Source organism: Acanthopagrus latus, chromosome 4, assembly GCF_904848185.1.
Source record: "Acanthopagrus latus isolate v.2019 chromosome 4, fAcaLat1.1, whole genome shotgun sequence".
NCBI lineage: Eukaryota > Metazoa > Chordata > Actinopteri > Spariformes > Sparidae > Acanthopagrus > Acanthopagrus latus.
This window is the reverse complement of record NC_051042.1, coordinates 22,938,785-23,009,276: the sequence shown is the minus strand read 5'-3', so window position 1 is coordinate 23,009,276 and position 70,492 is coordinate 22,938,785. Positions and strand designations below refer to the sequence as shown.

Here is a 70,492-nt window from a genome sequence, read left to right as displayed (position 1 = left end):
GGAAAGATCTTCTTGATAACCATGCAGAACTGTGGATATGATACGTCGTAATATTCTAGGCTTAGCAGCAGGATGGTTGGAAGAAAAATGCATGAAAATCCAAAAGATTAACTCATAATGAGAAGAGCAAAGTGACTCGATGAACCAGCTCAGTCACCAGAATAAAATGTTGTAATTTGACATTTCTGCAAACCACAGAAGAGCTGAATACGTACCTTTCATATGTATCAACAGTCATGCTTTGTTTAGGTTTAGCCTCCAAAACATCTTGATTAGGTTAAGTCTAACCTGACCCAGAATTAAGGAAACAATTGGATTAAAAAAATGCATTCAGTCTCATAACTTACATCAGATAAATGATGTAACTCACCCTTTCTAACATCACACAGTGTAAGTGATCCAAGTACATTGTTTACATACATTAATTTACTTACGTAACTTAAATTAAAAACAAATCACTCTTGTCTCTTGGTCACAAAAAAACACCTTATGAGCCATCTGACCCCCCAGTTCATCCCCTGACTTGCTGCGGTGCTTCAGGGGGGTACCTACAGCATCAGACTTTAAACAGGGCCACTGACCAGCTCGCTGTATTTGATGTGTTGGGAGTGAGTACGTGCTGGTGATGCAGGACAGCTGAGGGATCAATCATGACCGTGATATTCAGTTGCATCAAACACAACGTTGTGTCGGCTAATTCCACGACGATGGAGTAATGCCGACCCAGACACAGTGAGCGAGTGTGAGCTGGGAACCTTTCATGTTGGTCCAGTCCTGCGCTGCCACATGCTGCAGATGACTGTGGGCATCTTAACTGCATGCTGATTGTAGCAGTTACAACATGCCTACACCTGGTATCCACCACATACATCACTGGGACAGATAAAAGCACATGCAATACAGGAGTCCATTATTCTCCTGAATGGCCAAGAGGCTGTCCAATCAGGTCTCAGTACGGAATGCAGTGCAATGATCCATGTGGCTGTTTGTCTCACCCACCCATCATCATTAGATGTTAATGTGAACTCCAAACCTGCACTTTCACTTCTTTACTTTCCTCCACCATGCTCATCCCCTCCTGCAGCATCTCATCCATTCAGATATCGGCTGAATATACACAAGTCCTCTTCACTGATGTGACGCCGCTCAGACGGCACACAGCTAAAACTGCATAATCACATGCTCAGAGGAACAATAAATACCAAATGCGCATATTGTTGGTTGGAATGAATATCGCGGTGTGGGATTATTTGTGTGGAAGTGTGCATGTAGATTAAATTAGGCTTTCCGGGTTCCACTGCCAGAGACATTTGCTCCAGCGTTAATACGGTTCAGCAGAAGTCAGAGTGGGAGTGTGTGATTTGTGTAAATTAGAGTGACAGGGTGCCTCATTGCAGTAATCAGCCATTTGTATATCAGCAGCACAATGTGGACTACAGTGTGATCATGAGAGATAGAAACTGTTGGTTGCCAAAGGCTGAAAACAGATAAAGCTGAATCGAATTTTCAGTCTATTTGGCAGATTGCATTGTGGTGTTTTTGTTGTTTTTTTTTTCCCCTGCAACAGATTAACTCCTTACAATGAGAAAAACTGCATGCAGTTTGTACTGGAAACAAATATTGAAAAAAAAAAAATGCAGTAATAGCAGTACGGCGAACACTACCGTCACACCATCGCTTCCTGCTGAGATAAGAGCTCAACTCACACAATGTGACCCAAACATCTCACAGATGAGATGGGCATTAAGTGCGACAGCCACACGATAAAATCGTATTGTTGAGTTTGCTGAACAGTCAGGAGGAGAATGGCATCTCCCTGTATGCCTGACAGTTTGTTCTCCCACCCATCTCTGCAGGGAACAATTAAGATACTGGACCTCCAGAGAGAACATTTCTCAACTGCAAAAACAACCCCACCACTAGTAATAATGTCACTCGAGACAAGAACTGATTATTTGTCCTCATGATGCAACAGTGAGCCCCGCAGTGAGCAAAGCCTGGCAGAAACTTCATGGATCCACCGAAAGGAGAAAAATGATGAGAATGAACGTCAGGTAAATATAGTTTTGAGTCAGTAAGAAAAGACAGACAGAAGAACAGATAGATGTTTGAACTCTATGAATGTACGGCTAGCAGCTGGTTAGCTTATAGTTTACCAAAAACAAGTCAGAAACAATTAGCTTAGCTCTGTCTGAAGGTAACAGTCAGCTGGTCTTAATGTCTGTATTTACAGCTATGTTGTCCCTAAACAGGTAAAATATATAGGAGAGTGTAAGAAATGAGTGTTATCTGTTATCTGGGCTGGCTGTAGCTCAGCAGGTAGAGTGGGTCATCTAGTAATCTTGCTCCTGATGAGCACTTGCATGGCAGCCTCCACCATCAGTGTATGAATGAATGGGTGAATGCTGCAAGTATTGTAAAGCGCTTAGACTCAGTAGACTGGAAAAGTGCATATAAAAATGCAAGCCAATATACCATCCAATGTATCTGTGTTTTTAAATTGGACATTTAAAGAAATCAATCATATGAATGTTTGTCTATTATCCTGTGGTTAAAACAATCTATTTAATCAATTCAGGACCAGTTCATTCGGCCAGAACTTCCAAACCCCACAAAGACAAGTCGATATGCACACAGTGATGCTGATCATTCAAATGGATAAATATTGGAAACGTGGCGATTGGTTTCAGCAGGGGGTGGAGTCACAAAGACACATACAGGGACAATTTAGTTCAGTTTAAATGTTTTAAAATCTCTGCCCCGCCCCACCTCGAAGTGCTGGTAGGTGGTTCTCTGTCTCCAGTTTATATGCTATGCTAAGTTAACTGGCTGTTGGCAGTAACCTCAGGTTCAGATTCAGACAACTTTATTCATCACACTGGGGGCAATTTGTTTGAACAGCTTGACTTGCACACTTACTAAAACATCCAGTAAAATTTAGTTACAGTTGTAAATAAATAAATAAATAAATAAAAGACAATAAAATAAAACATGCCAAGGAGTAGTTTCATAAAAGCTTCATATTTACATAAAGATACGTGACTGGTATGAAAATTTTCATCCAACATGATGAAAGTCGACATGAAGTCTACAGCTTTCAAATATTTACAGAGGTTATACACAATCATCATACTCAATCACCGTCACAGATCACCTGATAAAGCTTTACATGTTTTTTTTTTACCCACAGAGATGTTCTAAACATTGTATGTCCCTATTCAGCACCTGTAGCTCTGTGTCTGCCAGTCACAACCCACCAGCACCAATTTGTGAACATGTTAATATCAGCATCATCAGTCAAATATACATTAATTTCCTACCTCGCTCATATTTGCAACCAGGAACTTTACACCCGCACGATCCATGTGCACGGTCACGTCACGCAGTGTAGAGCCCCTTTACAACCTTCATAACCTGAAGGTGTTGACCAGACCGCATCAAATGATGTGGGGTTTCCAGGGTATCATAAAAAGCATGCGTTTGGCCCTCACACACACACACACACACACACACACATACACACACAAGCACAGTAAAGGCTCACATGGACCAGTGTCCACCACACTTCATCATCTGCGTTTTTTTGGAAGGAGAAAAATGAATCTGTGCAGAAAAACATGGATCACACACGGAGGGAAAATATGTCCGAGCACAGGAGCTCAGCGCTGTGATGAATCATCAGGAGCTGACAGGCCTCCATAAACAAATGCACTGAAGCGCAACAAGCACTCCCACATGCGCATATAAAAGTGCAGTATACGTACCTGAGCAGACATATCCTCAGATGGGTGTGTAGTGTATATGTGAGTGTGTGTGTGTGTGTGTGTGTGTGTGTGTGTGTGTGTGTGTGTGTGTGAATGTGTGTGTGTGCGCTCATATTGGATGCCAACAACAAGTGTCCCTGAGGCCTGATTTGTGCCCCCTGCCCCCGCCCTCTGTCCAGGCGATCGCATTTATAGGGTCGATTCAATTCAGTGGGTGAACAAAGATCTATTGATGTGCCTTCAAGCAAACAGCGAGAGACAGAGAGAGACACCAATGTACAGTAAACAACACTGGCAAAGAGCTAATCTATCAGCCATCGACTGCGACTGTTCAACACACTGTAGAGGAGAAATAACAGCCGCTGAAATCAGACAAATTAATCAAATTACACTAAAACCACTGCGGCCCATATGGGACATAATCTGGCTGCCCAACAGTTGCAAAAACATGTGTGACCCGTCAAACCCTCAGCGGCTTCACTCACTAACTGCCTTGGCAGCTGCACATGTGAAGCTTTGGCTGCGACGCATTTTTATTTTGGACAGAAAACAACACAATGAGTTCAAAGTGCAAGCTGTTGGCTCTGAATGGACGACAGGCAGGTTTTTATCCATAACAGATTAACATTTTAGATGTTTCTGGTTTTTCAAACACCCGCCCGCACAGGGAAATATGAAAACTCACACAAAATGTGACGTTGCCTATCCGAGGGGCCTGACTTTGTACCTTCCTTTTATATGATTTAATGTGCATTATGAAGTTATATGTCTTATAACGTGCATAATTACTTGATTCAATTTGACTGTTTTAGCCAGTGTGAGATGCTGTCTGTATCCACCCCGTCTCACACAAGCACTGCTCCTTGTATTTGCATCATGTTGCTTCGATTATTCACCTTCATTCTTATGCAGGTGGTCGTGTTTGACCCACAGCAGTGCTTTTTGTATCTGCAGCCTATCACACAGGACGGGTTCTTAACAAAATCAGACGTGCACAGCCCACACTGGCTCCAGCTTTATCAGATGCATTTTCATATGGAAAATGGGGATTTTTGTTTTTAGCTTTGTTTATCATGCTGTCCGTGGAGGAATGTGAAGATGTAGGATTATAGCACAGCATGATAATCAGAAAATTCAATTAAAATCTCACATTGCTCTGAGGGAAAATCGGTGGAGTTAAAAACGATCCAACCCTCGGTCACTTTTAAAGGGTAACTCCATCAGTTTTACGTGTTGAAGTGTGTTTACATTGTGTTGGAGAGTTCTACTGCATACGTGAAAAACATGTTTTAAAGTCTTATGTGGCTCCAGATGAAGCTGCATGTCATCTGATGAATTGCCTCCAGTGATGCATTGTTTCACTGTAGTTAATGTAGGAACCATGTTGAGAACACATGGAATAAAAAAGGTGATATCTCCGGTTCTGCTGTATTAATATTTGATCATTTGTTTTTAAAACAGACACTGAGTGATACCAATGGATGATATTTGACCAGATTATATGCTATATATATATATATATATATAGTGATGATTATCTTATGATTTATTGGCCAGTATTTTTGAATGTGGTTCAAAGTTAAACTTTTTTTGTCAAAATTTGACATTTTATAGGCAGATGAAATGGGCTAAAGCTGAACCTTTACTAGACTACTGTCTGACCTGAATATTTCTGAAGTGTGAAGGCAGCTCATAAAGCATATGAATGACAGAGGCTGTGCATCAGTTCACGGCCTTTGTTTCCGGCTGGTGATTGTTAAAAGAAAAATAAAACAGCAGCAGCTGAGAGGAGAGTTGAACTGATTAGCATTTTAAGAAGACAAACCCAAAGACCATTGTGCTTTGGCCATAAATCTGAGACCATCCAACATGATTTACATACTCAATCCATAAAACCAGCCATTAGAACAGGAACTAAACTGCAATATTTCCAAGAATCGACAAGGATTGACACTTCAATTCTGGCCGGGTGTCAGAGGTTAATTGGTTGCTGTTGTTTATGAGTGGGAAACACCTGCCACAACGAAAGATTTGTGACCCCAAATCCCACTTTCCACCCTCTGAGGAGTTTTCAATTTTTCCCTACAGACACCCAAGTTGTATGTACAACCTCATGTTACACTAAAACCATAACTCTAAATGAAAGTCGGATATATTAATTCCTTCCGTCCTCTCACGGATTTTCTGAACGGCATATTCTCTTTCAGTAAGGGCTCGAGGATTATTATAAGAATATACTGCGCAGTATATATTTTATCTGCAGTCGTCACTGTTTCAAATACTCTGATCTTATTTGATACAATTTCTAGTCAACAGTCTGACTGGATTACATCTTAGCGGTTCTATTCTCCTTATCTATGGTTCTCTTAGTCTTTTTTCATTTTCCTCTCACACTGCAGAAAATAGCTGAGCTTCCTCACTATCAGCAACTGTTCAGCTGAGCTCACAAGGCTTTGCTTTGGGCAGTAAATTTTAAAACCCCTCAGCCATGACAGTAACTCCACCAGCCGCTCTCCAGGGCTGTTAACACAAATTAAAATACGCTCTCTCATATTTGTTATGTCCCTGTTACACTGTAAAAGCATTGTTTTTTGTGTGTGTCTACGCTACCAGATGCTACACGGGCTCATATCTGGCTCTCTAATTCAGAGATTGATCCATCTTCTGTCCGCTTATAGATGATCCATCTTTCGTCTGCGAGAGGGAAAGAGAGAGTTTGCTGTCAGACAACAGCTGCCGGAGGAGAGAGAGCGACTCGTTTGCATCGCTGCAGTGTCACTGTGACAGAGAGCAGATGTTTGCCGTGATTGCTTAGTGGTGTGTTTATTTCTACTCTGTTCCTCATCGAGCCGGAGCTGAAACATTACTGTCAGTCTGAACATCCATCCTGTATCACTGTAACACTCGACTCCTCCAAAGACATACTTAAAAGCTCCTCATGTATCTACCTTTCATATTTCATTTTCTGTTGTGATTTAATGACTCAAGAAAAGTGAGACCATCATGTATAAGGTGGTTTGTTCTATGTGCCGCTTTATATGTGTGTGTATTGGCTCTGGGCATGATGTGCCAATAAATATATGGACAAGACCTTCGTCATACACTCGCAGTTTGGTTAGGTTTAGGCACTTGAACTACTTAGTTAGGTTTAGGAAACATCTCGGTGTGTTGGTTAAAATAACTGCATTATTTATATTAATGAATTTTAGAACAAACAAATGTACATCAGGAAAAATCAACTGCCTAAGTACATTAGATAATGCCTCGCTGACTCGTGGTTTCACTCTGAACACGAACTGTCTCCTGGATGAAATCCCTATGCTTGTTTAACCTGTCCATCCATCCTCAACCTTCCTCCCTAGGCAGACTTTGTCACTCTCAATACTATCATCTATCTGGTCAGCTTGTCATTATTCTGATGAAGACAGGCTGGTCATGGAGTGAACAGCTAAAACGGGAAGAGGACCAACTTTAACTGTGTCTTTTTCTGTGGTGCAGAGCCGACGCAGCATCTGGTGGAGCATCTGCTTTGACAGCAACAATGTCATTCACTGACCAGATAACATGAAGGGAAACCGATGGAGTTGGATGGAGACAGACAGCTGTGATCTGACAAACCATACAAACTTCCCTCAATCACAGTTTAAAGAGAGTCTTTTGGAAATGCAGTGTTTATAGCTGTCGCACTAAACTTTGACTTAAAGCAACAGGTCACAGAAGAAAACGTATTCTCTCTTTTGGTGAGAGTTAGATTAGAAGAGTGATATCACTCATGAGTGAGTCCAGCAAATATGTTTCCGGGGCCAACAACCAGTTAGCTTAGCATAAAGAATGTTGGGGGAAAAAAGAAAAAAATACTGAATTAAATGGCAAAATAGGTTTAACAATAAAGATATGACATGGTAATCACTGAGTTTTAGAGATGCTGGTGCAGAGCGACGTTTCACTGAAAACTGAAAATGTGTTTTTTCCTCACATTTATAATCTTTAGCTTAGCTAAGCCAAGTAGCTTTTCGCCAACACTTAGTACAGTAGTGAGAGTGATCCTCTAACTCTGTGAAGAAGTGTTTTTTTAGCAAAATGTGGAACTACTTTAACGGTTGACTTGCATCCCAAAAACGAAGACTTGACACTTGATCTGTTGCTGTTGCTTGACAGCCTGAAAGCCTGATCTACTGAGACCTGAGAGCAAACACTTGATGAGTTTTAAGAATCCTGAAGCCGGAAAGAGATTCATCGTCAAGACTGAGCTGTGCAAACAATGCACACACAGAAAAGCAAGAAGTTGGAAAGATATTTGTGGTACAAAGGATGTTTTTTTTAAAAGAATAAATACTCCTTAGCTGAAATTCCTCTCACAGTTTTGATTCAAAATGAGACTAACAAGCAAGAGAACTTCTCTGGAAGTGAGATCGCAGTGTAACAATTGACTGACGGCGCTGAAATCCTCTGCTGAACACATCCTGCTCTGCTGGGAGCGCATCTCCTCCTCTTGTCTCTCACAAGTTTATTCCTGCTGCCTTATTTTTGTTTCATAATGAGAGTTTCACTTCACCTGATCTGTCAACATGTTTTCTCTGTAGACTGACGAGCAAGTGGCGACTCTCCGCTAAGCAGTGATGTGAAAATAGAGAAAACGCTCAGATTCAACATTTATATCTGCCGAGAAATGAGCTTTACTGGATTTTGTCACATTTACACTGAGAGTTCAATATTGTCAGCGTACATCTGATTGATTATTGGCTTTCATTTCACCATGTTTACCATCTGTGGTCTTTAAACTACCTCTGATATTGTGATCCCTTCTGTTAATGAATGCAGATTGCTCAATAAACATTTGAACAGCACATGTAGTTTACTTTGTGCGCACATCAGCTATATCCTCAAGGATTAGGTGGGGCTGTAAGTCTGAAAGCCTTTCATGAAAAAAACACTTGAAAACTAAGTCAAGATGGGAAAGCTCGAATAGATGGATGAGTTCCTGTTCATGTGAGTTCATGGCACAGTTCACAAGTTCACCATCTGATCATCCACACAGATTGGACTGCAGTCAGCATCAGTGTGTGTGTGTGTGTGTGCGTGCGTGCGTGCGTGCGTGCGTGCGTGTGTGTGTGCGTGTGTGTGTGTGGGGTCGTTCAGTATTTGGAGAGGACAGATTGGTGACAGAAGAATAATGCACCGAGGACAGATTAAATTCCTGCTGCACAATACAACCCAATCACACACTCTGTCTCACACACACAATTTTTTTCCTATCACACCTCACCATTTCAAAGTACTGCACACAGCAGTCATATGCTTTATCTTACTGTTTTGCATGTAAAGAATGATCAATATAATAATAATGCTAATCAAAAAAGACTCCTAAATCTTTAAATTGTATGAACCTGTCGGATTTTGAATTGTATTTGTGGGCGGGGGCGCCACTGGAGTCGGACAAACAGGGAGACGGATTAGTGGACGATGACTTACTGATTTACCCTCTGATCCACTTTTCAACTGTAATCCACAAAAACCACAAAAGCAGAAACTCCAGAGGTATTAAACTGGTAAATGAAAACCTTCTAAGTAACTTTTATTTTTTCATGTAATGAGGGGATGACCCACAAAACTAACCTATATCTAAACAGACCTGAAGACAAAAAGATGACGACAATGAAAAATGGCAACAGAATGCAGGTTCATCTCTCTTTTGAGCCACGAAGATGAGAGTTTCGATTGTGTTTTGTCAGGACTGTTTTAATATTTGTGTTGCTATGCTACTCTGGAACCAAGAAGTGCGTCAAAAATGAAAAAAAATAACACTGATGAATAAGGAGTGGAGGAGGAGTCAAACGTTTTTCTTCACTTGGCCTGTTTGGTGGTAAAAGCAGTCTCAGGAAGTCCTGGAATTAGAGGCTTTTTCTGTTCTGCTGTTGCCGGTAAACGTGAGGATCCTGCTCTCTGCATGTTCACGAGCAGACAGGACCACCTATTCATGGAGTTCTCTGTCCTGATTGATAAAGTGGGCAGGGACACCAGAAGATTTCAGGGGGAGGACAGTCCTGGGTTACTACGAATATCATTGTATCCCGGCCACTGAGTGATCTCAAGCCATATGTTATCCTTGGCTTGGTTGCTGAGGCATCGTTGTGATGGTTGTCATTCATTATTGGATGCTGTGAGACCAAATTCAGAGTCTGTTTTCCCATTTCTCCCAGAAACAAAGAATTTCATTGGTCAAACATATATTTCCTCCACACAAATGTTCTGCAGCGCTGTGCAGAGGAAAAAAAGCTTCCTGTGAAAGGGCTTTTAAGGTAGCAGGAGCCAATTTCATTAAAACCTAGCACATTTTTTTAGTCCAGCAGCTGTGGAGCTTATGGATTGGCATCTTGGCACCTCCGCAAATTGGCTCACAGCAGTCAAATGGCACCCACTGAGCTCCTCCTTCATTTTGGTAAGGAGGTAGTAGTCTGAGGGTGTCACATCAGGTGAATAGGGTGAGTGTTGAGTTCAAATCTGCTTTTCTTGGATGGCAGCCAGAGCCACAGTGGACTTGTGGGCTTGTCCATTTTCTGCTGACTTGCAATTTTCAATGACAGAACAACAGAACAATAATATTATTTCAAACTCAGAAAGTTGAACTGTGTGTGCATGGAGTGAGAGCTGCATAACTTAAGGCTGTAGGCTTATCATAGATCATATTTTGTGTCAGTTATTTATACGATTTCCTGGTTAGATTCATTGTTACCTCACTAACATAGACAGAGCTTCGTCTGTGACCTCTATGTGAACCACCTGCAGGCGGGATCATTTTCATCCAAACATCCAACATCTGGTCAGCTTGTCATTAGCAGGTGCTGCAAGAGAAGGCACGCTGCAGGAGATTCTGCATGACTTCTTCTCCTCATTCAGATACAGAGGAGCTCTGTGTTATAGAAATAAGAGCATCAGCTCGTTCTGCAGGTACTGTACAAATCTCAAAATCTACCAAATGCATGTTAGACTGTAAAGAAGCTCAAATATGATTGTGGTGGCATTCAGGGGATCAGTTATCTGACATCAACAGATATACAGTGAATGAATACCTCCATAAATATGACTACATCAGCACACGGTCCCACCACACGTGTCACTACAGTATCAAGCTCACTCTGAAACACACTAGCACGTCTCAACGTTTGCATAGCGGTGAGGACCCGGATGCAGACACAGAGGAAGGCAGGAAGACGTAACAAAACTTGAGGAACACAGAACAACTGCAAAATGCTGGCAAAAAACAAGAACAAAATAGGACTGGGAGACTGACATGGGACAGGACAGCAGGTGACGCAGGACAGTACTGAATTGCATAAAGTATCCAGAATTAAACTTAGTGAAAACGAGCAGCTGGTAACACGGTGTGATTAGTACTGCAATCGCACAGAGAGATCTACAATCGTCTCCCTTCACCTCTGATCCTCTCTGTAATTATTCTGTTGTCACATCAGATGTTTTGTTTTGTTTAATTTGGGCAAATTTGGGGTTTATTATCTGCATTTCACAGCCACCTGTCAGTTCGTGCAACCATTACTTTTGGATAATTTTTGCATTGAGCCAGACGAACAGAGTCTGATATATCTTCAGATGATCATTGGACAGAATACAACATATTTTCTCTGGTACCACCTTCAAGTCGGGAGTTATTTGAGTCCAATCAGTGCTAAGAATTCAGGAATTGCTTGAGAAAAGTATTGGATGAATAAAAGTTTTCTCCAGCTGAGGATCTGAGCAGAGCAAAGCTTTCATCCATCTCTCTCTGGCATTTTCTAGAGTGAAGTAAACAGTGTGAACTGACAGCTGGCAAGTGGTGGTTATGTATCTCAAACAGTGTCTTTGTGTTGTCTCAGTGAAATGAAAACTTAAGACTTTATGTCATTTGTCAGTGTACATTTTTATTATTTTAGTAAGAATGTAAGAAAATAAACTCCAGTGGCATCATACTGAATATAAAGGGGCTAACAAAAAAACTCCAATAAACAAATGCAGCATGACTTCATTCAAGCTAATATATGTGTCTTTCCTAAAGATCTCCCTCGCTGAATAGCTGTATAAAACATTTTAGTGCACACAGGCTGTCATTTTATATGAAGATAAAAAGTTTTTTTTCTCACTGGACACAAAACAGATAAATTGTAATAGCTTAACATTAAGTTGGCGATAAGCTTCAAGATGACGCTCAGACAGAAAGATCCGGGATGAAATAAATAACGTGTTGTAGAACACGACAGGCACTTTCAGGGTAAAACTCCAGAGTGTTGATGATTTGGGTTTCAACACAAACCATCTGTGACTGACAGGAGGGTTTGGTTCTGAGGGTCTGGACTGTTGTTTATTCTGCCTCAGTGAATTTAGTCACAGATGAGTTCTGCTGATCAAGAATTTAAAGTCATTTTAATTTTCATGCACTGTAAGTTTGCATCAACGGACAGTCATTGTTCCCACCTGTGGGGTGTCAAAAGATTTGAATGTAGCACAGTTACATTTTGTTTGAACTAAAATAATAATCAATAGTAATAATAATTAACATGTTCTGGAGACCTTACTGGTGACACTTTTCACACTGGCACATCTGGCTGATTTTAGTTTATCGGAGATCAATCAGAATATTTGTCCTTCAGAAGCTCTGTCATCACTGCTCACTTTGAGAGAACTTTTCAACTCTCAAATCTCAAATGTCCTGTTTAGCTGTCAAAACCTTAAGTGTTATATGTTCGAATGTAAAAAAAACAAAAACAAAAAAACAGTTAAAAGGCAATATAAAATAAACCATCACATGAAGAAACTGGGTAGAATAAAAAAAAAAATTTAACCAACAATATGTGAAATAATTTAATAAATCCTCTTTCTTGATATTGTCGCTGTTGCTCTAGCTAGCGGGAGCTAACTGGCAAAAAATGCTAACAGGAAGTGAACTTAAGCTGCAGGAGACATGCGACTGAAAGATGAGAGGGCGCTGACGCCACAGTCATTCAAAGGAATGTAAGGAAATAAAAAAATTGGCATGAAATGAAAAAAAGACCCTTAAGGTAAATTAAGTTTTATTATTGTGGTTTCATTCACTTTATTCATGTAACTATTTATGTAACAACTACTGATTTAATATTGAAGTGAGCTTTTCTTGGGCTCCATTATTTTATAACCAAATGCATATCTATCTATGACTAATTGTTACTGGGTGTTTTATCTGTGGAATATCCCAATATTGGCCTCAAAATGTCTGTCAGGCTGAACTTTAATTCATCTTCATCTGACATACATCAAGGAATAAACTTCTATCATCACAAAATTGATGAAAGGCCTCCAAAAATGAACGTCATGTAACAAACATGTTCTGGTGAACAGGCAGTGTTTCGTTACTCAGCTGACACATGTGCTGATGGCTGATGTCTGTGATATGATAAAAATGGGTCATGCTGATGTGTCAATCACACTCGTTACCATTTGAGATAGTTGCTTTACAATCTAAACTAATATTATAAATTTCAGTAGTATGCTAAGCTAAAAGTTAGTGGCCATATGTGCTTTAATAGTTTGCATGTATGACATTATCCTTCAAAAGTCATTCATTTTCACTTCTACATCATTACAGAATGTCCCAGAGGTATCTCTTACAGATACTGTGCCCAATACATCATCACACCCACTGGAGAGTCCTTAATAAATAAAAGCCTTGAAAAGGATGTGTAAAGAGTAGAAGACAAAGTGTAACACCATCCGCAGTTTCCACACACTACACTGTTTCCTGCCGTTGAGGAGTTTTACTGCATGCGTGTAAAATAATGTGTAGAGATGAAAAAAAAAATAAAAGCTTTCAAACTTTTTATAATCATCCATTGTGAATCTGACAATGTTTAGGAGCAATGCAAAATCAGTGGAGTACTCTTTTAATGTCAACAGACAGAAATTACTCAGTGACTAACTGCTGGAAGCTCATTATGTTAAACAGTCTGCTGATTCAACGAGAGTAAAACAGACTGTAACAATAACACAGCTTCTGAAGTGGCAGTTAACTGCTAAACTGCTGCACTATGACTGCATGAGCAAATGCAGCTTGTGTTGCATAATTTCAGAGTTCATGGTCCACAGGAACTCAGTCAGTCCTCCATTGAGCATTTCCTCCATAGTAACAAACTGCAGCACCTGTCTGTCGCTCCCAGGTGGCACATTTTCACCCTCCTCTCCTCTTAACTGACCCATGCAGTTATGGACATCAGTCAGAACAGGGAGTAATCGTGCAGCAGCTTCAGGGCAGAATCCAGCACACACAAGCACCATCCCGACTACGCCTGAGAGCGGTGGACACCTGAATGTGACTGAGTTAAAACAGACATGCAGGCAAAGCACAACAGCTGCCGTGACACGGGTGAGGGCAGAAAACACAGGCAGCAGCAGGGCATCCCCAGAGTTCAGGGTCTGCAGGGAATACACAACACAACCCAGGAGCTGCTGCTGGTAAAGCGGCTCCCCGTCGTGGAGCGTGACACAGCCTCTTTGAGGAAATGAAGGCTCTGCAGAAAACATTAAGACTAAATCCTCGAGTTGGCTTTCACAGGCGGCCCACACTGAGCGGCTGCCAAACACCAGACACTGCTTCTTCTTTTCGGTGGCATCACTGAAGTTGCACAGACCTGCCACATCCGACAAGATGGAGGCCGTGCGAGCGGCATGACACGAATCACAGGACGGTGGGCGAGTCCAGTCCACTGCTGTGTCCATCAGGGCTTCATTCAAGTGGTTCAACAATACTCCTTCACAAAACGGAGAGTTTCTGACTGCAGGCAGCGCAGCCCCGACAATAACAAACCATGAGTCCAGGTGACACTCGGACAGCGGTCCTTGCAGCAGGCAGCCCGTCCGGCTGGCCCCTGTGCAATGTCTCTGTATCCAGGCGGCATGGCAACCTCTCTCGATGCGCTCCCTCCAGCTCAGGGTCTGCAATTCCCTCCTCTCATTGAAGGAGCCTGTTTGCTTCCTCTGTCCCAGAGGTCGACCCGCTGAGACCCTGCAGCAGGCCGGACTCACCGTGTTGCGGGAGATCCATTGACTCCGGGGAAGGAAGCTCACCTACAACAGAGACACTCAATCAAGCTCTTTAGTTTTTTTTTCTTTTTTCTGAAACAAATGCTGTTAGTTGTAGCTTCTAAAATCTTACTTGGATAATATCATGTAGGCAATAAAAAAAATGGAGAATATATACAACAAATCACTGACACAAATTTTGTGGTCACAAAGTGATGTGTGATACGATGAAAAGCTCTCATACAGCTAAAAAAATGGACCTGAAAAAATGTGTTTTGTCAACTGCCCTGCTCACTTAGACAGAATGTTCCTACCTGGAAGCGCTGCAGGTACTCCTGAGCCGTACAGTCCCTGATGTGGTCGAGCCGTTGCCTCTGCTCTTTGCTCATCCCTTCAAATAGTCGCAGGTTTTCTGTGATGGTCTCCACCTGGAGTGCATGGAAGTACACGCACACCTCTTCATGCTGCTTCTGAAATGACTCCGGGACAAGTGAGTTTGGGAAAAGTGCCTCTCTGTCAGCCAGATGTGGTCCGTAGTTACGAATCAGTTTTGAGAGCAGTGGTCTCACAGCTTCCTTGCCGTCATAGTTCAGACATACGACATAAACCTCGGAGTTGCCAGCCTTGCTGGTGGCAGGTTTGAAGACGCGGACGGAGCGGAAGCAGCAGTTCAGCAGGTAGAGTAAGCAGACAGAGGAGTGTTCATACAGAGTAAACATTTTTAGAACGAAAGAGCCACCAAGGCTCAGGAGCAGCAGTGCAGCTGTGACCTCGCAGTAATGCAGTGACGCCACCAGCGATTCCTGCTCGTCTGGGTTCTCCTGACAGTCGAAGCTGCCGTCTGCCGTCACCAGATCAACTCGACGCATATTTGCCACAAATGCCTGCAGTTCCAGTAAATGCTTCTGGCTCATGACGTTCCCTGTGTTGTCTGAGCCAAAGAACCACCAGGGCAGCGTGTTGGCAATCAGCCGATCATCTGCGATCGTTGTGTTCCCACCGTTAGCCTCGTGGTAGGGGTTGAGCGTGTTGGCGACCCAGCTCCAGTCACAGTAGCGAGTGGACTCTCTGGTTTTTACGTAGTGGTTTAGAGCAGTTATAAAGGCTCCTGGAGCTTCGCACAGGTGGATAGTGTTCAGCTCTCCATTTTGAAGAGCCTCCCCTGGAAGAAGATTAAAGGTTCCCAGGATCTCAGAGAACTTGCACCAGGCCTGAGTGCAGATCTCGGCATTGGCAGCAGAGCGCACGGCAGCGATCACCTTCCCGGCTCGATTGGTGGAGTTGGTGTGCTGATGCCAGACCTGCACGTTCTTGTCACTGAGCTGGTTCTTTACCACATTCAGTGATGCCTTCAGGGCCTGCAGCCGGCTATATTCCTCCATGGAGTGTCTGAGAGTGGTGTTTGGGTCAGGGAGGCTCCACTCCCCATTGGATGGTTTCACATAGGTTCTGATTTTACTAAAAAGACCTTGAATCTCAGTCTGTGTTTCAGGGTCAAACGCCACCATGCTGTGGACAGGCTGCGGCTTGCCAACTTTCCTTCTTTTCCCATTGCCTGAGCTCATCCTCTGCACCTGTTGTAGCAGAACAACAACAGGAGTTAGAAATGCTCTGATAATAATAAGACACATCTGTATGATCCATTGTCTGTTTTGATGTAATCCACCAGACTGTTGAGTGTTTATCTGACCTGCACTAAAGGCACAGCTAGAATCTGCAAAAAATTATGCAAACAGAACATTTCACAGTGAATTAAACCGAGGCTGAGCTCTGCAACCCTTCATTTTTCTCTACATGCATGAGTGGTGTTGAATTACTAATGTCCACTCATTGTGATGTGGTACCCTCAGGTAACAGAGAAGACTGTAAATACTGGTGACTAATTCATCAGGCTAGAGCGCAACCCGCTCAGAGTGGAGATTTCCTCCAACTCTACAACAGCATGCTGGCTCTTCTTAGTAGACTCGAACATGGAAAACTTGGAATATCTTATCAACATTTCAAACTCTCGTTGTAGCTTGGAAAATGTTGCCTGTGTTGGTTTCATATAATGAGTAATTTCTTTTATTTTTTATTTGGCTTATTTAGACAATGTTCTCAGCCTTACGAACAGGGTTGCAGCAGTTTACTGTACCATAGTACAAAAAAATATTAATTTGCATATCCAAGATATTGAATTCTACTTCATTAGTGTGTTAAAATATATGTAAAGATTCATATCTGTCAGGCCATTGTATTCCGTAAACTATAATTTTGTTCAACCAAAAAAAAACCTGCTTTCATTCTTTTAAAGTTTAAAGATCATTATAATAAAAAAAAATCATTAAATTCCATGATACCATGAAATCCAGATATTTTCTGAGATGGTCATCATTCCTGGAACATTCAATACTGTTGCAACCAGTGGCTACTGACTTTTCAGATGACCCAGTGAATTTTTAAATGGTTTAATGTCCTCAGAAGAATGATGAGATACATACTATATACCTTGCACTTTATAAATGCAAGGATTGAGTGACAAAATTAAATATCATAATATTTTTGATCAATACCGCAACAATATTGTAGAGATGACTGTTGGTGCTTTAGCAAAATGATAACACAAGTACATTTTTGCTAAATAATCCATCAGTGATGTTGATGAAATGACTAAGTGGGTAGAACAAGTAGAATAGTCTGGTAGGTTCATAAAATGACACCACTTTACTGTAATGTAGCGCTTAAAACAGAAAAAGACAACACGATATCCAAAATGAGTGAGACCTCTCCATGACTAGACCAGTTCCCTTACACCTGGGACATGAATATGATTTGTAGGGTGTGAATCTCTGCACCAGCACAATGCTCCATTCGTAATGGTAGACTGTGACAGATTTTTTCCCCATCAAAGAAACTGCAGCTCCTGCAATTTGGATATTGCGCTTGGTCACACTGCCATTTCCATAAAATTTTTGTTTGATCATGCAGCCCTGTCTGAAACCAAATTTTGAGATGTGCTGTTTTATAAAACAGCAAGATTGTGTTTGTTTACCACTGATGCAGAAGCACAGCCTTCAAAAACTACAGTATGTTCTGATGATGATGATGATGATGATGGTATGACCTTTAACTAGACCACTGTGGTGTGCTAAATATAAGTTCATAACACTTCATGTAATTATTGAGAGATTTCTAATTGATGACACAAATAAGATTTAGAGTCAGAATCACATTAACCCCAGAGCTAATCCTCTGCCCTCGTGCACGTGATTTAGATTGACAACACTGGGCAGGAGAACGGATTTCTGGGTCATTTCTTGATTAGTCTGCAGTGACTCACTCATGAAAGGCAATATATGGTGTATAGCTAATGGCAGCACATTCATCAGTTATTCCTCATAAATCAAGCTGTTGTTAGGCACTACCTCTGTGTATGAAAGTCGTCTGCTCTCTTCTGTTTGTGAACGTTAAAATAACCACTAGAGAAAAACAGCCTGACCATACAAGTGATTAAGGAAGGTGATAAAGATATTTTACATTTAATAACTCATTCTACATATTAGATCCAAACGAATCATTTCAGATTTGCTGGGAGAATCTTTGAGACCTCAGCTGTACCGTGAATACAAGCTCAAAGTATAAATAAACGTACTTATAAATGAGCACTAGTTTAGGATTAGTTGTATGCATGTCAGTTTGGTTAAATCAATGAGTTGAAAAACGTTAGATGTAGCAGGTGGTTAGGGTTGGGCAAACTTCACTATGCATTATATAGTGTAGAGTACTTCAACCCCTAATATTATATTAGTATGTACTGGTTGATTTATATTTTGAATTAGGGCTGCACAATATGGTCAAAACTTGATATTGTGATTATTTTAACAGATATTGCAATTGCGATATAATTTGTGATTATTATGGATGATTAAACTTGACCTCAATATTTTCATTGACATTGAAAAAAATGAGTAAAATCATGACGATGTGGCATTTCTCCGAGTCTCTGCCAGACGTACATGTTTTATCACATCTGGCTTTTCATTAAAACACTGTTTTGTGACACATCTTACTTTGACAAAATAATTGCAGTTCTTGCGATTTAGATATGGATATAGTCATACTGTGATTCTGATTATTTTGTGATTAATTGTGCAGTCCGTAAGTAAAGTAAGTAAACTAAGTGAACTATTTCCTTCCAAAATGCAGTAGAGTAAAAATGTAAAGTAGCAATATGTAAGTAAAGTAAACGTTCATCAAGATTTAAATGAAGTAGCTCTTGAGCAAACATACTTACTTTCCAAATAACCTGAGCGATAGCTGTATATAACAAAGTTAGAGAACGTTTCGTCATCTTGAAATAATATATTCAACGTTATGAGCTGTGCCACTTTCCTCCTTAAACGGGCACTATGACATTTTGGAGATTAAATTCAAACTTTTAGTTTCTCAATTTACGATATTAATAAACAAGCTGCTCTCAGAGCGAAATAAGGTCACCAGAACACTGTTTGAAGCTAGAGAGGTGGCAGGGTCCGCCAAATGTAAACAAAGCAAAACAGTATGAAACTCTGTTGTCCTTTAAAGTCAATGTTTATTCAGCGCAATGAGACATTAACACAAAAAATAGTTTATTTACTTGTTCGATTAGTTTGTTTAGGCATAACAAACAAACAAACAAACAAAATGTCTTCACCTGCACAAAACCTTTGCCTGCTTACAAAATCTGAAAACAAGATTAATTTTATTTACTGGTGAGTTTTTCTGCTCTGTAAATGAAGCAATCAGCCTAAATATAGCTGCATGTTTCGACTCTAATGGTCGTGGCGTGATAGCTGCTTGCTGAAAACAAACCGTGTCTCACCAAAGTTTGTCCTCAGCTGAAGCTGCAGCGAGACGCTTCCTACAGCACAGTGCTAATGGCCGTGTTGTGTTGTAAAAACCCGGAAACACTGAATCTCTTTGACATGCTGATCCGCTATCAGCCGTCAGAGAGAAGTATCTGCCCCGGTGTACAGTCTGAGGACTGGTGTGTAGATAACAGAGACGTAAACAGCCCGAAAACACTGAACAGAAACTCACCGGAGTGTCGCTGCTGTCAGGGCCCGGAACCACACTTCCATGTGACCCGGAACAACACCGCGCATGCGTATGACCAAGAGGGCGGGGCTTATTTTAAAGGCGCATATAACACGCCCTGTTAGGGGTAAAAATGCATGTGTATAAATTATCTATACACGCATGTACATTAAACACAATTATGACATAGTTATAGTTATAATTAGAGGGGAATTGCTGACCTCAGCTTCAGCGTAAATGCAATCTCATTGTATAAAAACATACTTATTAATTAGTACTAGTTTAGGATTAGTTACCTCATGGCAAGATGGTCCTGGGTTTGGACTCGATTCTTAGACCTTTTCTGTGTGGAGTTTCTATGTTCTCCTTGTGTTTCAGCAGCTCGGGTTAAATGTTAAATTAACTACACACTCAAATCTAAAAGATCTGAAAATTAATATGGTGTTATGCTGAGTTCATCACGCAGGACAAGACAAACAGTGTGATGGTGTTGAGAAGACAATCAAGATTCACAATTTCAGTTACAGTGTCCAGTGTTGTGTATATTTTCAGGACTTCTGAATTAAGAAATAAATTATAAGCATCAGTGATCATTAGTTATCTTACAGGCCAACAACATAAATATTTTTACATGCATATTATCATTACTGTCGGGCATTGTTATTAATTTTATAATAATTCATCAGTCTGCATTCATGTGTAAACAACAACGTCTTTGTCAGAAATAGAGCCGTACGTTTAAAATGCTCTTCAGGGCTTAAGGGAAGATGCAGAAATAACCAAATGTCAAAAATAGTTGTATAAGATCCTTTATGTGAATGACATTATCTTTGCTAGTCAGATGTGTAGTAGGACCTGGATACAGATAGGTGGTCAGATGTCAACCCCGAACCATCAGGTAGTTTAGAAGAATGAAGACCTGCAACTGCTTGAGTGGGAGTGAATCTGTGAATTAGTTTGAAAATAAAATGTATCTTGCGTATGGACATATTTTAAATACATTGATAACAAAAATTGTAAGAATGTGAGTATTCTGAGGCTGAGTGGTTTAATTCATTTTAATATAGAGATAAACACCAGCGCTAAACCCTTTTTATGGGCTATTTATACTGTTAAATATAAAACAACTACTTTGTCCCCACAAAATCTTGTTTGGCACTTTACTTGTACACTCACTGTTTTTGTAGATTAATAAACACAGATTATGACGTGTATATATATCTGGTTTAATGCTCCATGAATATGATTCTAATGGCTCTGAAAGTGTAGATTCAAACAAGAGAATGACTGTATAGATCCATGTTATAGTATTCTGATTTTCAGTTTTTGTGTTAATTCAGAATAATTTGAGTCTCAAAATAAAATGCATGACCATTTATGGTAATGGATTTGCTTGAGTGTGCATCTTTCCAGCCAGTTAATCCACGGTGAACTGATCTGTGTCATCATGTTACATAATTATTAGAGCTCTTCCGAGTGTGAGCTGATGAAACTGACAAACAGTGTTTTCTTGCCATGTTTGAATCTGGTTGACATAGTGTTTGTATCTCTGTTTTGCCTTTTCTCCCCTCCCAATATACCTCACATAGATTGCATCCCGTATGTTGCATGCAAAGATAATACAGGATTTGATAAGAAGTATGCCACTAAGTAAAAAGAGGACACTAACAGAGGGAGTCTCATTCATAAATAATGGACCTTTGGGATATCAAGGTGCAATTAGGAATTCCAAAAGTGGTGGATGTAAACATTTTCTCATCCAATTTACTGCTATAACAGGAACACCTCCTGTAATATTAATGTGTACACTGCGGAGTTATCTTTCTATTTCTGTCCTAATGTTCGTCCAGTAGTGTCCACATGCAGTATCCCAAACTGTGACGGACAGAGAAGTTCCTAAAGTACTTTGTGGAGAAGACAGTTAAGTAAAATACAAATAGCAAACAGGCCCTTTAGAGGACAAGGAAAGCTCTGAGCTTACAGTATTCAAAGCAAATTCAACCGCACACTGTATATATAACTATTGATATTTAAGAGATTGAGGTTTTAAAGGTCATGTGTGACTTTGAAAAAAATTAAATGTGCTCTGCAAATGTGAAGAGAGGCAGACTGCAGCCATTCTCTGTGTGGTATATTATTCCTAAAGGGCAGCCACTCTCCAGCTCCCCCGAGCATTCATCTCACTCAGGTCCCCTTTAACAAACTGAGAAACTCAGCCACTGACACCGTCCTTTTACAGCGGACTGTACACAGAAAACCAACAGAAACCTCTTCTGCCTCCTTTTTCCTGTAATAGGTGAACTGGATCTAGCAGGCTGTTTGGACTTTGGAAGAAGTCATATTTTAAACTCCATGTAGGACAAATAATAATTGAACACACCTGACTGTGTAATGACGTCATGAGATGCACACTGGCCCAAAAATACTTTTCTCCATAGGATCACATTTTAAAAGAAGTGTATGTAAAAAGTTGAATAAAAAATATTCAGTGTCACAACACAACACAATGACTTTGAAGCTTGTATTGATCACATTTTATGGAGACAAATCATTTAAGAATACCTCTACTGAACTTGTAGAAGGGTGCAGAATAAAATCTGTTTTCCTTAGAAACTTTTCATTATGAATTTATACGTACAATGTTTGTCAGGTCCAAAATGATTGTTCTGTTTATAACTGTGTAAGAATTCTGAGTTCATTACAGATTCGAAAATGGATTGTCAGCCAAGAGTAGAACGCTGTTAGTATCACATGGTATATGAATTTGTCAGCATCCACAGTCTTGGTAGTTGCCAGTTTGTGGTAAAGAAATGTGAGAACGGCTGATGTCTACAGTCTGCATACTGTACTGTCCTTATGTTACTAACTAGCAACTAGCATTGCTAGTTGCTAGCATTAGCAACATTAGCTAGCTAGCATTAGGGATGTCTACACTAGCTAGCACAGGCAACGTCCGCCAGTGCAACAAACCAGCAACCACTTGAGGGGCAGGCGATTCTAACATCTCTGTTTTGACTTGAAAACAATGGAAGGGGGAGATGAAATACCAAATTTTGTAGCTGAACGCTGTCAACGATACCCTTAACTATGAAAATGGTTATCCAAGTTGTAACATTGAGTCATTTTAATTTCATTCAAGTTAGCAGAGGGCTGAACTTGATTTTAGCCGCTTGACTAACAGAAGTCTCTGGCACCGGTGCTCTATGGGCCACACAACACTGAAATTATGCAGAAGATCCGGTTAAGGTTACACCGAGGAAGTCGATAGTCGAAGTCCATAGTTTGTTGACGTTTTTTGTCTGAGGGCTGTAGATGTAGTCATCACTATGACACTGTATCTGGAGAGATAAGGCAAAGTGTACGAATGAGGCATAACTGCATGTGACAGGGAGAAAAAATGTATTCTGCAGTCTTAGTGCTGTTTTCTATTTTTCATTGTTTATCATAATCTAATATGTGAATGCAGTGACAGCATTCATTTCGAATCACATGTTTGTGAGTACATACACCATTGCTGTAAATGTAATCAACCAAATTTCTTTGGGAACTTTGGGATTTCTTTGGGACAATTTAATCCTAATGTTTCAGCTGGTAGTACTCTCTCAGTTTGTATAAATTTCCTTCTATGGTTAAAGAGATCAGATTCCTTTTTATAGCAATTTCATCTATTAGAGTTCTTAAAAAGTTATTTTTACGCACACTTTGCAAAACATGAACACACATCATCAGATTACATCAAATATGACCAGAGGTTAATTAGTCAAGTAATTGATCTAAAGTAGATCAACTCATACAACATACAACTGAAGCTGTTATTTTGTCAATTTCTGGTTTATTTGCAAACAGAATCATCTCAGAAGTAAAGCAGATACACTGTTAAACTGTTAAAGGCTGTTGAACAGTAGCCAGGAGAACAATAATGCTCTTTCAGTATCACACACAGGACTCGATGTCATCCTGATCTGCTGCACTCACACAAGGTGACGGAGGCCTCTCCTTCACCTGAACTCATTGCCACAGCAGCTATTATCACACAGAATTTGGCCCAGAGGTAAAAAATCTGCTGTCACCACTTCAATAAAAGCTTGGGTAGCAAAACTGATGGATGCATGTTATCTCCATCATGATGATCTCTGCCTGCTGGTTATAACCTTGATGCATAGAAAACAAGGTCATACACATAATTGCACTCAGCCACTCCATACGTACAGTAATCTTTTCGATGCACACAGCCACAACAGTACAGTATAGTAACGTACATCTTCTCATTAGGTATTGAAATAGACAGTCCAAAAACTCCCAGATATCTGCAAATTAAAAAGGAGCAAAATAGGGTCTTTTTTTTTCACTCTGAAAACAAAAGGTATGCAGATTTCAATCAGTGTGACAGCGACAATGAGAGAAACAGTACTCACAGACACAGTAAGAGGAATAACAGCAGCCGTCCCCTTTCATTCAGGAACTGTGCTGATGCTCTTATCATGAACAATTAACATTTAAAAGGGATTTTGGTACAAATTGCCATTTCATTAATTAGAACTGCGAGAAGCCTACATTACAAGTAATCTTTCAATAACAAAGCGGCTACAGGGGACAGCATAATAATGAGGGCTGGAAATAATTTTTCAGAGGCACAGGAAAATGAAAAGATAATCTAACGCAGAGGATAATGGATGATTTTCAGGCACGCTCGTGGCTCTAGGGATGGTAGTGTTGGTCGGTTGGTCCTCCACTCTGGTACAGGCTGAAATACCTCAACATCTATTGGACGGATACCCTTGAAAATGTGCACACATGTCCATGGCGCTGAAAGGATGACTCCTCCTGGTGATCCTCTCACTTAAAGCGATAGGTCAGGTATTTTAACGTGGGGTTGTAAGGTTTCCTGGTCAGTGTGTGCTGTGTTTCGAAAAAAAGTAAAAACAAATGTAAAAAAACAAAACAAACAAAAAAAAAATAGTGTACACTTACAGGGATGCTTTAACTTAGCATTCTGAAGTAAATATTGCTTGCACAGTGTAATGGCTGCAGAAAAATGGCACCATCCGCATATAGATTGGTTACGGTAAATTGCCATCACGAGGCTGCATTATGGCACAAAGGAAGCGTGTCTGCTGTTACATCACCAAAACAGGAAGAGGCGTTGTTTTCTCTGTTCAGCTACAGCAACTGGCGAAACTCAACAGAAAGGCATTCACTCAATGGAGAGCGGGTTAGGGTTAGAGCGCCAGTGTTGTGTCGAAGTCTGTTCCCTGGTTGATATGTTGACGGAACTTGAGATGGTCAAAACCACCATTCTTTCTACCAGATCACTAGGTAACAAAACCTACCAGGTGTTTTACTCTGCCTTTTCATAGCACTGAGATCAGGGTTTCTAGGCCAAATTGGGATTCTCACAGTTTTTTTCTGCTCTGTAAAGTAGCCAAGCTGCTAAGTGGTAGCAATGTTGCTAAAACTAAACAGTGATTCCACAGGGAAACACACGGTTGTTTAAGTTTGGTTTGAGTTGATTTAAGTGGCACTAAAGCATAAAGCGAGTTAGCAAACAGGAAACTAAACTAAGATGGTGAACATGGTAAATATGAGCTAGCATTGTCACCGAAGGCGTCACCTTGTGTTAAAGAGGGACTTCCATGATTTAGGAATTCTGGCCATGTAACAAGAGAAGGAAGAAGGAGAAGGAAAGAGCGTCAGGCACATTTTTTTCGCATTTAATAAGTGAAGGGCCAAGAGACAATTTCAAAAAAGGGGATTTGACACCTTTGTCACTGTGCACATGTTTGCTTGTTACCACTCAGTTGAAATCACTGCTTCGCCTCAGTACAGCTTCACAGAGCTGCTAAAATGGCTGTAGACTCTTATTTGTTTTTTCTATTTTGGTATGAAACAACACAATAGCTGATATGGAGTCATATTTGAGACAGGTTTGCCATCCTTTCATTTCTCGGAGGCAGCCAAGTCTGTCATGTCCTAAACTCATGGTAGCTGTATGCTAGCTGTATTATCCAGGACTGCTCAGTCGCTTTTACAAATTTATGGGCTGGTTTTGACTGAGTGCAGCTGTAGGATTCAAGAAGGAATTTCTCTTGCGATTTTTTTCTAAGGATATTTCCCCACATTTAGTGGATTTAGTCATTTGGCCAGCAGGTTGAAATATAATCCCATGGGCTAAACACAAGTAGAGTATAACATTTTGAGGTTTTCCCTTAAGGACAGTCACGCTGGCATGAGATGAAATCAACCCATTACATAACTGAAGCGTCGATAAGGAGCCACTGTGTGTTTCTGGATGGTCTATTTTTGAATGAAGTTAAGCATTCCCCCTCCAGGCACATATACAGCAGCCATTTTCTGGATTTACTGTAAATCATTACTCACTTCTACACTCACACGCGTGCGAGCGTGTGCGCGCTCATAGGCAGTGCGCCATAACTCCTTTAAGGTTGAAGTCAATAAACAATAAACAGTGATATTCAGCATAGCTCGGCCATCAATCAGTGCTCAATGAAAGCTGCAGATTAATATCGCTCAAATGATTCAGGCCATGTGGAGGTCGTGGAGAAGGAGATGGAGGGAGGAAGGAAAAGAGGAAGGATAAGAATTGTGTATTAAAAAAGAAAAAAAAATCTCAATATCATTCACTCATATTATCATCTGGCAGATCTAAACATTGTATTTCAAGGGCGTAAAACCCATCTGGTTACATTAAAAAAAAAACATCATCTTGTTTAGTTGATTTAAACATGGCAGCGTCGTCAAAATAATCCCTGGGACCTTAATAACACTGATAAGACCTGTTTTTCTCTTATCTGTGCTGCCAGTATGCACTTCTACACAGAGTACATGAAGCAACTACACAGATAGATAAATAAATAATGCTTCAGTGGTCCAATACTGCCCCCTGGTAGTGTAAGAGTCAAAAGGAAACACTTTGTGGTTTCTCATTTAATATATTATGTAGTTGACGTACCAAATAAAACAGATTCACACATTCAGACATAAATATTTTGTTCTGCACACACTTAAGAATGCATTCTGACATTATTCTCTTTGACATTATATAACTATGCATGCGTATCTAACAAAGAAAATCATCACATTCTCACATAGTAAAGATATTTTATATCCAGGTCCTGGATGACCCTGATAAGAAAAATGCAACTAAAAACCACCTTTAAAGAAAAGCAACTTTCTGTTGTGCAAAAGAGGCGAGCGTCACAAACCGCTCAGAGTTCACAGTAAAGCAGCTGCTGCAGGTAGTCGTGATTATGGTGAGTTCAGAATTTGTTGGCCATCTCCATGATAGCGATGGTTGTGCTCTGTCCAAAAATGAAGGCTCCGACTACGATGGTTATGACTCCCCAAACTGTAAAAAAAGCCCTGCAGGGACATCAAGAGAGAGACCAGCACAGAAGTAATGAGGCTTCATTGTGAATCTTCTGTTTCACCTTAATTAATTATCATAATTTCCTTTCTTCCAGTTTACTCGTGTTATAACACAATGGATCAGATTCACGCTGGAATTAAACAGTGATGGAATGTAACTAAATACATTTACTAAAGTACAATTACTTACAATTTTGAGGTACGTGCACTTTACTTGAGTGTTTCCATTTTCTGATACTTTATACATTCACTCCATTTGTTGGAGGCAAATATTCTACTTTTTACTCAACTTCATTTATTTGAAAGCTTTGGTTACTAAGTACATTACAGATTACATGCTGCATCAGAGCCAACGAAGCACAACTTTATATTGAATTTATTCAAGCAATCAGGTAAAAAAACAAACCAGTTCAGATAACCAGAAAAAAATATTCTGAACACATAGTATACAGTTTATCCATACATGTACATATATGTGTTATTTTCTTGTGCTCGTACTTTGGATTCATACGTACATTTAATATCAGATACTTCACAACTTTTGCTCAAGTAATATTTACAGGTAATATTTTAAGCAAGCATCTGTTCTTTTACTCAAGTATGATTTTGTGTACTTTTTACATAACTCATGTATTATGATGCCCTACAATTAAGAGTCACCAAGAAAGGACATTTTAAAATCAATACGTCACACTCACCTGACTCTTGGACTCACAGATTCACTTTGCATTGTGAATACCAAGCAAAGACCTGCAATACATGAACACACAAATCAGACAACATTTGTTTAATGAGTTAGCCCAATTTTAAGCGAATTGCAAGTGACAGAGAAGCTAAATATACGATAGCACATATGATACAGATATATTCAAGTTAAGGTTGTTGACATACCTGGAAAAATAAAGATGAAGAAGGCGCTGATTCCTCCGATGACACTGATGACCTCACCCATGTCAGGGACAAACATGGCGATGAGAAGAGTGACGGCTATCCAGATCACAGTGAGAACGACTCTGCAGCGACTCTCAAACGAGTGAGTGATGATTCCCCGGCGACGCCTTTGAAAGCGCAGCATCAAGTTCAGGATGACAGATCTGTTCCAGACATGCACAAACACACAGACAACATGTTAGGTGTTAAAACATAAACTCAGCCACAACGCAGTTCAACTCTTTTGTTGCTTACCTCCCCAGAAGAAGAATAATAGGATAGATGGTGATAATTGATATTCCAAAAAGCAGCCTGGAAATGATCATGACCACATCGTTTCCTGGATATGACATCAAAATGTCAGAGGCAACGTCTCGTCCGAACGTCATGAAGCCGTACACACCTGGAGACGGAGAGGGTGGATGGGATTAGCACCTTTCAAGATGACACAGGATGTACTGAGATCTACGGAGGTGAACTCACCGGTCAGAGTGTAGATGAGTAAACAGAAAAACATGGAGAGCACAGAGATGATCACCCAGTGGGAGAGCTTCTTGTTCTCCATGCTGCTGTAGATGGCTATGCAGGCTTCATGGCACTGAAAACATGAGCACACCATCTTGAAAATGTAATAATGTAGGACACCTCAATCCAAATATTCCCATATTCTATGGGGATCAGTCTGACTTAGTGGAGACAATTCACTATGTTGCTCTTATGTACCTCATATCCACAAACGGAGCCGTCAAGAAGAGCTTTACTGAGTCTTACTAACTTTTTTTAAACAGCTGACAGTGTGTAACAAGTGGACAACTAGAATGGCACTTAGTAGAGCGTATACCTCCGCCTAGGTCCAACAGTTCCCTTTAATTCAATCAAGCCTAATCTAATATCACAATGGATAAACTTGTATCACTCTAAATTTACTCTAACAACACATAACTGCTTAACCATAATTCAGGGCCAACCACAAGGACAACAGATCAATGCTGATTTTATTGAATCATAAATCTCTCCGGAGAGATAACAGAGTTTAATTAGGATCCACATCAAATTTCATTCATTCATAGATACCAGTCATCTAAATACATCCGATTATGTTCATCAATATCCAGGCATTTTGTAATTATTGTTTTCTTGTCTGAACGCTGTTTTCTCCCTAATAAACCACTTCTAGAATGAATATCACCAAGTCTGATCCTACCTGGAAGCCAAAGCAGATGGTCGGCACAACACTGAACATTGAAGCCCACGAACCGACACTGAAAAACACAATGCATACACACAGACACACACACACACACACACACACACACATCATATCATATACACACACACATAAAATATAAGCAGATGGTAAAAACACACGTGTGTCTATTAAAATCAGTGTTACTGACCCTTGGCTGTGCTCTGGTGTTATTATGACAGTGTGGCTGTCCATCAGGTAATACTTGACAATCACTGCCACACACAGATATGAAGCAGCCAGTGTTCCTAACACGCTGATAGGAGGAGAAAACAGTTAAATCCCATAAAAGCTGGAAGTCACTCCAGAAAACACAAATAAGGGCTGTGTACCTCGTGTATTTCTGGATGCCAATTTCTTTTGGGATGGACAGGGGCAGGATGATGATGATGCACATGACAGAGAGGGCAAATCGCTGGTCGGTGTACCAGTGATAGGGCATCTCTGCCTCAGATGACCCGGTCACCGTCTCGTACAAAGAAATACACACTGAAGAAGAACAAGCCAAAATGAATGTGATTAATCTGCTGCAACATGAAGGCATGTTTACAGTAAAACAACATTGTTTATGATGTTTTAATGGCGAGATCCACGCTTTGATGGTGGATGAACATAAAGGATAATGAAAAATCCTTGAGGATATCTCGCCAGCTTCTCCATCTGCATGGCGACCCTGTGCAGAATCTGTGGATCAAATGGATATTTTTGGGGGTGGGGGAGGGGTGTGTTTGTAAATCCAATCAAACGCTTTTGTTTAAAATTGGAACAGAGCAAAAACATTAAAGGGATTTGACAGGTTTCAGATGGACAAAATGACGAAAGGAAAAAAGGGAGTACAAGGGTTTCAGTACCGCTGCTACAGTCATGTTTGATAGCAAGAATGAAAATCAAAGAATGGATGATTTGTGGTCTGTAAGAGAATAATTTCTTGATATTTGAAATGGTTGTTCAATTGGTCATAAACTCAGTCGGGTACCTTGATAACACAAAAACATCCGAACACTGTAGAAACCATAAATAATAATGCCAAAAAGAAAAACAATACCAACTAACACTAAGGATGTCTGGCATGCTGTAATATCTATTTCTAAGGGGAACTCTGAGAAGCTAGCTTACTCTAAGATAAAATAAGATTTTACTCGGTGAATCGACGAAATCCTCTTGTTACAGCAGCTCAAGAGTCAAAAACAAAGGATGACAGATGGATATAATAGACCGATAAAGGTAAAATCATAACAAGACAAAGACACTGCAATATAAATTAAAGTACAAGTAATAACAAAGAGACTATATACACTCTATTTAACTCTTCCTTTCAAATATGACCAAAATAGCAGACATGGTTGTGTTGTAATATACTAATAAAAGCATAAAAAACCATAAATGCAATAATATAATGAATATAATTATATGTTATATGTTATGTTCTGTTTATAAATCAAACTGTTTTCATTTAGATTAGTGTATTATCTGAATTATCTGATTATATTTGGCTCTATTCTTCACTGATGTGCAAGATGACAGGCACAATATCACAACAAGGTACACTAAGCATGACAAGATCAACACAATGAGAGGAGACAAACCAGTTCTGAATACAGACAACGGCAACAATAAAAAAATAAACAAACAAATACTGGAATAATGTCAGTATGTGCATTTGTGAATTTCATGCCAGTATATCTGTTTGCTGTCTTGATTTCCTGTTGCTGTAGGGGTGAGCGTGTGTGTGTGTGTGTGTGTGTGTGTGTGTGTGTGTGTGTGTGTGTGTGTGTGTGTGTGTGTGTGTGTGTGTGTGTGTGTGTTTGTGTTGGTAAGCAGTAGGGGTGAATTGTTGAGAAACAGCCACAAAGGGAATTGGCAAAAAGTCAGACAAAATTCTAGCAAATCGGAAAAATGCAACAGACAAACAACAACCAAATAAAGGAAGACAAAATCAAATAATATTAGGTTGAATTTCCTTGGCAGCGAGGTGAAACATGCGATTATTCCCTTCCTTTTCTGTCCCTCTTCATGAGACTGTTTTCACATCACATATCAAATTTAATACTTGTTTCACAGTCAAACAAAGTCTGATGGAAAGCCAATAGCAACATTACAGCCCACAATTATTTATTATTCTATCACATCCAATACAATAATTCTTAATTACTTAATTAATCAAGTGACTGTGACCTGGAGCTGCATAAACTGGATTGATAGATTAACTAATTAAAAGTTCAACTAAGTTTTTGATTACCTTGACATTTTAAATAGGACATGAAGAGACATGTGATTTCCAGCTGCTGTGGTTCAGACCTTCAGGTGAAAACATTTAACTACTATGATGTCAACAACAGGGGAAAGTAAAATGAACCTTGTAGCTTCTAGAAGTGAACTAAATGAACTCAATGCTTAAAGGTGCAGTAGGTAGAAATTGGCCAAATTGTTGAACTCATACTCAAAATAAATAGATGGTGCGCCACTACAATACTGCTAACTGTTGCTAACTGTAGCTGCAGTTAGCTAGTTAACCCTGTTACCTGTGTAGTTAGCAGTGTGGACTAGGAGTTCAGAGAACACTGGAGCTCGGATTAGCTGGTTAGCATGCTAACTTCTGCAATTGAGTAACAGACTTCATAACGTCAACATGTATTATATAATGTTATTTCTTCACGTTCTGTTGATAATTGTAGCAGATTTTCATGGGACTGATGAAATTGTCAAGGCCGTGTCTTGTGTTTGAATCCATTTTTGCACAATCTTATCAAATATGGCTGAGAAATAACCTTTGATCCATGTTTTGAACTGATACATCTGATTAGTTGGAGCTCTCAAACAAAGGCAACATCTTAATGTAATACAGGCCATGTTTCTTGTTTGTTTTCTTGGTCATATTGAGAATTGCTTCCCAATTGTGTGTCAGTCTATAAACTAAAGCCCAGAGGAGTCCATTATAAGAAATGAGGGTAGTAATTTTATTCATCACTTACGTTTCTCCAGCTGGTCCTGCACCACCACCAGGAAGGCGACACATATCATGAAGAGGTTGAAGCAGAAACAGACTTCACACAGTTGACCCACAGCTTGTCCACACACCTCTCTCACCACGTCCTGATAAGTGTTCTGTCTGCTGACCGAGGAGGCGTAGCCGAGGATCACCAAACCACTGATGAGGAAAACCAGAGAAACCTGCGCAGACACCAAGAGACGACTTCAAACTTAATCTTCATTTTCACCTGACACACACACACACACACACACACACACACACCAAGGATGGATCACTGGACAGTGGGGTCCTGAGCGACACAAGGCTCTGTGTTGTGCTGCTTACATATAAACACCTGAATTTTAGGTCTTGGCTCACACTAGAGATATAGAAAGGCTGTAAAAAAGACTTTTAAAGGTGACAGCAAAGCATTATTTCCATTATCAGATAATCTGGGGATTATTTTCTGGATTTATCTATTCACACTTTGTTTCAAATTTTATCAGAAAATGTTAATAGATAAATAACAATTTTCCGAAGCTCAATACATATTCAAACTTTGTCCAACAATTTAAAAGTTTCCAGTTTAATACAACAGAAACACAGTGGCAGTACATTTACTTAAATACTGGACTTTACCTGAGTATTTCCACTTTTTGCTGCTCTAAAATTTCACTCAACGACAGTCTGGGGGCAAATATTGTACTTTTAACGCACAACATTAGATTTATTTGATAACTTTAGTCACTTGTCACTTTGCAGACGACATGATGCATCAGGTGCACTGTAGTGAATTTTAAATGTATGTGTCTTTTCAGCAGTGATTCTGAAATCAGACAAAGGCTGAATATTAGATCTGATCATTGGACGATTGGTCAGTACAAACATGGAAATATACATATAATTTACTTATGTACACTATTGTACATTTATTGCCAGATATTGTCAGATTTTGATAATTAAGCACATTTAATATCAGATCAAGGACTAGTTCTAGAGTTTGAGTTTTGGTGACTTTATGGAAGTCAGAGCAAACATGACCATGCGAAAGGTGGGTACAAGGAAAAATGTCTGACATGGACTTTAATCTTTTGTCCACTGTAAAAACGATTGCAACGATCAATTAACTGATTAATCAGCTAACTGCTTCAGCTCTAACAGACTGACAAAAGAAACCTGAGTGGTAAATTATGGTCTTTGAGAGCAAATGTTGATCTTCTTCTAATTATTCTAATGTAGACTCCCTCACCTGTTTCAATTTTAATGTAACTGGAGCCATGGTAAGCCTACACAATGAGGCCGAGCTGTTCTGGTGAGGAATGAACAGGAATCAATTACAAACAGACGTAGTATCAGCAGATACTCAGAATAAGAGGCTCCTTCTAAGGAGCGCCCTGATGACTTTGGCCCCTGGGCCCATTCTTGGACAGCCTGCGTGGAAATCCATCCATGGGACACACACACAAGTTCAGGTCGCCTTAACTGGAAGCTTCATTAGAGCTCACCTGTGAAAGAGATGAGGCTCATTCACACCAGGGAGCGACCGAGGGGCTATGGGTCTATACATACTCTGTCTACAGGCTGACTGACCTCCAGAAACCTCTGAGTAACAACATGTTCAATATAATGAAGACACTTAAAGGTATTTTTTTGCAGTTATTATGCATTCAAACCTTCAGCACTTTTTTTGTTCTAAACAGTGCACAAACAGTAAACCCCGCTGTCCTCACCAGCTCCACACTGATGGCGGTATTCACTCCCCCCGCCTTCTGGAAAGCCCAGGGGAAGTTGAGCAGTCCGGCTCCCAGCGCAGACTTCAGCATGATGAACACTGCGCCGAAAGATCCCAGCCGAGGCGGGTCCGCATGAGACGCAGAGCGGGCCAGCAGGCTGATGCTCTCCCGGGCCAACTCCTCCATGATCCTGAACCAGCTCTAACACTCACACAGGAAGCTCTGACTGATAAAAAGTGGCCCAGCGCTGTCTTCTCCAAAGTAGTCCAGGGAATGTTTAGCTCATTCATCAGAGTGTCTTCACAGCTAAATCTGGTGAGTCGTAAAGCATCCAGATATATAGCTCACTCACAAGCGACTCACGTGGTCTTATTGGACATTTGGAGGACTAAACATTTCACTGTGAGGTGACACATTTGTCACTAAAGTGAGTATGTTTGCTTGTGTTCTCCCTCCCTTTCTCTTTGTAGGCTTGTCTGTCACATGGTGGTAGACACAAGATGGTACACAAAATAAGCCACAAATCTACATTACTTTTAAAAAGCATACATTTTGTAATTCTGTCCAATAACCTGCTTTACAGTTCCAGGGCAAAAATATACCCCTGTTATTCCCATTCTCTTTCTTACTTAAACAGTGTTTTAACACTTCAAATTAAGAATCTGCAACAAGTACAAAACTGATTCTTTATTCAGAAAAACTGTGTGCAGCAGATAAATATAGTAAGACAAATTACCTTTTGAGCGTGTCTTAATTATGAATTAACACATACGATATTTGTCAAGTTAAAAGACAATTTTTCATCTTGAGAAAGTCCCAGATCATCATAAAACTAATTAAATATATGACGAGTGATAAGTGAAAATGGGAAGCTGTGTGTCATGTGACAGTGTAAGTAAAATTACATTGTAAATGTCAAAATGGATTCAAAGTTAGCATGTGTAGTGACAAAGGTGGCTTGTCTTTATCTTCTGATCAATAATAAAGTCAGTTAAATGTTATTTTTATAGCCTAAAGTCACATAAACATTGTGATCATAATCTATATAAATTGCACACCCTCTGTCCTCCCTGAATCAGAGACAGAAAAATCAATTCAAAATAAAGTAAAAACACCATAAATGTAAACTAGTAGACTTAGAGCTGTCAGCTAACCAGCTGCAGAGTGACTGAGGACGTCGTCTATTTTTCATTTATTTATGATATTCTTCATGTATGTACAGAATTATACGTGTAGAGTTGATGTTCAGTACAGCTTACAGCTTAGTAGCATTTGTTCACGTGCTCCAAACACAAAGTCCCGCTCATATGGATCAGATAGTACAATCCACCGCACATGGAATTCATAATCCAAACCACGGCTCATGCTACACACCATCTGTTGTAGGTCATCACTCAGATTCCCATGAATGTTGTTCTGACAGGAAGAAGAAAAAAAACTCTCTCCGTATTTTAAACAGAATGTGAAGGCTTCGGGGGCACCTTTGAAAAGATTTCATGGTGTTGTTGCAGATTTTCTCAAGTGAAATGCAGGACAAAGAGAGATTAGAGGGCGCAGGGTCATCAAGGTGTTCTGGGGACAGTTTTAAAGACTTTTATCCCCCAGGATATGTTGCGCCGTTTTCAGAAATATCTCTGATTAAGAAGATTTAAAGAATGTAAGACCAGGTTTTTAAATGAAATTTACATTTGTTTTTTTCTTGGAAGAAAAGAAAACATGTTATTTGTATCATTGTTTTGTTTTTTCGCTTCTTTCTGATATATCAAGCTTGAGAGTCCTCCTGCGTTTTCAGGAGCAGTGTTTTCTGTGGGAGAGAGGAGCTCCCCTTGGTATGGACTTTGAGATCACCTTTCACATGCTTCAGACTTTTGTGTCACATAACTGATAATTTATTTCAATATCTACATTAGTTTGTTGTCTTTAAGTATTTTATTATATATCTTTATAAATATGAAAACATCTACTGAAAAATGGGGCAGCACACACACTTTTAAAGCCCTTTTAAACTGACTGAAAATTCAAAAAAACTAACGTTTCCATTTATTTACACACACACACTGGAGACTGACTCAAACAACATCAAACCGTCATAGTTTTTTTACATTTCATAGGTAAAATCAATTAATCCTATTACATACATATAGTAATACTGAGGCTCACTTAGATTTGAATCCCCTGACTGTCCACAGCACTTGATATCAGTCATTATGGTCAAATCAGAGCGATAATCTGGTTTTTAATCTGGTTAGAAAGAAATACACAGTCGAGGAAGATGAACGGGTATCAGCTGTGAAATGCTTCAGCTGGGAAAAGTATGAAACCACATTGTTCAAGTGAGCCATTAAGCCTGTGAACTTTGGGTTAGAGAGGCTTCACAGTGGTGACCTGACATTTAATCAGAGGAGCACATGAATCTTTAAGTAGCAGCAGAATTTAAAGCAGGATGCTCAATTCAGCACACCGAACTAATGAAGTGATCACCTCTGGCCTTTAGTCGTCACACCTGGTCATATCATGATCGAGGCAACGTGGCGATGTGCCGCGCAACCAGTCATCATCCACTTTCCTCTTTATTTATCCTCCACGCTACGACAGCACTGAGACTGTTTTCAAGGGTTTCAAGGTGCAACCTGCTACAAAGAAACATGAGATTAATCCACTCATGATTCAGCTGTTATGAAACAGCTTAAGAGTATTAAGATCACACACGCACACGCCTGCACACACAAACGACACAAAAACCCATGACATGACATGAGAGACACTAATTATAGTTGCGTTTTAAGGAGAATAACTCTGCATCACGTTTGTCAGCAAACCTTTAATTCAGGTTTTTCTGGGGTTAAGAATCAGAGGGAAACCAAGAGCATTATGCGTCACTGCTGTGAAAATACATAAAGTTGTACATCATTGATGTGAAAACAAGAGATTAAAATGCAGTGTGTGGTTGCATAACAGAGCTCTCTCAGTATGTGTAAAGTTACACAACATTAAATAACATCATCATTAATGTCTTCCAACTACTTTTTAGTACTTTAGCAACTTTGTGTATTATGTGTCCCTTTTAACCGCCCCACAGGGGATAGAAGAAGTCATTAACTTAAATAGAATGAAGTTACTGTATAGCAGCACCCAGAATAGAAAAAGCATAACTGCTTAAAAAACAAAAACAAACAAAAAAAAAAAAAAAACAGGACAGGAAAACAACTGAAAAGGGGGTCACATGAAATGACACAGTTTTAAATGCTTCCACACAGAAATCAAATTTTCCAATGTTAAACCAGTCGTACAGGCTGATGAATTCCACTTGCAGCACAAACACAATGTTTTGCACCCTGTAATAACACTCACGTCTGCATCACCTCTGATTGGATCACACGCTGAGCTGAACACCTGGCACTAAAACATCCCTTAAAATCTCCTTTGTCCTAAAAATCATGTGGTATTACTGCAGCTGTGGTAAAAAATAAAGTGTTTACAAAAGAGTATTTACAATAAATATTAGCTTATAACGAGACTTTTTTTTCTTTCAGTTAAGTAAAATGTGTTTCATTCCCTCTCCACATTAAAGGGTAACTCCACCCATTTTTAACATTAAGGTCTGGGTATATGAAAAACAAAGGAGTCTAAAACCTTTTGTTCAGCTCCAGAGGAAGCTGCATGTAATCTGCCTTTAGTAAAACGTAAAATGGCCTTCAATGATTTCACTCAGTGGCTACATTGCATTGTGGGTAATGTAGAGGCGCAACAGGCTTTGAAAAGGAAGAAGAATTTGTCAAATAATAATGGCGATATCTCTGGTTCTGCTGTATCAATTTTGTGCATTTGTAAACTGTCTGCATATGCAGTGCTAGACTAGCAGACTGCCGACATTACCCACAATGCAACTTAGCCTCTGAGTGACATAGAGACAACTTCTTCTGGAGCCACAAAATACTTTATTCTATTTTTTTCACATATGCAGTCATATTCCCCAACACCTGTTTACAAACTTTAACATTTAAAATTGCTGGAATTACCCTTTAATTGTTAACAGCCTATCAAAGTATGGTTGTGGAAACATCAATAACAATCAGTTCAACACTTTTTTTCAATTTAAAAGTGTCATCTGTAAGAAATGGCCAGAATTCGAAGATATGGGGGGGCAGCATAACTGCTAACTGCTGCTCAGTATTCTCGACAAGCTGCTGTTAGCAAGTAGCTCAGTGAGCTGTGGAGCTAAGGGGCTCTATTAGCTTACTTGAGTCAGATTACAGGAGAGTCACTGTGGTATACAGGAGAGTCACTGTGGTATACAGGGCTCCCAGGGCACACAGGCTGGGACTGAACACTGAAACCAAAAGATGCCGGTTTGAAGAGCAGAGATACAGAAGTTATCTACAGCAACTCTGACCAGGACCATGACTCCAGGGACAAGAAGACACAGCAGGCAGGGACAGCAGAGATGGAGAGACAGCATGCAGAGCATATTTTCACATCTCACTCCATGAGTTGAGGATTTATTTCGACCAAACCAGAGGTGATTGTGGAAATACAAAACAACTTTTCTCGTGAGTTATATTTAGCTTATGTCCGGTTTGAATGAAGAGTGTTTTGTATGAGCTAAAAAGGCATTGAAGCTCGTTCAGTAAAACAAACTTGCATTTTATATTTAGAGAGGGAAATAGGTGTCGAAATATCTCCTTTCATGACATTTTGTTAACTTATTCGTCTAGGTAGCAAAGTTGCCACTTTGCCACAACTGTTTTGTAATAGTGTTTTAAGCTAAAATTCAGGCCATATCTTACAAAATTCTCCTTTGATTGTTTCATCATCCACTTCACTTAATATTTGTTGAATACCTTAAGAGGTGCACCAGCCCATCCAAGTAAGAAACACTGAAACAAGTGTCTCATTTTGATCCAGTTATTGAAATCCTTATCTTAGATTCGATATGGCTGACTTGTGAAGAGAGTTAACCCTTGTGTGTTTGGGTTGTAGTGGAGCAGGACTCATCACTCTGATTAAAACACTTAGGTTAACTAACTTCTGAGCAGGAGTAGTAGGGTGCTGCACACAGGGAGCAACAGTGTGGTGATGGTGGGGCTGTGATTGTATGTTCGCCCTTTCAGTGTTTCCTGGTTGGTCTGGTCGGAGGTGGGAGGGCTCTGGGCTGCAGGCACGGTGCTGGGCGGGAGGGTGGTGCGGCTGGCACACATGTCATAGAGGTTTCCGGAAAATTGCGTCTTCCTGGACTCTTGTCTTAGAGACTCCCAGACGGCTGCTGCCTCTCCGGGACAGCCAGCCAGGGCTGAGTTGGCACAAACGTGAAACGCATTCCACGACCTTCAAGGAACCGAGACAAGAGAGTTAACGTAGAAATGTAATGGCTGCAAAGAACCATTCACCAGTAAACTGAAATAATACAGTAAAGTAAACAGAAATGGTAAGTAAATGCAAAATGCCACAGTAGAAGAGCGCTATTCATTGCATCATATGTTCTTGATCACGATGACAAGATGTTTCTGCCTCGACACACCTGATTCAAATGAGTGGGTCATAATGAGGCTTCAGCAGACCTTGACTACGAGCTGATCATTTGAATCAGGTGTGTTGGGTCAGGGAAACATCTGAAACATCCAGTGCAGGAGTCGCCCAGCAGCAGGATGGGAAAAACCCTGGAACAGTAAATCGATAAAAGAACCCATCATCATTCCTCCTCTGGAAACAATGAATGTCAGTGCAAAGTTTCATGGAAATACATCCAACTTTCATCTCAATTCCTGGAGCCCCCAGCAGAGCTAATAAGGACTTTTCATTAGAGCAGATATGACTTTGGACTGAGACCAGCTGTGTCAAGACATGCAAATTGTTACTGGATGGTTACCACGGTAATGGGCGAACATAGCACTGACACACACACACACACCTGCAGATTGCATCAATGTCCTGTGTGTTCTGGTCTTTTTGTGTTTCCACCAAACTGTCCCCAAGTGTGAGTAAACACTGAGCGAAACTCTTGTAGATGGACCCACATGAAACAGGAATAGCAGCTCCGAAACACACTGGAACCAAACCTAGCAGAGAGGAGAAGACGAGAACAATGTTTTATTGAACAAAACACTCTGCGCCAGACTGCATCAGAACTATATAATTCAATGTGTAGTTGAGGACATCAGAGATGAGCAAGATAAAAAATATCACCAGATTCTTTGGTTTGAGGATTTCATCATGTCGAGTGAAACACAGTGTTTATATGTTTGTAGAGACATGATCCGTCCAGTGCTTAGATGGATCAGACAAATATGAAAATATGTTGTATTCCATTCATCTGGAGGGATTATACTTCCTCAAAGCCAAATTCAGGGCAGGACCACACAAGCACGTATGAGCCGTTTGAGCGCATTGATCAGCTCATACATAACACATCCCTCTGAGACTGGTGTTACATATTTCTCTGGAATAGAGGACTTCTGATCAAGTGAATTTGTACACTATCCTGACCTGACATCATGAGGGTGAGGATATCAATCTCTTCCTGTGCATGGGGCCCATACAGTTACATTGTCAGCAGCCTCGCTTTAGCTGTCCCAGGGTCAAAAGTACAACACACAGCCACAGTATGTGGACAACTGAACCCTGTGTGACTGCAGGCCACAACACTCGTCTGTTGTTTCTTTCCCACAAGTTTTTGGGCCCTTGTTGCAAGATGATTGATCCAATTCATCCTACAGAAACCATTTCTTCAACAGTCTCAAGCTTTCTGACAAACTATTGCCAGAAGTCATACATTTATTGGGAGCTACCAGTAGAGTGTGGTGTTTTATTGTGTGATTCTACCTTCGGTCTCCTTTGTTTGAAAAAGTTTGCCTTAAAACGTCTGTCTTTTTATCCAGCACCTATAAAAAGTGTAAATGGACTTTTATCAAACTGGCTACTTAAAGCACTTTATTTTATTTTTTTTCAGCCTTTATTGACAGAGTAGCTGAAGAGTTTGGACAGGAAGCAGGGTAAGAGATGGGGAGTGACATGCAGCAAAGGGACCCGGGCCGGGAGTCGAACCCGGGTCCGCTGCAGAGCCTTCGGCACATGGGTCGCGCGCGCTACCAACTGAGCTATGCGGCGCTCCTAAAGCACTTTATAACACTTGGCAAATTCTCCCATTGACACACACACATTCATTCCTTGTTGGCAGAAGCTGCCATGCAAGGTGCAGTTATATCTGTATCTGTATCTTCCCCAACAATACTTCAACATCAGGCAGTCTGGGAATTCTTCCAGTTAGTGGTCAACTCTACCTCCTGAGCCACAGCCACCCCTAATCTGGAATAAATGAAATACATGTCTGCTATATTCTAGGGTTCTATGAAGAGCCCTGGGTTACCACAAGGTACAAAACATGGTTTTCAAATATATAGATATCGTAAATTGTCCTAACCCTAACCCATTGTCCTTATTTGAAACTTAAGTCCAAAACATGAAAGAACTTAAATTGTGACATGTGTTCACATACTTTTATACATTCACATAGCTCATAAACCTTCGCAACAACTGGCATTACTCATTACTATCATCTTTAACGTATTTTAGGGTTTTTAGACAACCTCTGTTTTTTCAGAGTTATTTTCCCTGCTCTTTAACTTTCAGAAGTGACGTTTCCAATCATTTTAAGGGTTTAGTCAGATATTGCTCCCATCTATTCCTCAGGGACAAAAGCCCAGCTGCTACTCAGCCCTGACTGCCCTGGTTGTCCTACATGAGGAGTTTACAAATCATGTGCGAATACTCATTGTTAAAAGATTGTTTTATGTTCGTTGCTGTTGTAATTATATTTCTGACTCTCTAGCATGATTTTGCCGCCCTCAACACATTTTGTATTTCTTTTTGAAATCCTTTCGTCCTGAGAGCTACAAGTGTTTATTTCATGTGCACAGAAAAATCTTAATTGAAAAACCAAACTTGAAATAGCCTCAAAAAGGATGTATAGAGGAATTAACGCTCAATTACATGATGTTGTACGCCAAATGCACACACACACACACACACACACACACAAACACAAGAGGAGAGAGACAATCAGAACATGAGGGGACAGTGAGCTTTTCATTAAGGTAAGTGCATTTGTTAAACCTTCCTCTCCTCAATTTCAGAACAAGCTGAATGGAATAGCAGCCGTCATCGGCCGTTTGTCATCTTTTTATCTGACAAACCCGCTGAGTCAAGTCAACCGGAGTTTCTGCCCAGTTTACAACGTCAATGTGCAGAAACAGCCACACCAGATAAACTGAAGCCAGTAAAAGAGCACAAAAGGGGACAGGCACTCACTCACAAACTTTTTCCAAATGACTTAAAATGCACAAAAAGTCAACACACACAAAACATTCAGAAAGCAACATCCTTACTGAGGCAGAGAGCGATGGGCAGCAGCATCCTCATCGTGCCTGGTTGGGACCTCATCGTTCGCCCCACCTCTGAACCAGAGGCTCAGCTGTGGTATGAAGCTCCCACTGCCTGTAAATCCAAATGGTTTGAAGTTGTTGCCTTAAAATGTGATGTGTGTCGACATCCGTCGGGAATACATCAGATTGCAAAAGTAAAGCAATGCACAGAGGCACAACCCAGCTGGATTAACAGTGGAAGGGGGCGATGAATCACAGAGTAAGAGGATGCTGTGTGTGTGCGTGTGTGTGCGTGTGTGTGTGTGTGCGCGTGTGTGTGCATGCCTGCGTGCACCAGGGAGGGGCACAGGGCGAGAGCTTGGGGGCAGCAGACCAATGACAGCATCACAACACAGCACACTGGATTAGAGTGTTCTCATTTCCGGTCTTTAGTATTTAGAGCATTTATTTGAAATACAAATAAATTATATATCTTCTGACGGTGATCAGAGCGCTCAGGAACATTGTCTGCTTTGTTCATTCACATTTGCCTGATGCAAAGACATGGTGCAAAGGGCTCTGTCACAAACGATAGTAGAAGTGAACATGAACAGAAGTGTCAGGAGGATTTTTTTTTTTTTTTTTTTCATGTGGACAGATGGATGACGTCCCAGGGAGGATAAGAGAATCCAGCTCACCTGGGAGTCCAGTGATGATGCAGAGGGCTCTCTGAGAATAGCAACAGCTCATGTGAGAATCATTCTCAGCTATGCGGGGTCACAAGGGGTTACCGGAGAATGCTGTGGTGCGTTAACCTGCGACAAATTACACCCTGTTTTTAGACTAATGTAACATAAATGTTAGAACACCTTAGTACCAACCTTCCTCACTGGAATCCACCTTCCTCTTCCTCTCAGCCTCCAGATTCCTACTGCTACTACGCCCCCTCCCCCAGATGGCTCACACTCTGTGCATTAGTATAAGTCCTGATTCACATCTGCACTCACAGGAGAGATGATAACCCATTGTTAATCTGAAGCTTAAAACAACCATTAACCGCAAAATAATCGGTGTCTGAAGCCGCTGCCATGAATCAATACATCAAGGGAGCTACTTGTGGCTCCAGCTGTGAGTCTTCCTGGAAACATCTGTATCAGCTCACGGGGTGCAGGTGTGTTTCACAGTCTCAACCTTACAGATGTGCTCAGGATTAATCCTGAATTACAATTAAGATAAAGCTAATGTTTGTGCAGGACTAGTAATAGTTTAGGGTAAGGTAAAGTTCTTCTCTGAATGAGTCCTCAAAGGTTTTCCCAGATTAATGAGGAGGAACTTGACCTGATCTCAACCCTGACTGTGAGCCAGTTCTCGTCATCCAGCATCAGTGGCTGACATGACGCTCTCATGGCTGAATGGGAGCAAATCTCTGTAGCCGGGAAACAAAGTATTGAATAGAGTTTTCACAGGAGAATGGAGGCAGTTTATGCAGCAAATTAGAGTTTTATATTTGAGATGTTCATTAATTACATCTGGGTGTTTGGTAATGTAGCGGAACTCGTCATGCATCTTGAAGCAGGCGATTCATCTTCAGCATCATGCCTCGCAACAGGAGCAAGGTGTTATCATGTGTCCCTGTTTCTATACATATGTTTCTCCTGCAGCTGAAGCATTAAACAAGTGTTGTTTTACCTGGTGTTTTCAATGCTCATGCAGTTCAAGGTGGATATGTTGGAGCTTGGTCCCGGATGTATTACTCTAAATCAAGTTCATGAACACACACTGTGTATCACAACAACTCAAATGTATCTGCATGAAAACACCCTGTGTGCTTGATATACACAATTTCTTCAAACAGTGACTTACTTTAACAGCCAAAAAAAAAAAAAAAAAAAGTCAAACCACATTTAAAAACTTCTTGCAGCATAATCATGTTTTGGTCCTCCAGACACATACTTTGTTTGCTGCAGTCACATTTCCCCCAAAATATGGCTTATTATTACCATTTTCATCAAAGCTCTATGTACAATGTGCTACAGTTTCACACTTCTTACCCTCCTGCTCTTTACTGAATAGTCGGATTTAAATAATCACTTAATTCATTTGAATTTACAGTAGGTAAGACACAATATGAGAAAATGCAGATATTTTCTGTTAGTACAATCGATGCTCCCTCCCTCTGGCCATTGTTTCAAATTATTCAGTGACACTAGCCCTTCTTTCTTTCTTGAGATATGTTACCTTGAAAAGCATACAATTGTTTTTGATATTAAAGTTAATTCAACAAAATAAGACAAAGTTCTTAGACTGCTAAATGTTGCCAAAACACAGGCAGCTTTTCTTTGCCTAAAGAAAATATAAACACTGTAACTGGCAATTGTTTTTATTTTAATTGGCAAATATCTAAATCGGCCCTAAAGTGAGCTGTGACTTTAGTTCATTTGAGTTGATACCATATGAATCAGGACAGATGTGACAACCCTTTAAACTGGACTGTTTTCTACATGGTTCAAAACTGATAAGAAAAAACAAGTCTTCTATATAGCGAACGCAAATGTAAAGTGAAACATTTACACAATTAAAACAAAAACAAAAAAGCTAAAAATAACAAATATGATGACAGACTCGGCATCCGCAACAGACAAATACCACAGAAGAAAATGTCACGCATAGATCGTACAAACACTCAGTAAAAGCTTATGGCATGTGAAGTATGTCACATTATTCTTAGAGATACTTGTTAATAACTGTCATTTAAACCTTTCTTTCAGCAAATACCATGAATAATAACTGTATACATTAGCAAACTTTCTTTCCAGACAGAGATACTAAGGTTTTGCTGTGTACTCTGATGTCAAACACATGTTAGGGTCACGTCTAACTCACATTGTTTCACATCATCCACACATTACATAATAACTACACTCAAAGAATGAGACAGTGGATGCTGTCGTCTGGTCAAAATGTAAAGACAGCTGTTGTAAATGGCAGCAGCCATAGAAAAAAAAGCAGACAGAGTTGTGTAAGTTTGATAGACAGCTCTGGATTAAAGCATTATGCAACACTGTTGGGAGTAAAAAAAAATAAATCCAGATGAGATTAGGATCTGGATCCTCACTCTCTCCAGTGCTCTCTGTCTATCCATTCATCCGCCTCGCCCTCTTTCTCTGTTTCATGTAACAACATTATCACGCTAGGTGTTCAAAATGACACTCTTTAAAACACTAGCTGGCGTGATTGCATTACAGCTGTACATTCATTGGAAGATGTCAGACATTTAGGCGGTTTGATAAGAGAGACGATCAAGCAAACGACCATCCAAGCTGTCAACAAACAGTCGGATAGATAAAGCAAATTAGGCTGCGTAGACAGGAGGTCTTCAATCTTTTATTCCACCGCCACCTAGAGGGAGGAGATAAGGCTGCAACATCTGCGCTGACAAGAACATTTTGATACTGGAATCAACCTGTGAAAAGTCTAAAGAGTCCATAAACCAATAATTTATCATACACTGTATTTGTACGCTCGCTGAAACTATGGTGCTGAGATGACTAGTCAATACCCAGAGAAAGAATTCATTCATTCTAATCAACTAATGTGATTAATGAAGTAAAAATAGCGAATCACTTGCTGGAAATGGTTTCTCTGATTTGCTGATGACACAAATAAGTATTAAAGATACTATTTCATCTTTTAATGGCCACTTTTCATTAGTTTTAGACCATTTAAGGCCTCGACTGAAACTATTTATTAATAAACCACACATATTAATAACAGCATGAATTAATCATTAAAACAACCCCACTGAAATCTGAACAGGAACATAAGGGCCTCATGGGTTCTGGGAGAATATTTCCAATAACGAATCAGAAGAGTTAACATGATGGTTCACAAGCATCCAATATTTATCTTAAGAAGGCAACACTTTGTTCAGGATGCTAACACTGACATAGTGACCGCTGAGTGAAGCTTTAAACACCATCTCATTCAACAGGTGTATAAAACAGGGCAGCAGTGTTCAGATTTCATGTTTGAGTTAATGTTTCACTCTGACCACAAAGCTTACGATTGTGGATTTAATATGATACAAGTGTTATACCTTTTCCACAAAAAAAATAGTCCTACTTGATAACAGAGCTTCTGGTCACTGGTTTTAATCTCTTCTCGTCAAACAAGTGCTCCTGACAGATGACGGGTGCGGCCCAGTATTTTTTTTTCTTTTTCTTTTCTTCAAAAAAAAACACCCAACAGACTATCTCTACTTTGTGATAGTGGACAAAAACAGGACACATTTCATGACTTGATAAGTGAAGCAGCACTATTTTAAAATGAAATTTACTTTGAAATGAGAGCAGAGCAGAGCTGTCGCATCAAGTTCAAGAATCAGAAATGTGTGTAACATCCTGCAGCACAAAACACTCATGAACAGGACAGAGAGACACAGCCACTAAATCTCTGCATGAAGAAACAAAATCACACTGAAACAAGCATCTGACATGTTCAAGTTACATAATGTTTTTGACAAAATGTTTTTCATATTCTCTTAAGATTCCCTTAAAAAAGGTTCAACAAATGTAACTTAATGCATGTCTTCAAGAAACATTCTTTAATAAGAGCATAATTTGACTGCCCCTTCAAGTTTTGATGAGTTCCTTTAAGTCCATTTTCTTTGCACAAATGTCCTCGGTGAAAAAAATAAAGGAAAACAACTGAAGGTTCCTTTTACGGCAACTCAGACTGAGTCCTGATAGTTTTAATGTATCAACTGAGCAACACTTTACCAGTGCCAAGAATAGTGTTCTGTTCACAAAAAAAATCCTATGAATATTTCAACTTAGTACTGCAAATCTATCATGAGATGTTTCTGAACAACCACCTAATTTGAATTCATAGGCAACAAAATAAAAACACAGTAAGAGAAGTTTTTAATAGAAAAACTCTATGTAACTAGGCAGTTATGAGCATCTTCCTCATCTGTCCTCCCATCAGTCTTTATCAATGTGTGAGCCTGTCTACTTGGTAAGTCTGTGCAAACTATGAGCCATGGTTGAATGAATAACGTGTGTTATTGACCTTGGTTGGACTGCAGGCCAACTGTGGGGTTTTCTACATACTGTCATCATCAATGAGATTATTAATACAAGCTACATAACTAGCCAGCCAACTTTTCTTACATCAGGCCTACGAAAAATCGGTTCTACTTGTTGAAAATAAATTGTCATCGCTCGCAGTTTCATACAAAATAGAGCTGGGTCAGCTGTCTTCAAACACCTCCATTAGTCTGAGTCTCTGACACGGGTCATCTCCGGTGATGTTCACCCATCAGATTTTCTTCCGGACGCTGAAAGCCACAGAGTTCCCGTACAGCAGGCGGTCCCGCTCCCGCACCTCCTCCTGCAGCTTGGCCTCGGCCACCCGGAGCTGGCGGATGGTCGCCTTCATCTCCTTCATCTTCACCTCCATCAGTGCGATGATGTCCCGCTGCTCGTTCAGTTTCCGCAGCAGCTCGGCGGACGTGGTGCCGGTGGTCAGGGAGTACGAGTGGTCCAGTGGGCTGCTGGTCACACTGACATACTGCAGGCCCGGCTGGTGTACCGTGGACCCGGTTTCGACCGATGAGTCGTCGCCGATCAGCTCGTCAGGGTTGCTGATCGGTGCGGTGTAACAAGTCCCCTCTGACTGGGCGGGCAGCCGCGCCGTGCCCAGGTACTCCCCGTTCTGGCCTATCTGAACCACGGTGATGGTGTCGTCGCTTGCTTCACCTCCAGCAGTGCCCTCGGCTCCCTCCGCCGTGCTGCCCAGTACGCTGGCGAGGACGATCCCAGAGGTGGCTGCAGCGGCGGTGGCAGGAACCGCCGCAGACACCTTCCTGCCTCTGCCCCGCCGACTCCTGCGCTCATTCACCCCCCGCAAGGGGAAGAGGGACGGTACTCTGATGGTGTAGGTCTTCCTTCCTCCCGCGAAATGCACGCTGCAGACTCGGTGTCCTGTGGTGGGCTGGAAGGTGCTGAAGCAGCCGCTGACCCCGGCCCGGGAGATGTTCCTCAGCCACAGCTCCCTCAGCGTGGTGTCTTTGGGAAATGTGTAGAAGCGCAGGTCCCGGTCCCGGTGCGAGTTGTTGTAGCAGCCAGGGACACAGCAGGTGAACCCGGGCATGTTTGCTTCAACGCCGAGGCTAAAAGCGCGGTCTTCGGGTGAAGTTTAGCTTATTTTATTGTTGTTTCTTTTTTCTATGCGTTGTTAAAAAGCTCAGTGGCCTGCAAGCGGAACTACACGTCCCACAACGCTAACAACTTCCTGTTTATTTTTCACCAAAAGTGAGCCCGCTATTCTTCATACGACGACTGAATCCACCCGAAAATATCCGGACTCGAAGCACACAGAGCTTGAAAATATGCTGAACCTGAGGCTACTATTTTATTTTCGGCGGTAAATTTCTTCGTTTGTTCTTCGCAGTGTTATCAAGCCAACCGTCATCCATTCGGAACTAAAAGTCCCACAATCCTTTGCGCTTCCTGTCCAAGCCCGTCAGTAAACGAGCGCCCCTGCTGGTCAATGTGCGGTAATGCACGGCAGAGCTCAACTGACAGATATTGACTACTAGATTGTTTCCATACAAATATGTGTATTTACTGGCAATACATTCGCACAGAAACAATGTCAGCAGTTATGCAATGCATTGATAAATTTGTTTTTAAAGTTTTGAAATGACCTCCTATCTGTAATTATATCTTCGTATTAATGCAGATTGTTTTGTCATGTGTAATAAAACTGGTTTATTTAGGGCTCTGGCGAACCCACACAGGTGTTTTAGGAAACTGGGAATAGCTCTCATGTAAACAAACTCTATGAACTAATACATCCTGGAAAAAGTAGTTGTCTGGGCTTCATATTAAGAATTTGCTAATAAAGCTGATTAATGTCCCCATCCTCTAGCTGAACGCATCTAAACCTAATCAGAGGTTCAATATTCACCCACCAAAATGCAATCAATGGTTTTATGTTATATTGGTCAGTTCTTAAACAACACACACTATTTTGCTGACACACTCCCGATATTTACACTATTAGCTCATACTGACAAATATATGTCTTTAGCAAGTTTTCCTAACACTGTTTTGCACAGTTTTAATACATCTAATCAATAAAAATAATCCTATTTTATGAGTCTGATTTAAGTTCTTCAATCAAATTCAGGTCAGAATTGGTGATTTTCCACTAATCATTTGTGCTGGTAGCAAAGCAAAGAAGTTCAGCTGTTGTTCTACATCTTGATTTCATATCAAGTATACATGGACAACATATTTTTAAAAGAAACATTTATGTTGATTTGAAACCAGTCCAGTTTTTTTTTAATCTGTGTTCTTCCTTTGTCAATCTTGCCACCTGATACTGCACACTGTAGCACACCGAGCTGCTTAGCTGCATGTGGTAGTAACCTTTATCCACCACCTGATGGCCTTATAGATTCCTCCTGTGTGACTGAGTGTGTGCTGGCATCCACAGGGAAGCATCCGCCCCAAATCTCCCCATGAAGGATGTACTGGTTTGTTTGTCGGATTTCACAGACGTCTGTGGTTGAAGATTTCTACACTGCACATCAGGCAAACATCTACTGATCCTCATGTCAAACAGTGTTAGCACTACATGTTAGCACATCTGTAGTTTGAAGTGCAGAGCTGACACACTGACATTTCCATCACCAGATTTGCACAAGCAATTCAACTGAACTTCAAAGCTAAATCCTCAACAATCAATTTTAGGTTAAAAAAAAAAATCTGAAGCACCTTAGATGCATAACATAAAATGTGTTTCATGGAACTGAACAGTGTAAACTCGGGTCTGGCTCCAATATCCTTTGGAAAAAAAAAAACGCTTGTCCAAATATATATCATCACAACTGTTCTTCAATCCCTGTACTGTATGCTGCACAAAGGTCTGTGGGTATGAACACTTTTCCAGTTTTTATGACTACAATTTAGCCACTGACAGAACAGTCTTGTCTAATGAAAATGCTAATTACAATATTATCTGAGAGTAGTTTGCTATTGTCGCTTAATTTTTCTGTCCACCCTCATCTTATACACTTATTCATTTTGCAGGTCGCTCACTGGAGGTTCCCTCAAAGAATCAGTTGACACGATCACAGATGAGCCATCGTATAAATACAGAAGGGTTCAGTAAAATGTTCAGTGTACAAAAAAATAAGAATTTCTTATAAGAGTAAGGTTCACTTGTGTAAGAAGAGAAACATGGAAAAAGTAAAATAACTATTTAAAGACATATATTCATCTATATTGGCATGTTTTAAATAACTGTATCCTGCAGGTTCACATCTGTGTTCATAAATAGCAGTGGTGTTGCCCTAAATGCTCCTCTGTCGTCAGATGACAGTAATGGAGACAAAGTTCAGGAGGAGTTTGGACTGTAGGTCGAAAAAGGAAAGACACTGTTGTACTTTTGGCTCGTCTCTGAATGTAACACTAAAAGAAATGTGGGAGCATTCTTGGGATTTGTTGAAACAAGTCTGTGCTGTGAGCAGAGTGGTTTGACACAGACATTCATGCACTGCGTTATCATTTCTCATGGTGCTTACGGTCCTTATCGTAGTCCTGATCTGTCACACTGGGATTCTGTGAATTTGAAGTCTCTTTGAGAATTCATCTTCTCCCAGCATGGTCTGGTAAAAGGTCCAATATGGAAACATGATACTGTGTTAACTGCGCAATCAAGGTTATGAATGGCCACAGAGAGAAAGCTTCAGTCTGTCTTACAATTCCCTCAGACAAGACACACTTTTAAAACTCCATTAACTGAGACTGAGACAAAAGAATATAGAACAACTTTAATTTTACCGGATCGCTCCATGTCATCACAAAAGCATAACCTGAGCAACACTGGTCCCACTGTAGGCATCACACAATCATATACTAAAACCAACCTCATTAAAACTGTGTTTTAATAAACAGAATGACAAAAAATGTTAAGTAACTTGGGGGAGTTACAACGTTACCGGCTACGCACTGAATCATGGGAAAACACGATGCTCGACCAAAGAACGCACTTGCTCCAGGGGAACAAATTAATCAAAATGATTTTTTTTAATAACCTTCTGCTTTATCTGCAAAATAACATGTTTCACAGGAACGATTGTAGGGGAGTTTGGTACTACACGGGTGTTTAAAAAGTTGTTGTTGTTTTTTTCTAGTCTAGCTAGCTAAAGGTATGGGTGTCCTCTATAGTTGATCCGCCGCTGGTGACACATCTCCAGCTTCAGTTAGCGTCTCCGTATTTCCCCACAGTCCTGTCGTTGCGACTGAAGTAACCATTAGCAACTGGGCAGCGCCCGGCTGAGCACCTACAACCGCTGTCGATGTTGTCCTCGTAAACTTAGCAGGTAGTAAATGTTACATTTTATTATGGGTTATTTTTTATACCAAGGTTAAAGACCGTTTAATCAATTAACTTTGGATATTAACTCTGTAAAGTACCGACGTATATTTGGAGCTTTTTGAGTTCGCGGCTGTCTGGCCGGCTAGCTAACGTGCTAGCTACATTATCAATAACCAAGTCCAGCTAGCTTTAGTGTGTGGTGTGAACCTTAGCTATTCGGGGCACACTCGCTTGTAATAGTCAAAGTAGTGGCCACCTCGGCTAGTTTGTGTTGTCATAGAAAGTATGACGAATGCCTCACTACCATTAACCTCGACAGTGACAATATTTAGATGCATGGCTTTGTTATCTGACCAGCCGGGAGCAGCACAGCACAGCACGGCTATTTTTCAGAGAGAGTGGGGCTTCATCTGCTGCTTGCATGTTAAATGTATGTTTAGTCACAGTGTTTATGTGAGCCCCGAGGTGATGTAATGTGAAGCAGAGAGAGCTTGTCTTTCGAGGGTTACACAGGTAATACAGGTGCACAGGCACATAGCTGTTGAATAGTCGTGACTGCTGGGAGGTCAGTGAGGCACAGTGTCAGCTCCAGCCAGCTCTACTCATACCCTCTCATGAATATAGATGAATAGACATGTTTACTTTTATTCTTGCACATACTAATTAGAGCCAAGCCAATAAAGAGCTGCTTAAACCACCCCCCTTCTCACTGATAGATAATACTATGTGCAGGTGCTACAGTGACAGAGGACCGCAACCAACAGTTATACATCCATAAAAGTTTGATAAGGAAGCCATAAAAGGTGAGTAAAGAGAGAGCCTCAGCTGAGCTGAGTTAACTTACTGAACAAGTGGCACTGAGGCAAGGATGAAGGTTTTTAATTTTATTACATAAATAATCAGTTAACAAGTCTTTTAATAAGTCACATAATGAACATACATTGCACTTGCTTCAGAGGTAGAGATGACGCTGACTTTTTGCAGGGTGTGGAACATCTAAGGAATGGCATGTTAACTATGTAGCAGGACACAATGCGAGTAGCTGTCACAGACTGATGATAAGAAAAACCAGTCTAGGCCTCTGTTGGACATGTTTGTCCTGTCTGTTGGTGCAGTCATTAGAGCTCACAGATCAGATTTTGATATAGATAAATTTGGTATAATGGTTGTTCTTTCATCCTGCGTGACAGTAAAGGGTTCATCTGAACAGTTTTGCTGATATACAGTTAGTGCTTTTATGTGCATGGTCATTATTTGCCATCTTAAGTTTAAATAATATATGGAAACAGCCTCAAATTCATTAAGAAATGTTCCTTAGTGTGTTCATTTATTTTCACAGGTACCATCATCTCTCCATACAGTAAAGCCCTTGACAGACTTGTGAATAATAGGTTGTTGGGATGTTTGTAAGGCTGGCCATGGTTAACACGTAAAAGGTCCCAGTGAGTGGCACTGACATGTTGCCAGGAGTCGGTGTGTTTGGCACGGGGAGCACAGCCCGAGTGCTGGTCCCGTTGTTGAAAGCTGAAGGCTTCGAGGTTCATGCACTCTGGGGGCGAAGTGAAGAGGAAGCGTGCTGCTTGGCAAAAGAGCTTGGAATCCCATTTCACACCAGCCGATCTGATGATGTCCTGCTGCACCAAGATGTTGACCTTGTTTGCATCTATATTCCACCCTCAATGACGAGGCAGATTGCTGTCAAAGCACTGGGTAAGCTGAGCCTACATACAGTTAATGCAGTCCCTCCGTTACAAGCTAAAAACATTCAGCCTAATATTTAACATATTTCAAAACTGGATATTTTTTCTTTACATTTCAGAATTGTTTGGGTGTATGTGAGAGATGACACTCTCGCAGTCCAGTTTTCACTTGCACTGTATTTATAGCCGAGTTATACAAATTGCTACCTGGGCGTGGCAGGTCAGTTCTGGGACAGATTTGATTTTTTTGTGACTGCAACGACAGTAGTCCTTCTACTCCTGTAGCGTATTGCACAGGGTTTATTTATGCTTGAGATGTGATTAACGATAATCATAACCATGATCACAAGGAACACAGTAATTTGATGGAAAAAAGCCCCAAATTAAACTTACAGACAAAAAGTACAAAACCCCCACATCTCACATCAATAATTAACCCCCTGAAGCAGACATATTCAACACACTGTCGTATCTGAGTAGATCTATAAAGTTAACTTACTGTATCTGATGGAATTCCTGAGTGTTGACCTCAGCTTCCTGTTTTAGTTGCAACTTCCTGAGTGTGTCCGCGCCAAAGGATTTAATCCCTGGCACTGCTTCGAAGGGGGGCTGAAGGCCACCGATCTCCATCTATAAAAACCATGCACATCCTCTGTGTTATCACATGTGACTGCAGGAGAATGTCTTTGAGAGTGACTTCTTGTTTATTCATACCAAACTCCAGAAGCTGGGCAGTAATGCCATCTAAGGCAGTCAAGTCCACCGTGGGTCTGAGCGCTGAGACCCCGAGTCCACCCTGAATCTCCTAATCATATTTGATACACTCGGTTGGCCTCTTTAATAAACAAGCTTAAACAAATGCAGTCTACTATAACAATTATAAATCCTGTTTTAGTAGGCATTGAATCAGCTTTATTTTTGGACGCTGAAAGTTGGTTTGTGATGCTGTAGAATCATTTAGAGTTATTCTGAGAACAGTTTCTAAAAATGTTGTCTGCCCTGATTGATTAAAATGGAGGTAGCAACTTGCTGAGGGTTGCAGCTATTATATTGGTTTCAATGTTTACCATGGTATGAACATTTACTATTTCAAACCACGTTTACTTATCTATGGTATCAATTTCTAACAAGTGAGAGTTATGTATTTATTATTTTGAATTGAAGGTAACATCAAGTTTCTTTTGAGCAAAATGCTCACAAGAGTCCCCATCAACAAAGATTAATTCAAAGAAGAAAATCAACTGTTATCCTTTTAATTGCTGTTACAATACAAGATAATCAAAAATCATAACAGGGTTTAATGTGGGAGGTAAAGATTTGCAAGATTGTATCTTTGAAATTTAGAGTTGTTATTACTTTTTCATTGGTTTAATTTAATTCATTTTTATCCACATAAAGATAACTCCTGCCTTTCTCTCTGCAGGTATAGGTAAGAATGTTGTGTGTGAGAAAGCTGCAACTGCTGTGGATTCATTCAAGATGGTGACTGCAGCCAGATACTACCCCCAGCTGCTCAGCATTATGGGTAATACCCTGCGCTTCCTGCCAGCTTTTGTTGCAATGCACCAGCTGCTGGTGGAGGGGTATGTTGGAGAGATGCAGGTGTGTGATGTCCGAGTTTATGGCCCCAGCCTCCTGGATCAGTCGTACGGCTGGACATGTGAGGAGCTGATGGGCGGAGGCGGTCTGCACACCGTTGGCTCTGCCATTATTGACCTTTTGAGTTACCTAACCAGTGCACGGGCCCAACGTGTTCACGGCTTACTGCGGACTTTCGTACAACAAAATGGTTTGATCCGAGGCATCCGCCGAGTCACCAGCGATGATTTTTGTTTCTTCCAGATGTTGATGGGTGGAGCTGGGTCGAGCTCCGGTGGTGTGTGTTGCACTGTGACCCTGAACTTCAACATGCCAGGGTCGTTTGTGCATGAGGTCATGATTGTTGGATCCACTGGGAGACTGGTTGCCAGGGGGACAGAACTGTATGGGCAACGCAATGGGAGCACAGGTGAAGAGCTGTTGCTAGGCGACAGTGGATGGGTGGGACCAGAGGTAAAAGACATGCCCCTGCCTCACCTGCAGGGTCTGAGTTCCATGGTAAAGGCACTGAGACAGTCTTTTCAGGCTCATGAGGAACGCAGGTTGTGGGCACGAGGACCGGTTGCCATAGCACCTACGTTTGAGGATGGTCTGTACGTACAGACGGTGGTCGAGGCGGTGAAACGGTCCAGCTGTAGTGGAGAATGGGAGTGTGTTGAGATCATGAGTCAGGAACCAGATCCAAATCAAAACCTGTGTGAGGCTCTGCAAAGAAATAAGAACTAAATCTATTTATACACCCAGTGCAACTACTACATGTGTCTGACAGAACTGGGCTCTGAATGTCTGTCTTTAAATTCAACTGCTGAGGCAGTTTACTTTACCCTTGACTACTTGCATTTTCTTTACATTCTGTCTCAATTTGAGCAGAATATTTTGGTTTAGAAAACATAACTATGTTGTGGATGTTTGTACCCACAAAGTTGTAATTAGTTTTTACTCGAAACACATTAACCATAGCGCCATTATTCTGATTCTCAACAAAAGATATTAGAGTAGAGTTTATTCCCTGTACCCTGCTAAAATGTAGACAAAGTCCTTATTCTCACTGAAGCCGGAAGTCATGACTGCAAGTTTCTCACTGAATAAGGTTGATCGAGGTCACCTTTCAGTAAGGCACCACACCTATGTCAAATATTGGAAAAGAGCAAAATTACTGGGACTCCAAATTCCAGCCTTTCAGTGGCTGTGTGACCATTGTCTTTACCCTCATTTTAAGCAGTTTTTCTGGATACATTTTTGTGTACAAAATCAAGTAGGTTATTGTATTTTATTGATAGTTAGAGATAGATCAAATAAGCGTATACCTTATCCTTGATATAGGAAAAGAGCGCAGCTCTTCCTGAGGTTTACAAGATCATTTTGAATAATTCATCTTTTAGCAGTTAGGTCATCAGACCATCAGTGTATAGATGAGGATAAGCAAAAAAAAATGTTGCCTAGACAACAGCACTATCAAAGGTGTTAAATAAGTGCACATTTACTGTCTTCTAATGGAGGTCAGGACATGTAGAGAATTACAAAGATCTTTTTCTGTCAGTAAGTTAACAGTTGGGTCCCTCACAATTTTTTCCAACGCCTCAATTTAGTAATTCAGCTCAGATTATGAACCCGCTGTAAATGTACAGTCCAATAGGAGAAAACATTGTATTCTCTATTGTTCATAACATTTCAATGTTGATGTATTTTTGTGGTAATTTATTCCAGCAGTAGCACCTTATTCTGAAAGGAAGTGTTTACCTTGGACATGAATATGAATATAAAAGCATGAGGATGATTTGACTAACAAAACACTTTGACTGTTCAGTGTGGTGACTGGCAGAATTCAAATGACAGTTTGGTGGAGCTCAGTCTCTGTTGTGTTAGAATAAGACTAATGGAGCTGTACAGAGTTGAGTTTTATTTAATTTTTGTGTAATGATAAGCAGACATTTGAAAAGTGGAAGAGGTTTTGTGTCATGGGATACTATGACAAACATAAAATACCAGGGATTGAGTAAAATAAGCTATGTAGAATTAAGTCTAATTTGTAGCATTGCCCTGCAAAATGCCCAAACATCAAAGTGATGCATCTTATCTGCAGTCTTCTTTGATTATTACCTACCATGCAGGCCAGACAAGTGTAGGAAGTTTTTAGTTTCCTTCTTTGTTCATCCATATTCTAACTGTGTTCGATCATCATGTAGTTGAAATATTTTTCACCCAAAAAATTATAGTGATGTTTGTTATCGGTTTCCACTCTAAAAACTTGCCACCAATAAATAATTTCAACCACAGACGCTGACTGTGAAGAAGGAAACTACCAATTTCTAACAGCACCCTGTCAAGTTTACACATGGTGATGCTCAAAGGATTGACTTAAGGTGGAGTATCACATTAAAACTTATATTAGTGCAAAAAGGCTTGTCTTACAATTATTACAGATTAGTGTCTGATAAAAGTCGACACAAAGCCTGAGGGTATTTGACAACTAAATTAGTTTAAAATGTGTGTGAAGGGTTTGTTTACAAGTGCTAACAATTGAAGTAATTTTTTTTTTTTTACAAGAATTTTTTCATGCAACCTATGCATTTAAAATTATTACAGATTTTCAAATCCAGAGAGTGAAACCTTACTAATTTTTATCATTAAGTACAATCACTGTATTTGACTTGTGTGAGAGTATAAATGTGTACTACAGACCAAGAGAAGGAAATGTAAACTGGTTGTGGTTGTAGTCACTCACTGCATCTCAGTACTGCTGCATATCCTAAATAATATTCACCTTCACTGCTCTTAATGCTGAGAAAAGGAAGTGGTGATTTGATCGGTCTGTTCATGACACGCAGGATTGTTTTGGGAAAAAATAAAACTGTGTTTGTATTTCACAGTTTCCAGCAGACAAGGATACATACATGTTACCTGCTTACCTCACACTACCCCAGCAGTGCTTTACAAAAAAAAATTCATCAAGTTTACATTAAGTGTCTTCATAAAACACATCATATTTGCTTGCAGATTATTAAAATACATTCCAACTGAGTTTTCACCTTCTTGTTAACAGTTGTTTCTGGGTTTTTGCACTGATAACTGCTAAAATGCCACATGATTAATATGCAGTGTGGTGCTTGTGCCAGCCAGCTCACTGCAAAAATGAATTTAACATTTGTGTGAATGAGGAAGACTTTTTGTATTTATTTATGTCTTGTTGTGGAGAAAGTTTCCCATTGTTTATTCTGTTTAGTGTTTGTGTTTTCAGCCTGTGAATTTCTGTTTAAAGCTGTAATATTTAAATTGTTTAGATTTAGTGTTGTTTTAATTGATAATATGGCTTTTGAGCACAATGTGTTGCCTTTAAGTTGGGAACTGATCTGTTCATCTGCCTGACAGACATTTCCTTTAATAAAAACAATTGTATTCATCCAGTGTCTCTTGTCACACAGTCTTTCAGTAAAAGAAAAACAGACTCAGATATTACAGTAAAACTGTTTAGATAATACCCAAAGACTAGTTAAATACTCAAATAGAATTTGAATATTTTAAATATAATCCATTATTTCATATTTGTACTTACACACTCAAGGAAATTATATTTAAAGCTGGAGTGTGGAGCAGTTGTCTATTTGTCTCCCCCTTGTGGCAGTTAGGTTGCTTCAGTTCAAGGATTTTTAGGAAGAATACTGCTACAGCCCCCCCCTCCGACAAGGAGTCTGCATCAATATTAAAATGAGAGATCTCTTGCAATGATTTTGCACTGAAGGGAAAGGCAGAAATAAAGTGTCTCAGCAGTTTACTATCCGATCAATATTGTTGAAATAGTAAACACTGTTTTAAGTCCCATTTATCCTGTGTATGAATGAGGGATTTGTCTTTTTTCCTGGGCTGTATGCGCCCTCTAACAAAAAAGCCGGCCCCAACCTGGCCCCCCTATTAAAACTGGTCTAGAACCGCCACTGTTCAAGCCAAAGACATAATACACATAGAGGCCTCATAGACTGACGCTGCCTATTGGAGCTGACGTATCAGTGCGGCCGCCATCTTGGATGGGTCTCCAATGCGCCGCGCCCCCCCCCCCGCATTTATTTCTACTGAGGAAGGTGTATCCCCAACTACAATAATCATAACTTTCGAAATTTTTACCGGATTTTCACATGGTTACAAACGGCGGAGATTTAGTTATGATACAGGGCGATGTCACAAAAATTATTAAAAAAAAAAAAAAAAAATCTTACTTGTGAAAGGTAATCACCCGCGATCTAGTAACAATACTGCGCCGGTTACTGCAATTAGCTGCAGAAAATACGGTCATAGTTGCTCGCTCTCCGTTGATTCCGATTGACTCTGGCGCTAGCCTAGAGTGAGGAAACCCAACCAAGATGGCGGCGACGCGGGATTACGTTCCAGCACATAGACATAATATACGTATACTATATATTATATCTCTGTTCCAGCACGCCATGAGGCGTCTACGCATATTATGAACCCGCCCCGGATGTGACGCCACGTTCGGCAGCAGCTATGCATTGTGGGTAAAGTTGAGTAAACTGCTAACAACAACAGCTAACGTTAATGATTTAAGTTAACCGTTATCAGTCGAGCAAACGCTGACAGTTTGAAAGAAACCCCGAGCGGTGTTAATCATATTATAAGTAATGCCACTCATGGTAACAGCGTTGACTATGAGCAGCAGGTTCAGAGCCGCAGAGGAGACTGGTTCCGTGTAATGACGACCCGGACTCAACGATGCTCAGCAGGAAACGGAGCGTCGCGTGGGACTTCTTCGAAACCGTCGACTCTGAGACGGTCCGGTGTCTGCTCTGCTCGAACAACATGATCAGATACGAGCAGGGCAGCACTACCAACATGCTGAGACATCTACGAGCCAAACACCCCGCCGAGGTGAAGGGGATGAGGGGTCGTGTGGCTGAAACTGCCCCCATTAACTGTCATGAAGACATGGAGACGGACAGTGATCACTTCTGCTCCGGTACGGTTAGTTCAAGACCAACCCAGACATCATTCATTATTCATATTCATTATTATTTTTATGCACACCTGAAACAAGTGTCATTTTCTGTAAACAGACTACTCTACTTGCCCCTTACCCATTCATTGTGTTGATATTTGTGTAAGCATCGTCAAGCATCATACCATAATAATACAAAATTGTGATATTTGATTTGGTTGCATGTCTTGTCATTTATTAAGCGCGTTTTTGAAGATTTCAAAATATTGAGATATAATTTAGCTAGAGCAGAATGGTCTGAAAATAACCCAATAGTAGTTTAAGGACACATTGCCCATGTCTGATAATGACATATTACATTGCTTTCATGGTTATTGTTTTAATATGGAAATTATGTTGATGACAATCAGTTTGTGGTAAATTAAACTAGTCTTATGAAGGTACTATATTAAATGTCAGTTCACAGAGGACAGGAGTGAAACTCCTTTGGGTTACACTCAGCTTTGTAACTGTCATCTTTTCCTTCTCACCCCTAAAGAGTTCAGTAACGTAGCAGGTTTTTATTATACTTCTGAATGAAATAAAAATTGTTTAGATACATTTGAATAAAATATCAAGGTATTTAAGGGTTCTCAAATGTATGACTTTGCCGCTGTTTTTGTAATACTATAGATTGGGATTAGAACTGTTTGGTTACTACTAATAATCATATTAACCCATTTTTAGACTTTTGATACACTGAAAAACGAATCACATGTGTAAACATATCACCAGCACACATTAAGTGGATAGTTGTAGCTGTCATTCTAACTTTTTTTTTCTTGTATTTAGTGGAAGTGGCCCTGGAGGACGGAGACTCTGACACGCCTACCACGGGGAATGATGCTGACTTAAACTCTGCTATTAAAGGCATCCTGGAAGCTGCACAAAAAGGTCCAGCGGAACAAATAACACGTGAAGAGGCGGCTGATGACCGCCGTGTAAGACGTAGACGGAGCTTGATTTGGAGGCACTACAAGCGGTTGGACAGTCTGGCAGCTGCTCTTTGCTGCATTTGCATGCAGAAGCTACAGTGCTTTGAAGGCAGCAGCACCAGCAACCTGCGTCGGCACATGTCAACGAAACACCCGAAGGTGTTCTCTCAGCTAGTGGCCGATGAGAAGAACTCGGCACTGGGGTCACACACTAAAGGTGGCACAGTGACACCACCAGAGACTGTTGTGATGACAGAGAAGAGATCATTTCCAGGTAATGTTGTATGATCACTGCTGTGTGTGTATTTGATCTTTTAACTAATTTATGCCCAGAACAATTAATCAGTTATCAAATAAAGTCAATCATTATAGCTCTGTTATCCTCATATTTTAGTGGAAGTGGCACAGGAGGACAGAGACTCCCTTACCCCAGTGGATCACGCTGACTTTGCTCCTAATGGAATCCTGGAAGCTGCCAAAGGAGGTCCAGCAGAACAAATAACATGTGAAGAGGCAACTGATCACTGCCCTGTTAGACATAAACGCACTTTGATCTGGAGACACTACGAGCACTTGGACAGTTTGTCTGCAGCTCGTTGTCGGATATGCATGAAGAAGTTACAATACTTTGAAGGAGGCAGCACAGGACAGCTGCATCAGCACTTGTCAAAGAGACACCCGGAGGTATTTTCTCAGCTAGTGGCCAACGGGCTGAACCCACCACAGTCGTGTTCATCAAAGGGCCCCAAAGCTAATGGTGACACATCGACACCACCAGCGACTGTTGGGGCGATAGAGAAGAGAACAGTTTCAGGTAAATGGTTTATGGAACTTGCAGAAAAACACAACAATATGTTTTGATCATCCACTGTAAATTTCCTTTATACTCCAACTCAATAAGAAGTAACTGTGAACATTAATTTAAGTACATGGCTTCATTTAGCGGTTCCTACCGTCTGCATCCAAGATGGTAGTGAGACTAAACCTGTAGCCTTTTGCCTTACAGGTGTGTTGAAAGTTTCACGAGCATCTGAAGGAGAAAAGCGTCTCTTCAGGAGGGAGCAGGAGCTGATAGAGTCCATGAGGAGAGCGCAGAGGGAGGAGGCGCGGGCTCTGGAGCATCAGAGGGAGCTGCTGGAGAAGCTGCGTGCAGTGAATGCCAGGGAGGCAGCTGCAGAGAGGGAGCAAATCGAGTCACTGAGGAAAGCACAGCAGGAGGAAGCCAAAGACTTGAACAAACAGAAAGATGAGCTGCAGAAGGAGAGGGCAGAGCTGCGGAAGAAATGGGAAGAGCTTCAGCAGGAAAGAGAGGAACTACTTTTGTTTACCAGTGAGCAGCAAGTTGATTCTGTTACTACGTGACGAGACTGTCGTGTTATCACCTGTTATAGGTTTCCTGTAAATGCTGTGACGCTTACTTTAAGACATGATAATGTAAAAATGTAAATTCTCCTTCTAGTAAAATTGGTTTTGCAAAAGATCTATGGACAGTTGATTTTTTTTTTACACTGCCAGTAGAGATGGTAGTTACAACATGTGAAAAATATTTTTTTCTGATCACTGTGAGGGCCTTAAATGATCTGCCAATTCAGCTTGCATCTTAGCTGGTTTGTGATTTTCATTACAATACACCATGTCACTAACAAGAGCAGCATCAGATGTGCTGGTAAGATGACATGAATGCTGAATCACTCAAATTTGGCCAAGTTGTTCTTTTGGTTTTTCAACTCAGATCAAAAAGCCATCTTGAGAGCATCATTTTTTCAATATTAGACCATTTTGTTTAAACAGCACATTTAGGAAAGATGTAATGTTGGAAGGGATCTAATAAAAGCATAAACCAAAACAGATTTCAGTTTTATTTTCATTCAAAATGCTTTTATACTCCACTGAAGCCTTATGGGATTATCCAATTTAAAGGAACACTGTCAAAAATTATATTAAAAAGATTATAGTTTGAGTAAAATTATATTCCTACGTAGTGTGGTCAGTTTCACCCCCAGTGATTGCAACTTCTGTTAAGTTTAAAAATGACATTTTTTGGTGTGCGTTTCACACCAAAGAGTACTGATGTTTACCTCCAGTGTATTGGTGTGATGACAGAAGTTTCTGAGGCAGATTCTTCCAGTATGCCACAAATTAAACCAAAGCTTGCAGATATTGTGGGCAACAGGACAGGACACTCTGGGGGGTATTTATTATGGTTATTATGGGGTGCATGTACTTAAATTAATCTACGAGGGGACACACCTGAGTTAGGGGGCTGTTTAGGCAGAAGATCTCTGTTGGTCCTGTTACAGTTAGTCAATCCAGTTAAGCCAAAATATAATCTGAATGGCTAGACACTGATTGGGAGAAGAGGTTTTTGGCCTGTTTTTTGTACATTGGCTGTTTTGACAGTTTTAAATAGACCTAGCACGTGTTGTAAATCGTGTTATTTTGTCCAGAGTTTGATTTCTCAAGTTGAGCTCTTGCGTTGCCACAGCCAGTCTCACCATAATTAAACAGCAGTCTGTTGGTTTATGTTTAAGGTGGTTAAGTAAAATGTTACAGATGTTCTTAGAGTTTTGTTCACCAGATTTTACGAAGAAGAGGCTTCCTGTCTTCCTCAGGGTTGCCACCTCGGATTTGTGGGAAAAAAGGTGACACTTGACCAGCTGACAGACTAACATTGCCATTCATAGTCATTCTACTAGCCTGGATAAAATCTAAAGTATTTGTATCAAGACTGGTTGTTAATGTTAAAAAAGAAAATACTAAAGGCTGATTGAAACAAACAAATCTCAATATTGGTATTGGCCTCAAAAGTCCAGTTTTGGTCAGGCTATAATCATACATATTTAAATTTCCAAAATTTCTTGTTTACATCAGCAGCTTATTCTCAACCATCCCTGCTCTTGTTGGTGTCTTTCGGCTGCGTGAAACAGAAAGTGGGCCTTGGCTAAGAGAACCTGTTGGGAACGGCTCAGTCAAATAAAACCTCACTTACACAAGTTTATTTACATAGAATTCAGTCCATTAAGAAATGAATCAAAACTAAAGCCAAATTTTCTGAAACACCTTTGGAGACAGCTCATGGTAGAGAAATGAACATTCAATTCACGGGCAACAGCTCTGGTGGACATTCATGCTGTCAGCATGCTAATTGCACGCTCCCTTAAAACTCACGACATCTGTGGCATCGTGATGTGTGATAAAAGTGAACATTTTTAGAGTGGCCTGTTGTTGTGGCCAGCCTAAGGCACACCTGTGCAATAATCATGCCGTCAGCATCTTGACATGCCACACCTGTGAGGTGGGGTGGATTATCTCGGCAAAGAGAAGTGCTCACTAACAGATTTAGACAGATTTGTGAACAATAACGTGGTGCTGGCACTGGGGTGTGACATGGAATGGGGATGGGCCTATTCTTCACCTCCTCCTATCCAAAATGGGCCTCTTTTTATGTAGTTGGGTTTTTAGATTCACATTATGCTGGAAGAAGAGTAAGAGGTTGCAGACACTGGCGGCACATGTCTTCACCACAAGCAAAAAAACCCAAAAAACACTAGAGTTGAGTGTGGATGCATATCTACCATTGTCTGACCTGCAGAGAGAACGACACGCAGAAATTTCAACTTAAAGTCCATTTGATGTTTATAAAGACACGTTTAAAAAAAATCTTTTCAGACTGATTAACAGCCTATAAATACTGAAACATCATACTGAAGCCTTTCTCTCTTCACCATTGTGGGGGCATGTAGCTGTAGCTGGGTGTGCCAGGGGGCCAATATGCGGATATCTTGACTTGGTGGGGAGCAACTGGCGCTGGTAATGGTGTTGTCAACCAAGTTTCTGAGAAGCAACCACAGATTGAAGTGTACAACATGATGTAACATATACATTTTTTACAACAAAGCATGGGGTCCAGAGTTACTGAGATTGTAACCATGGAACAGCTATATTTAGGAGATCTTGCTTAAACTATGTGTCATGTTAACAGAATTACAAAAAATCAAAATCAAATCAAAATGTAATTTTCTCAACATGCAGTGTTGACATGGATAAAAATACAAGCAGAACCTTTGCTGCGTAAAGTGAACTGACAGCCATTACTAGCCCAGCCGTCATTTCATCTGAATAGACGTGAGGATACGTTGTAAGATTAAACTATGATGTGCTTCTATCAAGCAACGGTAATACTACTAATGAATCAAACAAACTTTATTTATATTGCCCCTTTCAAACAAGTCAGAATGAATTCAAAGTGCTCAACAAGTGATAAAGTCAATGAATAAAAACACAAGATATTCAGAAAACAAAACTGGATTAAGAGACGAATTCACTCCAAGACAGCAATAAAACACGGCTAGTAAGAGTAATAAGGGATGATAAATACAAGATCATACAAGCGATAACAATAAAATAAACAATACTACACTATAATGATAGTATCAATGATAAAAAAAACACTTATATATATATAGTCCCTTTCTAAACAAACTTAATAATAACCACAATTAATAAATCATTTACTAATTGTGGTTATCATAAAGTGTGTTTTTGTCAAATTGTCAAATTATAGTTAATATAACTTTAATTAACAGTGAATTCACTGTCAAGAATGAAATGTTTTTATAAAGCATTTCCTAAGCAATTGATTATTCTAACATTGCAAGTGATGTTTATAAAACTTTCTAAATGATTAATGAACACTGTGGAGCTCCTCTGTGAACACTGTCTGGACGGCCAACTGATGTTTGCAAACATTTCCAAATGTTTAATAAATGGTTTATAAAGTATTTCATTATTTGTTTACACTAAAATAAATATTAACGTTTGTAAATCAGTATTAAATTTTGCTCTACAACTACAATGACTAATGTCTTATTTCATTATAATCCATCCATTCCTAATGATAGTTGTTAAAGAATGTTAACTAACAAGGATCATAAAACATTGTGGTATAAAATAAAGTTGTTTAGTCAAAGATGCAGTAAGTGCCTCGCGCAAAAAAAAACAAAACAATTTCTCTAACTTATTATACTTAAATGACCTTGAAATGTAAAGCAATCTAAAAGCGTTAACGTAATATGCAAAGATAAAGTGATTATTTGTACACTAGGTTTTAAGTACCACAAGATGAAGCTCTAACTTTCAGCACTCTCCAAGACTAAGACATCAATCAACTTGCCCGTGTCTCTAGATCCCCATTCTGAAGAGGAACATGTCCCACAACCTTGACAAACACAACGTTGTCAAGTATATCGAAAGTTTTTGGACCATACATGGAAAGGCGCTTGTGTTTGAACTATTGGATATAAGCCTACACGACTACAGGATGCTGAAAAATTCTCCCCCAATGCTTCTGAGTGACATCAGAACCATCATCCAACAGGTATGAACACAGCACCATCAGATGGAGAGCAAAGCAATATACACTCAGTTTTAGGCTTGAGTCCGTTCTAACCTACCTTGTACTTTCAGGTGGCCACAGCATTTGATGCGCTGAAGGGGATCGGGGTGATCCATACTGATGTCAAACAAGACAACATCATGATAGTGAACCGCTTCCGACAACCCTTTGAAGTGAAGCTGATAGACTTCGGGGTGTCCGTTCTCACATCAGAGGCCAAGACCATCAAACCTCGAGTAGCTGCATTCACGTAAGTCAGATTATTTGTTCTATTATAATGGAAAGAATTAGTAGTTTACTATTTTTACCATGAAGAATCAGCTGTGTGCTTCCTCCCTGTAACATGTTCTCGTGTAAACACCCTTTAATTTTTCTCTTTCACATTCAGGGCCCCGGAAACTTATTTGGGCGGTGAATTTAATGAGGCCATTGATATGTGGTCCCTGGGCTGTGCCATGTTCGAGATGATCTATGGTTGTAACCTGTTCGCAGGAGAGGGTCACTATGAAACAGTACGTCTTCTACTATAGTCAGACAATTTGTCAGGGCGGGTCATTACTTTGCCCTCATGGGAACAATATTTTGCTTGCTCTTGGATATACTGATGTAATTCTCTGTTTAATCTCCAGATGCTGGAAATTGTGGAATTCTTTGGCAAGCCAGCGGACCATCTTCTTGAACAGAGCCCCCAGGCAAAGCTTTACTTCACAAAAACTGACAAAGGAGTTTGGAGGATCAAGGTACAGCAATGAACCTTTTCTGGCCTTTACAGAAGTTATTTAATCTTTTATCAGTCTATATGTTTCAAGCAGGAAAGCTAAAAACACATTGCCATCTTATTTTTTGCCTATTGTATATAGTACTTGACTATTTCTTACTGTTTCTATATTTGCCTTTATATTCTGATTGTGTTTGTACTTGGATGTGCATGCTGCTATGGTAACCTAATTTCCCCTCGGGAATTAATAAAGCTATCTTTGTATCTGTCTTACATTCTGTAACATGCGACAGTTGAACATTAATACAAACACTCTGATTCCTCTTTTAGACTCCTTTGGAATTTTTCAAACGGCGCCGTAGTCTAACCAGGAACAAACACGGGTTGAAATGTCTGGATGAACTGAAAGCAGTAAGTGTGAATTAATTTTCTTTGTCACTATGATTGACTGTCTTTTCATGATCATGAGGATGACATGACTGGTGGTGAATCTGACTGATGTTTCTTTAACTAGGTGCGTCTGGAGGAAGATAACAAGACTGAGGCTGTTGAGCGAGCGCAGTGCATCAAGCTCCTGAAGGCCATGCTGGCCTTAGATGCAGATAAGAGGATCACTTCCCGTGAAGTCCTCTCTCACCCATTCATCACCAAAGTCTACCCAAAGTAAGTGTGTGTGTGTGTGTGTGTGTGTGTGTGTGTGTGTGTGTGTGTGTGTGTGTGTGTGTGTGTGTGTGTGTGTGTGTGAAGAACGGAAGAATCCTCTTGAATGAGAGGTGAAACATCTTCAAGAAACTGTTACCTATGATACAGCCCTTATGTGTACCATGACCTGGATGACCGAGTACCTCATGGCAATAACAAGACAATTGTGTGTGTGTGTGTGTTTTCATGTTTAGTGTCCAGACTTTAAGTGAGGACTTTGAATGCAAGCCTCCTGCCACTGCCCTGGATGATGAAGACAGCAGTAACATCCAGCCAGGCGACAGCACTCTATCTCCGGAAATTAGTTCAGGAGGTGCAATCCTGGTTTGACCCCACAGTTCAGCCGAGAACACAACGCTGCTGGAAGATCAGAAGAGTACAGTCAGTGAGCCTACTGCTGCTCCACTGAGGGATGAAGAAAGCAGTAACATCCAACCAGATGACTGCACTCCATCTCCAGAAATTCTTCCGTCAGGTGCGATCCTGGTTCGACCCCACAGTTCAGCCGAGAACACAACGCAGCTGGAAGATCAGGAGATTCCAGTTAGGTAAGATGATCAAAAATAGTATCACAATCTGTCGCCTTTATCTTTTACTCACTTCTAAATCAAATCCAAACGATAGCTAGATTTTGATCTTTATTACAGGAGGAATTTAATGATCATACCGATTTGGTCCTCAGAAGCCTCCAGAATCAACAAAAAATCAAAATTCCTTGTTGCAGCATTGAGATGTGATCACATTTACATGTATAACACTCTAACCTTTTCTTTTGTGTGTTCAGTTTTCAGGCTGGACTGAACAAGACGTCACAGTCCTCAGTGAGCAACGCCGACAGTAACAAGAAGACATCTGAGGATTCAACCACATGTGGTAAGTAACATTCACCTCCACTTGTGTCTGAATTGTTGTGCATTCTGAAGTACGGCTGGAGTTTTAAATGTCCTTTGATTTTCAGAGGACATCGGGCCAAAGAAGAAGGGGAAGAAGAAGAAGAACGTGCCTCAGACGTGTTGTCTCTTGGCTGAGGAAGACTTTCAGCTGCTGTGTTTCCTGTGCTGATGAGGATTAGGGATGTGTGAAGATATGTTCTGTGTAGGGTTTCTGTTGCATGGTTTTCAGGAGTTTTCCAATCAAAATAGTCATAGTTTGCTCATTCTCCCTGCATCTGCGTGGTTTTCTCTGGGCGCTCCGGTTTTTCCTATAAACATGAAATATGTTTGAAAAAAAAAAGATGCAGCTCATGCAGGGACAGATCTGAATGTAGACAATCATTTGTCAATAATTGCTTGGAAAAGTCCCCATATCACCTGAATGCCCTATAACAGAGCTACAGCACATTCCCTCCCATCAGGTGAGATTATTTCCTCTGGTTATGAATTAAAGGATCATATCGATTTGGTCCTCAGAAGCCACCAGAATCAACAAAAATTCTAAATTCCAAGTTGCAGCTTTGAGATGTGATCACATTTACACGTATAACGCTCTAACCTTTTCTTGTGTGTGTTTAGTTTTCAGTCTGGACTGAACAAGACGACACAGTCCTCAGTGAGCTACACCAACAGTAAAAGGAAGACATCGGAGGACACAACCACATGTGGTAAGTAACATTCACCTCCACTTGTGTCTGAATTGTTGTGCATTCTGATGTGCAACTGGAGTTTTAAATGTACTTTGATTTTCAGAAGACACCGGGCCAAAGAAGAAGGGGAAGATGAAGAAGAAGAATTGCTTCCGATGCATTGTCTCTTGGTTGAGGCTGCTGTGTTTCCCGCATTGATTAGGGATGTGTGAAGCTGTGTAGGGTTTCTTTGCATGTTTTCCTGGGCTTCTGGGAAATTGTGCAATCAAAACCTTCACAGATCTTCCGAGGGCAGCATGGTGGCTTAGTGGTCAATTTGGACATTGTGGCTTCACAGCAGAAGGTATTGGCTTTTTTCCAGGCCTCTTCTCTGTCTGTGTAGCCTGCTCATTGTCCCCATGTCTGCGTGGGTTTCCTCCGGGTTCTCCGGTTTCCTCCCACACTCAATCAGTTAATAAACAATTAGATTGGATTTTAAGTAACTCTCCCATGACTCAGTTGAATTAATTGTGCATTATTCATGTAATAACCACCACAGATATATAACGACCAATATCACAATGGAGGTTTGGTGCACGAGCAAAATGGCCATGACGCATTTAACTGGATGTAGAATTTCCCTCAACACTTAACAGTTAAATGAGACTTCTTCACCTTCGTTTTCAGAGTTATTTCAGAAACCCTTGAGGCAAAAACAAATTTCATCGACATGAGAGGGAGGCTAGCTCCCTTTTAACATGCACATACTAGAACTTACTGAGCTTAGACAACTCATGAAGGTAGTTACTATGTGGAGCTCACTGATATATGAAGGAACATCACCTGCTTATTACTGGAGATCAGTAAGTAACAACTGATCTACACCAGTGTTACCCCTGGAAAATTGCTGGCCACACGCTGGCCCCCCCAGTGCTCCCCCAATTTCCCTGACTGACTGAGGCGCTGGCTCAATAGGGAACTGTAATTTAAATCTCCACCTGTGGGGGTGCTAATGTGCTGAAA

General features: G+C 40.5%; 7 protein-coding genes and 1 long non-coding RNA gene across 11 annotated transcripts; 4 read left to right on the top strand and 4 right to left on the bottom strand.

Moving 5' to 3' along the window:
* Positions 1-11,660: 11,660 nt before the first annotated feature.
* On the bottom strand, positions 11,661-19,922 carry cmtr2 (cap methyltransferase 2). Of its 2 annotated transcripts, none has more exons than XM_037096152.1 (3): positions 19,866-19,922; positions 15,122-16,381; positions 11,661-14,852 (listed from the first exon to the last, which is right to left on the bottom strand). In XM_037096152.1, the coding sequence occupies exons 2-3, from the start codon at positions 16,370-16,372 to the stop codon at positions 13,815-13,817; spliced, it is 2,289 nt and encodes a 762-aa protein (XP_036952047.1). In that variant the 5' UTR covers positions 16,373-16,381; positions 19,866-19,922; the 3' UTR covers positions 11,661-13,814. The 2 variants fall into 2 exon arrangements, with proteins under 2 accessions (XP_036952047.1, XP_036952048.1); XM_037096153.1 differs by lacking the exon at positions 19,866-19,922 and adding an exon at positions 19,648-19,859.
* Positions 19,923-26,816: 6,894 nt separating this feature from the next.
* Positions 26,817-34,314, bottom strand: slc38a8b (solute carrier family 38 member 8b). Its single transcript, XM_037095390.1, has 10 exons — positions 34,126-34,314; positions 32,397-32,595; positions 29,757-29,913; positions 29,576-29,680; positions 29,383-29,440; positions 28,662-28,776; positions 28,434-28,581; positions 28,140-28,342; positions 27,947-27,998; positions 26,817-27,242 (listed from the first exon to the last, which is right to left on the bottom strand). Exons 1-10 carry the CDS (start codon positions 34,312-34,314, stop codon positions 27,140-27,142), a joined length of 1,329 nt encoding a protein of 442 aa, XP_036951285.1. The 3' UTR covers positions 26,817-27,139.
* A 2,665-nt stretch (positions 34,315-36,979) lies between these two features.
* Positions 36,980-42,629, bottom strand: nrn1lb (neuritin 1-like b). The gene is made up of 3 exons (XM_037095820.1): positions 42,510-42,629; positions 40,037-40,184; positions 36,980-39,453 (listed from the first exon to the last, which is right to left on the bottom strand). The coding sequence occupies exons 1-3, from the start codon at positions 42,562-42,564 to the stop codon at positions 39,150-39,152; spliced, it is 507 nt and encodes a 168-aa protein (XP_036951715.1). The 5' UTR covers positions 42,565-42,629; the 3' UTR covers positions 36,980-39,149.
* A 3,220-nt stretch (positions 42,630-45,849) lies between these two features.
* Positions 45,850-49,084, bottom strand: thap11 (THAP domain containing 11). The gene has a single exon (XM_037096238.1). The coding sequence runs from the start codon at positions 48,636-48,638 to the stop codon at positions 47,805-47,807; it is 834 nt and encodes a 277-aa protein (XP_036952133.1). The 5' UTR covers positions 48,639-49,084; the 3' UTR covers positions 45,850-47,804.
* A 2,487-nt stretch (positions 49,085-51,571) lies between these two features.
* gfod2 (glucose-fructose oxidoreductase domain containing 2) lies at positions 51,572-58,579 on the top strand. Of its 3 annotated transcripts, none has more exons than XM_037096031.1 (4): positions 51,572-51,879; positions 52,608-52,678; positions 53,215-53,585; positions 54,999-58,579. In XM_037096031.1, exons 3-4 carry the CDS (start codon positions 53,333-53,335, stop codon positions 55,898-55,900), a joined length of 1,155 nt encoding a protein of 384 aa, XP_036951926.1. In that variant the 5' UTR covers positions 51,572-51,879; positions 52,608-52,678; positions 53,215-53,332; the 3' UTR covers positions 55,901-58,579. The 3 variants fall into 3 exon arrangements, with proteins under 3 accessions (XP_036951926.1, XP_036951927.1, XP_036951928.1); XM_037096032.1 differs by having other exon boundaries at positions 52,592-52,678; XM_037096033.1 differs by lacking the exon at positions 52,608-52,678.
* Positions 58,580-59,628: 1,049 nt separating this feature from the next.
* Positions 59,629-62,573, top strand: LOC119018746 (zinc finger BED domain-containing protein). The gene is made up of 4 exons (XM_037096649.1): positions 59,629-60,140; positions 60,951-61,367; positions 61,488-61,907; positions 62,100-62,573. Exons 1-4 carry the CDS (start codon positions 59,897-59,899, stop codon positions 62,453-62,455), a joined length of 1,437 nt encoding a protein of 478 aa, XP_036952544.1. The 5' UTR covers positions 59,629-59,896; the 3' UTR covers positions 62,456-62,573.
* Positions 62,574-66,576: 4,003 nt separating this feature from the next.
* Positions 66,577-68,257, top strand: LOC119018148 (homeodomain-interacting protein kinase 2-like). The gene is made up of 5 exons (XM_037095602.1): positions 66,577-66,738; positions 66,877-67,228; positions 67,537-67,617; positions 67,721-67,869; positions 68,103-68,257. Exons 2-5 carry the CDS (start codon positions 67,118-67,120, stop codon positions 68,236-68,238), a joined length of 477 nt encoding a protein of 158 aa, XP_036951497.1. The 5' UTR covers positions 66,577-66,738; positions 66,877-67,117; the 3' UTR covers positions 68,239-68,257.
* Positions 68,258-69,116: 859 nt separating this feature from the next.
* On the top strand, positions 69,117-69,804 carry LOC119018149. Its single transcript, XR_005074661.1, has 3 exons — positions 69,117-69,262; positions 69,420-69,508; positions 69,594-69,804. It is a non-coding gene; the product is annotated as an uncharacterized LOC119018149 (long non-coding RNA).
* Positions 69,805-70,492: the final 688 nt, after the last annotated feature.

Bases quoted from the DNA above. Each gene is read 5' to 3' on its own strand.
- LOC119018746 (XM_037096649.1), top strand. From the start codon at position 59,897: ATGCTCAGCAGGAAACGGAGCGTCGCGTGGGACTTCTTCGAAACCGTC. The intron at 61,368-61,487 runs GTAATGTTGTAT...CTCATATTTTAG, and splicing joins AGAGAAGAGATCATTTCCAG to TGGAAGTGGCACAGGAGGAC. The intron at 61,908-62,099 runs GTAAATGGTTTA...TTTGCCTTACAG, and splicing joins AGAGAAGAGAACAGTTTCAG to GTGTGTTGAAAGTTTCACGA.
- thap11 (XM_037096238.1), bottom strand. From the start codon at position 48,638: ATGCCCGGGTTCACCTGCTGTGTCCCTGGCTGCTACAACAACTCGCAC.
- slc38a8b (XM_037095390.1), bottom strand. From the start codon at position 34,314: ATGGAGGAGTTGGCCCGGGAGAGCATCAGCCTGCTGGCCCGCTCTGCG. The intron at 28,777-29,382 runs GTAGGATCAGAC...TCATGTTTTCAG, and splicing joins CCATCTGCTTTGGCTTCCAG to TGCCATGAAGCCTGCATAGC. The intron at 27,999-28,139 runs GTATGTCAACAA...CATGTATTGCAG, and splicing joins CTTCATCTTTATTTTTCCAG to GTCTTTGCTTGGTATTCACA.
- LOC119018148 (XM_037095602.1), top strand. From the start codon at position 67,118: ATGCTGGAAATTGTGGAATTCTTTGGCAAGCCAGCGGACCATCTTCTT. The intron at 67,618-67,720 runs GTAAGTGTGAAT...TTCTTTAACTAG, and splicing joins GTCTGGATGAACTGAAAGCA to GTGCGTCTGGAGGAAGATAA. The intron at 67,870-68,102 runs GTAAGTGTGTGT...TTTCATGTTTAG, and splicing joins ATCACCAAAGTCTACCCAAA to TGTCCAGACTTTAAGTGAGG.
- gfod2 (XM_037096033.1), top strand. From the start codon at position 53,333: ATGTTGCCAGGAGTCGGTGTGTTTGGCACGGGGAGCACAGCCCGAGTG. The intron at 53,586-54,998 runs GTAAGCTGAGCC...TTCTCTCTGCAG, and splicing joins GATTGCTGTCAAAGCACTGG to GTATAGGTAAGAATGTTGTG.
- nrn1lb (XM_037095820.1), bottom strand. From the start codon at position 42,564: ATGAGGTCCCAACCAGGCACGATGAGGATGCTGCTGCCCATCGCTCTC. The intron at 40,185-42,509 runs GTAAGGATGTTG...CCTCTCTGCTAG, and splicing joins GCCCATCGCTCTCTGCCTCA to GTTTGGTTCCAGTGTGTTTC. The intron at 39,454-40,036 runs GTGTGTGTGTGT...GGTTCCTTGAAG, and splicing joins GACATTGATGCAATCTGCAG to GTCGTGGAATGCGTTTCACG.
- cmtr2 (XM_037096152.1), bottom strand. From the start codon at position 16,372: ATGAGCTCAGGCAATGGGAAAAGAAGGAAAGTTGGCAAGCCGCAGCCT. The intron at 14,853-15,121 runs GTAGGAACATTC...TCTCTGTTGTAG, and splicing joins AGTACCTGCAGCGCTTCCAG to GTGAGCTTCCTTCCCCGGAG.